Genomic DNA, 72,089 nt, shown 5'->3' on the forward strand with positions numbered 1-72,089 from the left:
TGCTACCAAAGACTCTAAAATATGAAATATTAGGCTTTTTACCGGTTAGGAGTTTGTATGATGTCTTCTTGAGGACTCGGTGTAGATACAACCGGTTGATGGCGTAGCAAGCGGTGTTGACTGCCTCGGCCCAAAACCGATCCGAAGTTTTGTACTCATCAAGCATGGTTCTTACCATGTCCAATAAAGTTCTGTTTTCCTCTCCACTACACCATTTTGTTGTGGCGTGTAGGGAGAGGAGAACTCATGCTTGATGCCCTCCTCCTCAAGGAAGCCTTCAATTTGAGAGTTCTTGAACTCCGTCCCGTTGTCGCTTCTAATTTTCTTGATCCTTAAGCCGAACTCATTTTGAGCCCGTCTCAAGAATCCTTTTAAGGTCTCTTGGGTGTGAGATTTTTCCTGCAAAAAGAACACCCAAGTGAAGCGAGAATAATCATCCACAATAACTAGACAGTACTTACTCCCGCCGATGCTTATGTAAGCGATCGGGCCGAATAGATCCATGTGTAGGAGCTCCAATAGCCTGTCAGTCATCATGATGTTCTTGTGTGGATGATGAGCACCAACTTGCTTCCCTGCTTGGCATGCGCTATAAATCCTGTCTTTCTCAAAATGAACATTTGTTAATCCTAAAATGTGCTCTCCCTTTAGAAGCTTATGAAGATTCTTCATCCCAACATGGGCTAGTCGGCGATGTCAGAGCCAACCCATGTTAGTCTTAGCGATTAAGCATGTGTCGAGTTCAGCTCTATCAAAATCTACCAAGTATAGCTGACCCTCTAACACACCCTTAAATGCTATTGAATCATCACTTCTTCTAAAGACAGTGACACCTACATCAGTAAAAAGACAGTTGTAGCCCATTTGACATAATTGAGATACGGAAAGCAAATTGTAATCTAATGAATCTACAAGAAAAACATTGGAAATAGAATGGTCAGGAGATATAGCAATTTTACCCAATTCTTTGACCAAACCTTGATTTCCATCCCCGAATGTGATAGCTCGTTGTGGATCTTGGTTTTTCTCATAGGAGGAGAACATCTTCTTCTCCCCTGTCATGTGGTTTGTGCACCCACTATCGATGATCTAACTTGAGCCTCCGGATGCATAAACCTACAAAACATGTTTAGTTCTTGACTTTAGGTACCCAAATGGTTTTGGGTCCTTTGGCATTAGATACAAGAACTTTGGGTACCCAAACACAAGTCTTTGACCCCTTGTGTTTGGCCCCAACATACTTGGCAACTACCTTGCCGGATTTGTTAGTTAACACATAAGATGCATCAAAAGTCTTAAATGAAATGTTATGATCATTTGATGCACTAGGAATTTTCTTCTTAGGCAACTTAGCACGGGTTGGTTGCCTAGAACTAGATGTCTCACCCTTATACATGAATGCATGGTTAGGGCTAGAGTGAGACTTCCTAGAATGAATTCTCCTAATTTTGCTCTCAGGATAGCCGGCAGGGTACAAAATGTAACCCTCGTTATCCTGAGGCATGGGAGCCTTGCCCTTAACAAAGTTAGATAATTTCTTAGAAGGGGCATTAAGTTTGACATTGTCCCCCTTTTGGAAGCCAATGTCATCCTTAATGCCAGGGCGTCTCCCACTATAAAGCATACTACGAGCAAATTTAAATTTTTCATTTTCAAGTTCATGCTAGGCAATTTTAGCATCTAGTTTAGCTATATGATCATTTTGTTGTTTAATTAAAGCCATGTGATCATGAATAGCATTAACATCAACATCTCTACATCTAGTACAAATAGAAGTGTGCTCAACGGTAGATGTAGATGGTTTGCAAGATTTTAATTCTACAACCTTAGCATGCAATATATCATTTTTACTTCTAAAGTCGGAAATTGTAGCATTGCAAACATCTAATTCTTTAGCCTTAGCAAGCAATTTTTCATTTTCAATCCTAAGGCTAACAAGAGACATGTTTAATTCTTCAATCTTAGCAAGCAAATCATCATTATCATTTCTAAGATTGGGAATTGAAACATTACAAGCAATAGAATCAACCTTAGCTAACAAATTAAAATTCTCATTTCTAAGGTTGTCTATAGTCTCATGGCAAGTGCTTAGCTCACTAGATAATTTTTCACATTTTTCAACTTCTAGAGCATAAGTATTTTTAACTTTAACATGCTTTTTGTTTTCCTTGATTAGGAAGTCCTCTTGGGAGTCCAAGAGATCATCCTTCTCATGGATGGCACTAATTAACTCATTTAATTTCTCTTTTTGTTGCATGTTTAAGTTGGCAAAAAGAGTACGCAAATTATCTTCCTCATCACTAGCATTATCATCACTAGAGGACTCATATCTAGTGGAGGATTTAGATTTAACCTTCTTCTTTTTGCCGTCCTTTGCCATGAGGCACTTGTGGCCGACGTTGGGGAAGAGAAGTCCCTTGGTGACTGCGATGTTGGTGGCGTCCTCATCATCGGAGGAGTCGCTAGAGCTTTCGTCGGAGTCCCACTCGCGACAAACATGGGCATCGCCGCCCTTCTTCTTGTAGTACTTCTTCTTCTCCTTTCTTCTCCCCTTCTTGTCATCGCCCCTGTCACTGTCACTAGAAATAGGACATTTTGCAATAAAGTGACCGGGCTTACCACACTTGTAGAAAACCTTCTTGGAGCGGGGCTTGTAATCTTTCCCCTCCTTTGCTTGAGGATTTGGCGAAAGCTTTTGATGACAAGCGTCATTTCCTCGTTGTCGAGCTTGGAGGTGTCGATGGGTGTTCTACTCGGTGTAGACTCCTTCTCTTCTGTCGCTTTGAATGCGACCGGTTGAGCTTCGGACGTAGAAGGACCGTCAAGCTCGTTGATCTTCCGTGAGCCCTTGATCATAAATTCAAAGCTCACAAAATTCCCGATTACTTCCTCGGGAGTCATTAGTGTATATCTTGGATTGCCACGAATTAATTGTACTTGAGTAGGGTTAAGGAAAATAAGTGATCTTAAAATAACCTTAACCACCTCGTGGTCATCCCATTTCTTGCTCCCGAGGTTGCTCACTTGATTCACCAAGGTTTTGAGCCGGTTGTACATGTCTTGTGGCTCCTCCCCTTGGCGAAGACGGAAGCGACCGAGCTCCCCCTCGATCGTTTCCCGCTTGGTGATCTTGGTTAGTTCATCACCCTCGTGCGCGGTCTTGAGCACGTCCCAAACTTCCTTGGCGCTCTTTAATCCTTGCACCTTGTTGTACTCCTCTCTACTTAGAGAGGCGAGGAGTATGGTTGTGGCTTGGGAGTTGAAGTGCTCGATTTGGGCCACTTCATCCACATCATAATCTTCATCCCCTACGGATGGTACCTGTACACCAAACTCAACAACATCCCATATACTTTTGTGGAGTGAGGTTAGATGAAATCGCATTAAATCACTCCACCTAGCATAATCTTCACCATCAAAAGTTGGTGGTTTGCCTAATGGGACGGAAAGTAAAGATGTATGTTTAGGAATGCGAGGGTAGCGTAGGGGGATCTTACTAAACTTCTTGCGCTCATGGCGCTTAGAAGTTACGGAGGGCGCGTCGGAGCCGGAGGTGGAAGGTGAAGTGTCGGTCTCGTAGTAGACCACCTTCCTCATCTTCTTTATCTTGTCGCCGCTCTGATGCGACTTGTGGGAGGAGGCTTTCTTCTCCTTCCCCTTTCCCTTCTTGCGGGACTCTTCCGATGAAGCCTTCCCGTGGCTTGTAGTGGGCTTTTTGCCGGTCTCCATCTCCTTCTTGGCGTGTTCTCCCGACATCACTTCGAGCGGTTAGGCTCTAATGAAGCACCGGGCTCCGATACCAATTGAAAGTCGCCTAGAGGGGGGTGAATAGGGCGAAACTGAAATTTACAAAGTTAATCACAACTACAAGCCGGGTTAGCGTTAGAAATATAATCGAGTCCGCGAGAGAGGGTGAAAAACAAATCGCAAGCGAATAAAGAGTGTGACACGCGGATTTGTTTTACTGAGGTTCGGTTCTCGCAAACCTACTCTCCGTTGAGGTGGTCACAAAGACCGGGTCTCTTTCAACCCTTTCCCTCTCTCAAACGGTCCCTCGGACCGAGTGAGCTTTCTCTTCTCAAATCAACCGGGAACAAAACTTCCCCGCAAGGACCACCACACAATTGGTGTCTCTTGCCTTGGTTACAATTGAGTATTGATCACAAGAAAGAATGAGAAAGAAGAAAGCGATTCAAGCACAAGAGCTCAAAAGAACACGACAAATCACTCTCACTAGTCGCTGATGCTTTTGTGGAATTGGGAGAGGATTTGATCACTTGGGTGTGTCTTGTATTGAATGCCTAGCTCTTGTAAGTGGTTGGAAGGTTGAAAACTTGGATGACTTGAATGTGGGGTGGTTGGGGGTATTTATAACCCCAACCACCAAACTAGCCGTTTGGTGGAGGCTGCTGTCGCATGGCGCACCGGACAGTCCGGTGCGCCACCGGACACTGTCCGGTGCGCCAGCCACGTCACCAGGTCGTTGGGTTCCGACCGTTGGAGCTCTGACTGCTGGGCCCGCCTGGATGTCCGGTGGCACACCGGACATGCACTGTAGAGTGTCCGGTGCGTGTAACGCCCCGAATTTTGCAGTTGAATTTTTTTCTTTTCTTTACTCGCCAAAATTCGGGCGTTACCTTTCCCTTTTCTTTTTCCCTCGCTAAACCTTGACCTTTTCCAAAGTTCTAGCGGGATTCGGTTTGGATTTCCCGTGTAAGAAAAACCCTAAATACTTTATGTTGTTTGATGCACCATGCCGAACCTTGCATTTCTTTTGATTGCTTTGAAAGTGCAAATGCATTCATGTAGAAGGATCGGATTTCGAAAATGTTTTCTTTCTCTTTTCTTTCTCTTTTCTCTCTCTCTTCCTTTTTTTTCTCTCTCCCGCGCCGTGGGCCGACCCCGGCCGGCCCAGGCCCCTGCGCGCCCCCCCCCCTGGGCCCAATAGGCCCAACCGCCCCCCCCCCCCCCCCCCCCACCTCCCCTTTTTCCCCAAACCCTCTCCCTCTCCCTCTCATTTTCTCTCATTTTCTCTCCCTCTCCCTAAGCCGCCGCCCCTACCCCTGCCCTAAGCCGCCGCCGCCCCCTGCCCAACCGCCGCCCTCGGCCGCCCCTGCCGCCGGCCGCCCCTCGCCGTCGCGCCCCTCCCCGGTGAGCTCCCCCTCCCCCTCTCCTCCCTCCCCCATCCCCTCCCCCCTTTCCCCATGGCCGGTTCGGCCGCCTCCCTGCCCGCCGGTTCGGCCGCCCCGCCCCCCGGCTCGGCCGCCCCCTGCGCCGCCCCCTGCCCCGCCGGTTCAGCCGCCCGCGCCCGCGCCCCGCCTAGGGCCGGTTCAACCGCCCTAGGGCCGGTTCAACCGCCCCCCCCCCCCCCCCTTCTGTTTTTTTATTTATTTTATTTTATTTTATTTACTTTCTGTAATCATAATTACTGTATTTTAAGTAGGCTAATCACTGTTCATGCTATGGGAAAATAGGAAGTTTAATTTAAAATTCCGTTATGTTATTGATGCACGTAGTTAATTGTTTACCCTGTGCAATGTTGATCAACTAAAAGTGATTAGGTTTCCATTAGTGTATATGTAACAGAATTCTTTTGTTAAAAACCAATTGTGTCATTAAGTGCATAAGATTTAACCCCCTGTGAGACCTTTCCCGTTTCTTTCTGACCACAACAAATGCGTTATCGAATGTCATACTTGATGCATATTCGCTTTATTTGTTATCTTGTATGGTGTACTGTTCTTTTGTATTAAATATGTGGATGTATGTATGTATGTTTGCGCTCGCATAGAGAACGATCCGGTCGAAGAGCCCGAGGAATTCGCAGGAGAAGCCCCTGAGCAGCAGTCGGTTGGTGGAGGCAAGTGTCCTTTGACCTATCTATGTCCTATTCATTCTTTAATTCACCTCCCGCTTTACACATTTATACCTAAGGATTGACTAGCTTTTGTTATCCATGTCCTTGTTTACCTATTTGGGTCGGATTATTACTACTTAGTCTGATGCTATTGCTCAACTCTAATCAATGAACATGATGTGATTATCTATGATACGCTGTTTTCCCGTTCTTCTTTATGATTATACTTGTGGTTTTCAAGGGGACTCGAGCGGTTTCTCGAGTGCCTCTCCGTAAGGACCTGTTCTATGGATGACCGCCCGGGAAAACAGTGCAACCATGAGGGTGGAATGGGGTGCCCTTAGCTGAATAATTAGAGGATCCGGGGTGTAGTTCACTTAGCCGTCGTGCCGTCAATGGGGCTCGGTGTATGCGGCTCGCTCTGCCAAGTTTGGGTTCGCCCCTTGGGGAGGAGTGCGGTGCATTTAGGAAACCTAACGGGTGGCTACAGCCCCGGGGAATCTTTGTAAAGGCTTCGTAGTGATGCCCTGCTGGATCACCTTGGTAGTGATCAATGGAGAGTCATGATCTCCGGGCAGAATGGGAATCACGGCTTGTGGGTAAAGTGCACAACCTCTGCAGAGTGTTATGAAACTGATATATCAGCCGTGCTCGCGGTTATGAGCGGCCAAGGGAGCTCCAATGATTAGTGGTACTTGATCAGAGATATTGTGGTACAGGTGGTTATGAGACTGTTGAATCTGGTTATGATTATGATGCTGGTAAGTGGTATTCTTTCCGTTTGGAAAGGATACATTGGGTTAATAACTTGGGTTAATGCTAAAACTTGGCTTTCTACTAGTAAGTAATAACCTGACCAACTAAAAGCAACTGCTTGACTTATCCCCACATAAAGCTAGTCCACTACAGCCAAACAGGATACTTGCTGAGTATGTTGATGTGTACTCACCCTTGCTCTACACACCAAACCCCCCCCCCCCCAGGTTGTCAGCATTGCAACCACTGCTCAGGCGAAGATGAAGCTGTGGAAGGAGACTTCCAGGAGTTCCAAGATTACGACGAGTTCTAGGTGTGGGTTAGCGGCAACCCCCAGTCGGCTGCCTGTGAAGGCCGCGTTATCTACGTTTCTTTTCCGCACTTTGATTTATTGTAAGAACTATATGGACGTCTCAGACGTATGATGTAATCGACTATTATTTCCCCTTTTAATACTATTTTGAGCACTGTGTGATGATGTCCATATTATGTAACTGCTGTGTACGTGAATAACTGATCCTGGCACGTACATGGTTCGCATTCGGTTTGCCTTCTAAAAACCGGGTGTGACATAAGTGGTATCAAAGCCGTGCTGACTGTAGGACCGCTAACCTAGAGTAGAATGGTCGTTCTAAGGATTATAGACCTCTGTCTCTTCCTTGACTTTGATATCCCTTCAAAAGTTGGTCCTACTGACCAAACCTATGTTCTACTATATATTATACCTTGCTGAAAATCATGTTTTATTCTAATCCTTCATCTACTTATGATTCATTATTTGCTGGTCATATTAATTCTGTTCTCACCCTTTTGCTTGCGATGTCTTTTGTAGATGGCTCGACTTAGACACACTGCACGAAAGTCAGTCATCCCCTTCTTACCCTCCCGCCTTGCTGAGCGTCCGCTTCGCCGTCCCGTGGCCGGACAGTCCAGCCACTTGGAGAGACTACACCACCGCCTGCGTGAGGAGCAGGAACGTCGACGACAGGAGCAGCGGAGCTCTCCCCTCTCGCTCCACCAGGAGATAGAGTCTGTGAGGAGCTGCTCCCCTGTGCTTTCTCTGGAGCCGCCCCCTGCACCACCACTGGGCGCCCCAGCTTCTGGAGTAGCTGCTGGGGGAGACCCAGACGACGGAGGAGGCGACGACAGCTCGAGCCACGACACCGACTTCTCTGCTAATCCTGAGCCGGAAGGATGGGTTGCTCGACCCATCACTCGCGACGCTGCTCGCGGGTGTCACTTCCATGATGCGCTCGACACCCTGCTACGTCGGGCATTTGACCGGCATACTTGGTCCGTCGAGTATCGCTGTGTGGTCTACCAGCATAGTCGCGGGGTCTACCCGGACCGCTGGGAGGCGACTTGCTTGGTGCGCTGCCCGGAGGACAGTCTCCAGGGTGCAGAGGCCTGTTCAGAGCACTATTCTATCTCTGAGCGGGACTCAGCTGAGGCAGCCATGCAAGATGCTGCACGGCGTGCGCTTTCGCACTACTGCTCGGTTTTCGGTGGGGCAGCTGACGGTCTTGACCTGAAGTATTACCCCCGCCGTTCATCTGGCAGCACAGGAGGCGTGATTGTCTCACCTGTCGGTGAGGGCAATCCTAGGTTGAGCAGCACAGTCAACCTAGCCGCCGTGCTAAACACGGAGCTGGACCATGCATTAGACGAGCTGAGTAGGGCTCGTGCTGAGATCGCCCTGCTGCGGGCTGAGCGCGCGGAACGTCGTTTTCTGGACGGTGGATCCCCCGCTCCCGTTGGGACTCAGCACCCGTACCGCTCACCTCAGCGTGGACACCAGTCTTATGGCAATCCCGCCTGCAAGACCAAGATCAACCTAGAACCATAGATCGTTAGAGTTGGATCTTGTAATTAATACGAAATATATACATGGAAGCTTCAGTCTTAGCGTTAGTCTCGATCTTAGTTAGTTTTAGTTAGACAGGGTAGTTTGCTATATCCTGTGCATCTATGTTTGTCATGATGAACTATGTTTGGTTTGGATCTTTGTAATGATTGTCACCAGAGTGTGGGTATCCCCTGCATTTTGGTTTACATACTATGTCAATAAAGTTAGTTATATAGTTGGGAAACCCATTATTCTCCTTTCCTCTTTATCTGAGAAGCTGTGTGGTCTGTGTTGGAGATCAGTGAAGATGCTCATCTGTTCAGTGCTGTTGGAGAATTCTATACTCTTTTCTTATGCTGCAAGCTTTGCCAGATCAGTTCTGATGTGTGGTTGCGTTCTGCAGATGTCAGAGAACAGGCGTAGAGGAGGAAGGCGTGCTCAGCAGGAGCGAGCCGCTCCGCAGGATGAGGTGCCCCAGCAGCAGCACCTGCCGCCCCCGCCCCCGATGTCGATTGAGCAGATGTTTCTGATGCAGACTCAGGCAGTTCAAGCTATCGGTCAGACTTTGGCCGCCATTCAGCAGCAGCAGCAGCAGCAGCAGCAAGCACCACCCCAGCCTCAGATGCCTCAGATGCCTAGAGATAAGCGTGCTGAATTCATGAGAGGTCATCCACCAACGTTCGCTCACTCTTCTGACCCCATGGATGCTGAAGATTGGCTGCGCACTGTGGAGCGGGAGTTGCATACCGCTCAGTGCGATGACAGGGAGAAAGTTCTGTATGGTCCCCGTCTGTTGAGAGGAGCAGCCCAGTCATGGTGGGAGTCTTACCTCGCCACCCATGCCAACCCCGACACCATCACCTGGGAAGAATTCAGAAGTAGCTTTCGTCAGTACCATGTTCCTGCAGGGCTGATGACAGTGAAGAAGGAGGAGTTCCTGGCCCTTAAGCAAGGGTCATCATCTGTCAGTGAGTATCGAGACAGGTTTCTGCAATTGTCTCGCTATGCTCCTGAAGATGTCAATACCGACGCCAAGCGACAGTACCGTTTTCTGAGAGGCTTGGTTGACCCTCTGCAGTATCAGCTGATGAATCACACCTTCCCGACATTCCAGCACCTGATTGACAGAGCAATCATGACGGAGAGAAAGCGCAAGGAGATGGAAGATCGTAAGCGCAAGATCAGTGGACCCCAGCCTGGAAGCAGCAGCCGTCCCCGTTTCTCAGGCAATCAACCTCAGCAGTTCAGGCAGAACCAGCGTCCACCTCAGCAGCATCAGCAGCGTCAGCAGTATCAGCAGTTCCAAAGGCAGTATCCTCAGCATCAGTACCAGAACCGTCAGAGCAATCAGTCAGGAGGTCAGTTTCAGAAGCAGAATCAGCAAGCACCTCGTCTTCCTGCCCCAGCAAATCAGCAGAACAGTCAGGCAGCACCAGCTCAAGTTGGAAACAGGGCATGTTTCCACTGTGGAGAGCAAGGCCACTGGGTGATGCAATGTCCGAAGAAGGCAGCCCAGCAGCAGTCAGGCCCCAATGCCCCAGCAAAGCAGAATGTGCCTCAGCCTGGAGCAGGCAATCGCTCTCAGCAGCGCTATAATCATGGAAGATTGAATCACTTGGAAGCTGAAGCAGTTCAGGAGACCCCCGACATGACAGTAGGTATGTTCCCAGTCGATTCCCATATTGCAGAAGTGTTATTTGATACTGGAGCAACACATTCTTTCATTACTGCATCATGGGTAGAAGCACATAATCTTCCAACTACTACCATGTTAACCCCCATTCAAATTGACTCAGCCGGTGGTAGAATTCGAGCTGATAGCATTTGTTTAAACGTAAGTGTGGAAATAAGGGGGATAGCGTTTCCCGCCAACCTCATAGTAATGGGTACTCAGGGAATAGATGTCATCCTAGGGATGAATTGGTTAGATAAGTATCAGGCAGTTATCAGTTGTGATAAAAGGACCATCAAGTTGGTGTCCCCACTAGGAGAGGAAGTGGTGACCGAGTTAGTCCCGCCTGAGCCAAAGAAAGGAAGTTGTTATCAGATGGCTGTTGATAGCAGTGAAGCAGACCCAATTGAGAGTATCAAGGTTGTGTCTGAATTCCCAGATGTGTTTCCAAAGGATTTACCGGGTATGCCACCAGAGCGGAAAGTTGAATTTGCTATAGAGCTTCTTCCTGGAACCGCCCCTATCTTCAAGAGAGCTTACAGAATATCTGGACCGGAGTTGGATGAACTTAAGAAGCAAATTGATGAGCTGTCAGAGAAAGGTTACATCCGGCCAAGCACCTCGCCTTGGGCCGCCCCTGTCCTATTTGTGGAAAAGAAAGATGGCACCAAGAGGATGTGTATCGATTATCGAGCTTTGAATGAAGTCACGATCAAGAACAAGTATCCCTTGCCCAGAATAGAAGATCTGTTCGACCAGTTGAGAGGAGCCAGTGTGTTCTCCAAGATCGATCTGAGGTCAGGTTATCATCAGCTCAGGATCCGACCTTCGGACATTCCGAAGACGGCATTCATTACCAAGTATGGTTTATATGAGTTCACAGTGATGTCTTTTGGTTTGACCAATGCGCCAGCATTCTTTATGAACTTGATGAACAGTGTATTCATGGATTACCTTGATAAGTTCGTGGTGGTATTCATTGATGACATTCTGGTTTATTCTCAAAGTGAAGAAGAGCATGCAGATCATTTGAAGATGGTATTGCAGAGATTGCGAGAGCACCAGTTGTATGCAAAGTTGAGCAAGTGTGAGTTCTGGATCAGTGAAGTCCTGTTCTTGGGTCACATAATCAACAAAGAAGGATTGGCTGTGGATCCGAAGAAAGTGGCAGACATTCTAAACTGGAAAGCGCCAACAGATGCTAGAGGAATCAAGAGTTTCATTGGAATGGCCGGATATTATCGGCGATTCATTGAAGGGTTTTCGAAGATTGCGAAACCAATGACAGCGTTGCTAGGCAACAAGGTTGAGTTCAAGTGGACCCAGAAATGCCAAGAGGCCTTTGAAGCGCTGAAAGAGAAGTTGACAACAGCGCCTGTCCTAGTCTTGCCTGATGTGCACAAGCCCTTCTCGGTGTATTGTGATGCTTGTTACACAGGTTTGGGATGTGTGTTGATGCAAGAGGGAAGAGTTGTGGCTTACTCGTCCCGACAGCTGAAGGTTCATGAGAAGAACTACCCAATCCATGATCTAGAGTTGGCAGCAGTGGTTCACGCACTGAAGACATGGAGGCACTATTTGTATGGACAGAAATGCGATGTTTACACAGACCACAAGAGTCTGAAGTACATATTCACTCAGTCAGAATTGAACATGAGGCAACGAAGATGGTTAGAATTGATCAAAGACTATGAGTTGGAGATTCATTACCATCCAGGCAAAGCAAACGTAGTGGCAGATGCTTTGAGCAGAAAGAGTCAAGTCAATCTGATGGTTGCTCGCCCGATGCCTTATGAGTTGGCCAAGGAGTTTGACAGGTTGAGTCTCGGATTTCTGAACAATTCGCGAGGAGTCACAGTTGAATTGGAACCTACCTTGGAGCGCGAAATCAAAGACGCGCAGAAGAATGATGAGAAGATCAGTGAGATTCGGCGATTGATTCTAGAAGGCAAAGGCAAAGATTTTCGAGAAGATGCTGAAGGCGTGGTATGGTTCAAAGACCGCTTGTGTGTTCCCAATGTCCAGTCTATTCGGGAGTTGATTCTTAAGGAAGCTCATGAGACAGCCTATTCGATTCACCCTGGCAGTGAGAAGATGTATCAGGATCTGAAGAAGAAATTCTGGTGGTACGGAATGAAAAGGGAAATCGCAGAGCATGTGGCTATGTGCGATAGTTGTCGAAGAATTAAGGCAGAACACCAGAGACCAGCTGGATTGTTGCAACCGTTGCAGATCCCTCAGTGGAAATGGGATGAAATTGGCATGGATTTCATAGTCGGATTGCCTCGCACTCGAGCCGGCTACGATTCCATTTGGGTAGTAGTGGACCGCTTGACCAGGTCAGCCCACTTCATACCTGTCAAGACCAACTACAACAGTGCAGTATTGGCAGAATTGTATATGTCTCGGATCGTTTGTCTTCATGGTGTGCCAAAGAAGATAGTGTCAGACAGAGGAACGCAGTTCACCTCTCATTTCTGGCAGCAGTTGCATGAAGCCTTGGGCACGCATCTGAATTTCAGTTCAGCTTATCACCCGCAGACAGATGGTCAGACTGAAAGAACCAATCAAATTCTTGAAGATATGTTGAGAGCCTGTGCATTGCAAGATCAGTCCGGATGGGATAAGAGATTGCCTTATGCAGAGTTTTCCTATAACAACAGTTATCAGGCCAGTTTGAAGATGTCACCATTTCAGGCGCTCTATGGAAGGAGTTGTAGAACTCCGTTGCAATGGGATCAGCCTGGAGAGAAGCAAGTGTTTGGGCCAGACATTTTGCTTGAAGCCGAAGAGAACATCAAGATGGTTCGAGAGAATCTGAAGATAGCGCAATCGAGGCAGCGAAGCTATGCAGACACAAGAAGAAGAGAGCTGAGTTTCGAAGTCGGAGACTTTGTCTATCTGAAAGTGTCACCGATCAGAGGAGTCAGAAGATTCGGAGTGAAAGGCAAGCTAGCACCCCGCTACATTGGTCCGTATCAGATTCTTGCAAGACGAGGAGAAGTGGCTTATCAGCTCAGTTTGCCAGAGAATTTGTCTGCTGTGCATGATGTCTTTCATGTGTCTCAGTTGAAGAAGTGCTTGCGTATGCCAGAAGAGCAGTTGCCAGTGGAAGGTCTTGAAGTCCAGGAGGACTTGACCTACGTTGAGAAGCCAGCTCAGATCCTTGAGGTTGCAGATAGAGTCACCCGAAGGAAGACCGTCAGGATGTGCAAAGTCAGATGGAGTCACCACTCTGAGGAAGAAGCAACCTGGGAGCGTGAAGATGATCTGATGGCCAAGTACCCGGAGCTCTTTGCTAGCCAGCCCTGAATCTCGAGGGCGAGATTCTTTTAAGGGGGATAGGTTTGTAACGCCCCGAATTTTGCAGTTGAATTTTTTTCTTTTCTTTACTCGCCAAAATTCGGGCGTTACCTTTCCCTTTTCTTTTTCCCTCGCTAAACCTTGACCTTTTCCAAAGTTCTAGCGGGATTCGGTTTGGATTTCCCGTGTAAGAAAAACCCTAAATACTTTATGTTGTTTGATGCACCATGCCGAACCTTGCATTTCTTTTGATTGCTTTGAAAGTGCAAATGCATTCATGTAGAAGGATCGGATTTCGAAAATGTTTTCTTTCTCTTTTCTTTCTCTTTTCTCTCTCTCTTCCTTTTTTTTTCTCTCTCCCGCGCCGTGGGCCGACCCCGGCCGGCCCAGGCCCCTGCGCGCCCCCCCCCCCTGGGCCCAATAGGCCCAACCGCCCCCCCCCCACCTCCCCTTTTTCCCCAAACCCTCTCCCTCTCCCTCTCATTTTCTCTCATTTTCTCTCCCTCTCCCTAAGCCGCCGCCCCTACCCCTGCCCTAAGCCGCCGCCGCCCCCTGCCCAACCGCCGCCCTCGGCCGCCCCTGCCGCCGGCCGCCCCTCGCCGTCGCGCCCCTCCCCGGTGAGCTCCCCCTCCCCCTCTCCTCCCTCCCCCATCCCCTCCCCCCTTTCCCCATGGCCGGTTCGGCCGCCTCCCTGCCCGCCGGTTCGGCCGCCCCGCCCCCCGGCTCGGCCGCCCCCTGCGCCGCCCCCTGCCCCGCCGGTTCAGCCGCCCGCGCCCGCGCCCCGCCTAGGGCCGGTTCAACCGCCCCCCCCCCTTCTGTTTTTTTATTTATTTTATTTTATTTTATTTACTTTCTGTAATCATAATTACTGTATTTTAAGTAGGCTAATCACTGTTCATGCTATGGGAAAATAGGAAGTTTAATTTAAAATTCCGTTATGTTATTGATGCACGTAGTTAATTGTTTACCCTGTGCAATGTTGATCAACTAAAAGTGATTAGGTTTCCATTAGTGTATATGTAACAGAATTCTTTTGTTAAAAACCAATTGTGTCATTAAGTGCATAAGATTTAACCCCCTGTGAGACCTTTCCCGTTTCTTTCTGACCACAACAAATGCGTTATCGAATGTCATACTTGATGCATATTCGCTTTATTTGTTATCTTGTATGGTGTACTGTTCTTTTGTATTAAATATGTGGATGTATGTATGTATGTTTGCGCTCGCATAGAGAACGATCCGGTCGAAGAGCCCGAGGAATTCGCAGGAGAAGCCCCTGAGCAGCAGTCGGTTGGTGGAGGCAAGTGTCCTTTGACCTATCTATGTCCTATTCATTCTTTAATTCACCTCCCGCTTTACACATTTATACCTAAGGATTGACTAGCTTTTGTTATCCATGTCCTTGTTTACCTATTTGGGTCGGATTATTACTACTTAGTCTGATGCTATTGCTCAACTCTAATCAATGAACATGATGTGATTATCTATGATACGCTGTTTTCCCGTTCTTCTTTATGATTATACTTGTGGTTTTCAAGGGGACTCGAGCGGTTTCTCGAGTGCCTCTCCGTAAGGACCTGTTCTATGGATGACCGCCCGGGAAAACAGTGCAACCATGAGGGTGGAATGGGGTGCCCTTAGCTGAATAATTAGAGGATCCGGGGTGTAGTTCACTTAGCCGTCGTGCCGTCAATGGGGCTCGGTGTATGCGGCTCGCTCTGCCAAGTTTGGGTTCGCCCCTTGGGGAGGAGTGCGGTGCATTTAGGAAACCTAACGGGTGGCTACAGCCCCGGGGAATCTTTGTAAAGGCTTCGTAGTGATGCCCTGCTGGATCACCTTGGTAGTGATCAATGGAGAGTCATGATCTCCGGGCAGAATGGGAATCACGGCTTGTGGGTAAAGTGCACAACCTCTGCAGAGTGTTATGAAACTGATATATCAGCCGTGCTCGCGGTTATGAGCGGCCAAGGGAGCTCCAATGATTAGTGGTACTTGATCAGAGATATTGTGGTACAGGTGGTTATGAGACTGTTGAATCTGGTTATGATTATGATGCTGGTAAGTGGTATTCTTTCCGTTTGGAAAGGATACATTGGGTTAATAACTTGGGTTAATGCTAAAACTTGGCTTTCTACTAGTAAGTAATAACCTGACCAACTAAAAGCAACTGCTTGACTTATCCCCACATAAAGCTAGTCCACTACAGCCAAACAGGATACTTGCTGAGTATGTTGATGTGTACTCACCCTTGCTCTACACACCAAACCCCCCCCCCCCCAGGTTGTCAGCATTGCAACCACTGCTCAGGCGAAGATGAAGCTGTGGAAGGAGACTTCCAGGAGTTCCAAGATTACGACGAGTTCTAGGTGTGGGTTAGCGGCAACCCCCAGTCGGCTGCCTGTGAAGGCCGCGTTATCTACGTTTCTTTTCCGCACTTTGATTTATTGTAAGAACTATATGGACGTCTCAGACGTATGATGTAATCGACTATTATTTCCCCTTTTAATACTATTTTGAGCACTGTGTGATGATGTCCATATTATGTAACTGCTGTGTACGTGAATAACTGATCCTGGCACGTACATGGTTCGCATTCGGTTTGCCTTCTAAAAACCGGGTGTGACAGTGCGCCACTTCGCGCGTGCCTGACTTCTGCGCGCTCTGGCGCGCATTTAATGCTGTAGCAGGTGACCGTTGGCGCCGAATAGCCGTTGCTCCGCTGGCTCACCGGACAGTCCGGTGTACACCGGACATGTCCGGTGAATTATAGCGGGGCGAATTCCCGAAGTTGGCGAGTTCCAGAGGCGCTCTTCCTTGGAGCACCGGACACTGTCCGGTGGCACACCGGACAGTCCGGTGAATTATAGCGGAGCGGCTCTGGATTTTCCCGAAGGTAAAGAGTTTGTTTTGAAGTCCCCTAGTGCACCGGACACTGTCCGGTGGTGCACCAGACACTGTCCGATGGCACACCGGACAGTCCGGTGCGCCAGACCAGGGCTGCCTTCGGTCTTTTTATTGGCTAAGTGTGAACTTTTGACAACTGTATAACTTATACACTAGAGCAAACTAGTTAGTCCAATTATTTGTGTTGGGCAATTCAACCACCAAAATCAATTAGGAAATAGGTGTAAGCCTAATTCCCTTTCAGGGGCAGACCCGAGTGTTCCTCTTCCGCCACGGGGGGAAGTCGTCGTCGAGTTCGCCTCCGTCGGGCGAGCCGGCGACCGTCGTTGTTGTCATGCTGCGAGGGGAGGAGTACCATGTCGTAGCCGCCGTCGTGGGACATGAACTCGAGACTCCCGAAGCGGAGCACCGTCCCGGGCCGAAGAGGCTGCTGAAGACTATCCATCTGGAACTCAACGGGAAAGTATTTGTCAACACGCAGCAGGACCCCTACCTGGCGCGCCAACTGTCAGCGTTTCAGACCCGCGAGGACCCTCGACCGACCAGTGAATTTGTCGCTGCGTGTCCCTGCCCAGATGGGTTGATGCAAGATGGAACACAAGACGGGGGATGAAGCTTATGTTATCTTGCACCGGGGTGCTCGTAGTAGGGGTTACAAGCGTCGCGAGAGAGAGAGAGAGGGTTTGGCCTTGGAGCGAGCCGTCTGAGTTAGCCTCCTTCGCGTCCGCCCTCTCTTCCCTGCTTGCGTGTGTTCGTCCGTCCGTCCCCCCTTTAGGAAGGCCCTGGACATCCCCTTTTATAGATACAAGGAGATGGCCCAGCTGTACAATGGGGGTGTAGCTATGTGCTATCGTGGCCGGCGGAGAAGTGTCTGAGCCCTGTGTACGTGCTAACGTGGCCGTCGGGGGAGTGCTTGAGCCCTGTAGAAGCGCAGCTGGCGGTGCGGCATGGACCCTGCTGATGTTTCTTTGCCGACGTCATGGACGCACGCGGGGAACCATCATTACCTATTACCGAAGTAATCTAGATGGGACACCGGTCTTGTTCCTTCGTAGCCTGAGGCAGCTAGCTAGGGGTAGGGTAATGATGTATCCCCTGTGGCGTGTTCGGTCCGAGCCTGAGGTCGGGCGAGGCGGAGACTTCTCCTGAGGCCGAGGCCGAGGTCGGGCGAGGATGTGACTCCTCCCGAGGCCGAGGCTGAGGTCGAGGCCTGGGGTCGGGCGAGGCGGAGACCTTCTCCCGAGGCCGAGGCTGAGGCCGAGGCCTGAGGTCGGGCGAGGCAGAGCTCCCTGTTGCGCTCGAGGCTGAACTCGGGGGAGATCGTGACTTAGTTTTACCCTGGTGGTTGGCACAGTAGTCGGAACAGGGTGAATAGTGTTGTTTTCCTGTCAGAACGATCAGTAAAGGGGCGAAGTGACTGCGGTCACTTCGACCTTGCCGACTGAGGCGCGCGTGTCAGGATAAGGTGTCAGGCGATCCCCGCATTAAATGCGCATGCGATACGGTCGGTTGGTGAGGCGATTTGGGCGAGGTCGCTACACGACAAAGTTTGCCCGCACTTGGCTTCGGGCGAGCGAGGGTGCGCCCACTGCCTGAGGAGGCCCTCAGGCGAGGCGTTAATCCGTCCGGTACTACTGTTCCCGACTTGAACCGTGCTTATCAGTCTTTGCGGTTTGTTCTGAAGATGTTTTCCGGCCAGGTTAAGGAGCATTGGGGTGTCACACCCGGGTTTTAGGGCACCAAGACCCGGGCGCGAACATAATCACCAGGTGTGCTGAGACCAAGTCTCACACATATGATGAATCATGGCACAGGATCGAATGTCACATTTTACTATATAACAGGAGTTCTATACAAAATAAATATTTACATTATAAGGAGACAACGGTCTAGCAACTCAAAGTTGACTGGGAGACGACGGCCTAGATCTCTCACGAACTCATCGCAGCATCCTCCATGCGCCTCATCCTGCGGTACCTATTCTTGACCTGTGGGGGGTGTGAGACAGCAAGAGTGAGCTCACATACGTTCATCGCTCAACAAGTTGTGGGGAATAATGTGCATGAACTCGCCAAAGGTGGGAGCTCACGTGAAGTGTAAGGCTTACCAAAGAGGATGGTTAGAGCTGAGCATTGCTTTTAAAGTTGGATAAAATTTTATTAGCAGTTACTAAGTATAAGTAAATACCGACCCAATTAATTAGTAGAACAAAGTAACAACATCACCCGCAATGCAATGCATATGACAAATTGAATTTAAGTTCCATAATTTAATCATCAGAGAGTCCTGAGCTGCTCATGACCGTGAGCTCGGCTAGTATACCAGTTTTACACTCTACAGAGGTGGTACCCTTTACCCACAAGTCATGTTACCCATCTGCCAAGGGATCGCGACTTCCCATACACCTCTACCGAGGAGGCGAGGCAGGGTAACACTACGAGGCCTTTACAAAGTTCCACTAGCTTCAGAAAACCCGCTACAGTTTATAGGAAGCTCCAATGCAGGGTTCTTGCCTGACCGCCATCGCAGCAAAATCAACCAAGGACCTCCCTACACTGACCACTCCCCTACTGCCCTTGCCCCTTTCGGGTAAGGTAATCCTCCACTAGCTTTCCTAATTAATCAGCCAAGGGCGTCCATAAACCCTTGTGGTGGCACGTGTTTCTCAAGTTAAGCTCTATGTTCCAATTAACATTAATGATCTTGACATGAACAGTAAATAACAACAGATAACAAAAGTATAATCATGAATAATGTGTATCTCAATGCCCAAAACCACATATAGCACTAGCAAGTACTACCCAAAAAGTTCAGTGGTAAACAAGGCATAAAGATAGACAAACTAGGGAACCTATTAGGTCCCTTCAAAATTAACTTATGCAGATCATTATGATTAATTAGAACATGAGTGGGTAAAAGAAGTGATCAAGGGCACAACTTGCCTGGGACTTGAGATTCCAGGTACCAGGATGATCTTCAGGTGACTCGTAACCTCGCGCTAGTCGTAGCAATACAAACAAGCATGGTATAGGCAAAATTAACATCACACCAAACATAATAATAAACCACATAATAATAATTTACGCTGCGTAACAAGATCATAGAAATAAGAACCACTAAATTCGGAGCTACAGTTATGAAGTTATGGTTTTCCGAAGATCAACGTGGTTAAATATAACATAGACTAAGTGCAACATTTTAATCTATATTTCATGACTAAACAAAGTTATAAGATGATAATAAATATTATTGTGAGACTAATGCAACTAGAATGGGTCAAAACTGAGTTACAGTTATTGAGTTATGAATTTCTGGAGTTATTAAGTACATGGTATATATTAATTCAGATGAACAATTTTAATTCATGTTTCATGGCTAAACAGTGTTCCTAGTTGATAGACAATATTAGCACAAAATTATTGCAACTGGAATATACCAAAAAGAAGTTAAAATGAATTTAATATGAATTAAACAAGTTTCTAACATTAATTTAATACCAAAAACCTATTTCCTATATTGATTTATTCCCTTTTATTTGCTGACTGGACTGGGGACACTATTCTTCAGAAGATCAGGGTCTAATCTATAAATTTTAGGACTTAATCGTGATGTTTCTTCACTGGATGTGGACTGCGGGTTGACTTAAGAAAAATGCAGGGGTTCTTTTATAATTTAGCCGTGGCCAAGGGGGTATGCGCCAATCTAATTCAGACCATCGATCCGCAATTCGACGGTCAGATCCAAAGACCGCCAATGCATTTGAACTTCTAATCGGCTCCGTTCACTTCTCATCCAACGACAACCGGCGCTTCTTCTCTCTACCGCTCGATCTCGCATCAGCGATTACTGGTTGTCTTCTAATCAATCTGCAGCCGCATGATGTGGATCGAACGGCAGGAGCTCATCCTCCCCACCTGAATCATCGCACGACAGCTACTGTACCCCGGACGCGGCGGAGCGCCATGACCGGAACTCACGCCCCGACGACCAAGGTACAATTCCTAAACGCATTCGGCCCTAATTGAAACCGAAACAATTATGGAGCAAAGGGTGGGGCCATACCGTGATTTATAGAGGCACGAAATCCCAACGCCGAGCTCCCAGGTTCACGGGCGGACGACGGTGATCCGGTGTAAAATTCGTTGGCACCGGACGCACCTAACCCGACGTCGATGCCGCGGAAGCTATCACCGAGCCGAAGCGAAGCTCCCCGACCGACGACGACCCTCAAACGGCGGTGCTTTCCACTGGCGTCAGACTTCCGCCCACCGCGCCCCGCAATCCGTCCACCAGACTCTCCTCTCCGATGGCTTATGGGTGGTGCTAGGGAACGAGTCAATCGGTCGAGACGGCCCAAGGGTTCTATATATACAGCAATGGCCGAGGCAACGGTATGGCCGAATTCCTCGGCGAATTCTGCGCGGCGGGTATGGAGATCCCCCAACGACCATGGTGAGCTGCACGGGGGAGAAGTCCATCAGACGAGGCGGAGTCCGCGGGGTTGTTGCCCTGTCGCAACGGTCGCAGCGGAATTCACGGGATTCGATACGGGGCTTCGCCGCGTGCGCGAGCCGCCATTGCGAAGAACAGACGAAGGTGACTGCAGACCGAGCGGGCCAGCTGTTCGGTGACCAGGCGAGACGTGTTTGCGGGGCGGCACCGTGTTGAGCGAGCGCGGGAGCTGTGCCTGTGGATCCATATCCATCCTTCGAGCGCTAGCTGCCTGCGGTGCGGAGTCCCTCCGTCCGTCCGTGCCTCCCTCCGATGTCCAGGCGGCCAGCAGAGGAAACGTGAGCAGACAAGCCAGCGTGGGGTAAGGAGGAAGAAGAAAAAAGAAAAAAAAATAGTAAATGGGCCGCGGAGGTAGCTGGGCCAAAGGGAGGTTCGGGTCCGAGAGTGTGTTTTCCTTTTTATTTTTCTCTTCTATTTCAAGGTTCTCGTTTCAGATTCAATTTAAATTCAAAACTCCCAATTCAAATTTCAAATTTCCCACGTGTCGAAATTAATACTACTGAGAATATAACCTCTACTATGTTCAATTTTATTATTTGTTATTTTCCTTGTTATTTATTTGTGGGAGGAATATATGGTTTCATAAATTGTTTTCTTTCTCATTGTCTATTTTATATTTTCATTTGTAATTTGAGGTCAAGTTTAACTTAGGATTCCTTATGGTAATAAAATGTATTACCACCAATTCATATGTATGAGATGCCCACTCTTTCATGTGGTTAATTTAATATTTTTAATTGATTATGATCAGGACTTGCCTACTAAATTCCAAAGGCTTCAAAAATTCTAAAATCTCTATCATAGATATTCTTATTTCTTTGTTTTATTTTTTTATACAAATTTTGGGCCTTACATGGGGGTACCCCTAATTACGGTCCCCGACAAGTACCATGTAAATTGTCATATCTATCGATGATAGCAGGGAGGGGAATGTCTTTATGTCTTTCCCCATTGACTGCAACATATTTCTAATGTAAATCAAGACCATCTGTTGCACATGGGTTTTGCTTTGAGTACTATGGTGATAGTCCTCTGACATTGCGTCAAGGTGTCTCTGCCATAATTCTGCCACATTGTTCGGCTCGCAGTAAACCAGAATTGTTGCAAACAACCTTCGTAGCGCTGATGGCATTTGGTAAAGAGAAGCTTTGTTGAGACACTCATCTATTGTGTCGTTTGCTTCAAGTAGTCCCCTTCTTTGTGCTGCCTCACGAAAAGATGGTAGTATGTCACCATCTACTGTCCTTAAATCTGCAAAGGAGGTAGCACTAGTCATATGGTTTAGGAGAAGCTAAAGATAGAAGCGCTCCCCCTCAGGGCTTGTTCGGTTATTTTCAATCCATATGGATTGGAGGGGATTGATATGGATTGAAGGGGATTTTGACTTACTAGGGATTGAATCCCCCTCAATCCCCCTCAATCCATATGGATTGGGGTAGAACCGAACATGGCCTCAGCTGGTAGAGCAGAGACTATTCTACCAACCTTTCCACCCGTATTTCGTTTCCTCCTTTGCCACACATTGCCCTGCTGCCTAGTGTACCACTCAGGGAAGTCACGGTATAAGATGTTCCGAGCCTCCTCGTGCAGCCTATTCTCCTCAAAATATGTTGTGAGCATTGACCTATCAGCACCATTACGGTTGAGCACTCGCTCGACCATTTGCCGCTCATGAAATGTCACCATGTGCATGTTTGGAAGATGGAGTTGCAGCTGCATCACAAGTGGAGAGATCTGACTTAGCTCAAATCCATATATCCTCCATAAGGCTTCTAGAGGAGTCACCCACCTTGCATCTCTATACTGCTTGATCTCATCTACATCATTTTTTGCCTTGTCTGCATCTCTCATAACAACAGACGCATGATCATGTCCTTTGTATATGTACTTGAACAAGTATTTAACAGCTTTGATGCTCCCACACGCCTCAACATTGATGTGACAGTTGAAGAGGCGAAGGAGGTAAGGGTTGTAAGGGACAACCTATCTATTGTCCAATTCACACCCTCGAACCTTTTCCTTACACCCATCATCACAACGTCTATAAATAGGGTACGAATCCTTCCCTTGCAAGGTTGCTTCACTGTAAGGTCGGGGGTATTGATTCTTGCATGATGCACGACCCTTAGTGCATGGGCAGTTAGGGTTTAGCGAACTACACGGACCATGCATTATATGCTTGATAACCATCTTTCGCAGTTGAGGATACTTGTTGGATGGGATCTCAGCTGAGATCAAAAGGTCGTACTGCTCAGGGCACGTTAGCTTGTACTTCCTCTACATGATGAGTAGAAAATGGGCATGTGGCAAACCTCGCTTCTGAAACTCCACGACATAGACGTAGGCACAAACCTTACCAAGAATATCATGTTTAGTCAGCCTATGCTTTAACTCCTGTAGTTTTGCATGAAAGACACGCACTACAAGATCTGGACGATCCTGTGGTGTCTGCTCAGGGAGGAGCTCCCTCCTTATCTCATCCCAGTTGGGGTTACATGTCATGGTAAGAAATATGTCTGGTTTACCAAACTTCTGCACCATAGCCATAACATCCATATACCGATGTCTCATGTCACGAGGACCGCCAATAAACAACAGAGACAACACAGTTCGTTTCCCAACCTTCTCTGCTCTAATATCTCCATCTACCATGCTATCCACCGAGCCCTGGTATAGGTCTGCCCTTAACCGATCCTGGTTGTTACATATGAAATCTAAACGGGAGCTCTCAATCTTAATGTACATGTCGACCGTGAACTACTGGAAAAGCCGCTTACCATGAAGTATTGGATTGAATACACCTGGACGAATCTGGAATTTGTAGCAGTAGTAGTCACGTACGGACACACATATATGGATAGGAGATTCTGCATATGCAAGGATTGATTATTTAGTGATGCCGAAAGCACAGTTAACAATGTGCAAAAATCATAAATTACAAAGAAACAACTAACCCGCATCTTCATCATTTGCATTACTTGCCCTATGTATCGCATGGTATGCATCCACTTCGTCCATGGATACACCAACCTTTGGAATATTTGCATGCCATCCAAGCTCACCTTTAGGGAAGAACAATGGATATGATAGTGCATCATAGCATCCATGGTATGAGCGGATGCCGTGGTTTGACCTATCCTTCCTATGTAGCATAACACTCTTAATGAACTGGCCTCGTCATTCGCTCCCCTCGATCCAAACAGCGGCCACCTCTGAAGTGAGAGGTGCATTATACGTCTTTTGGTTCAACGTCTGGTCAAGGTTCAATGCAATATAATAGTCGTCAAGATTCTCAACATGGCCCATGCTCCTTAGGTGATCGGAGTACGGGTTTCCATGGAGTACGCCAACTATCTGTCTAATAACCTCTTTGTCTCTCTGAAGCTGATCCGCTTGACACTTACGGCATCGATGCTCAAGACTGGGATCATCATCGTGAAAGTAAAGCTCTAGGTGTTTATGCTCCGCCCCACCTTCCCTACCAATTGTGGTACATCATGCCTTGTGCCCGGAACGTGTATCGTCGTCGCTCGCCCTCTGGATCGGGGAGCCTCCACCACCGTGCCTCCGAATCTAGGAACCGCCGCCACGACTCCAGATCGAGGAACCACCACCGTCGCGTGTCCGGATATGGACCAACTGGTTATCACCCTAGGTAGTATATATATACACACACACACTATTCATCACCTAGGGTGATGGACCCTTGGCGCGCTCACTCCCGCGCCGACCGCGCCACACCATCGTATGGCTCCGCCCCGCTTGGTCGCGCCCCCACAGCTCGCGTGGCTCTACCGCCCACGCGGCTCGTTCCTAGCCACATGTCGGCTCCTCCCAAAACGTGTGGCTCTCTCTGCGCCACGCAACATTAAGGCATTCTTGTTTTTTAGTCATTGTTCATTTCAGAGAACATTAAGTCATTTTTGAGTCTAGACATTAAGTCATTCTAGTAAACATCTAGGCAACATTAAGTAATTTTTAGTTTGTAGTCAGTTTTTCATGTTTTCTCATATATTCCTTTTTTTAGTTCAAGCATTCTTGTTTTTTAGGAACATCAAGTCATTTTTCAAGAAACATTAAGTCATTTATTGTTTTCAGTCATTTTCAGTTAACATTAAGTATTTTTTGTTTTCATTCATTCTCAATGTTTTCTCAGGCATTTCTTGTTTTTCCCGTCATTCCAAAGTCTAAAAAACTAAATCATTTTTTGTTTTTGTCATTTTTCATGTCGAACGACTCGATTAGTCGGCTCTATCGGCTAGGGTCACGGTGGCGGCTAGCTCGACCGAGTGGGTGGGCTCACCAGCCAGCATGGTGCTGGTTCACAAGGGCACACAAGGTAGTCCTGGTGATGGATCACCTAGGGTGATATATATATATATATATATAATGACAAGCTCTAATACACTATCAATATTTTCTCAAATTTAATATAATTTTTCGAACTATCTTAATGATCAATCGGGGCTGGTATCTTTTTTAAGTAATAATTTGAACTATCATGTCCTTCTATTTCGGTTACAACCTATGGTTATAATATTAGTAAATAAAAATAGACTACGTAGGTCTAGCTCACCGGAGATGAAAAACACTGGCAAAGAGCGGAATGAAAATCTGAGGGTAAAAAGCCAAGGTAACAACAATGTCCTACATTTCAAGTTTGCGTTGCATGTGTCATTTGTGTAATCGCTATAGGATGCACTAGATGACTCATGTGAGACTGGATTTACGCCATGGTGAACTCAGTAATGTTTGCAGTGAATCTTACATTAACTACCACCATAATAAGACAAGTTTAGGTAAGTAAAAGATGCTACAAAATGGAAAGAGATAAAAGCTCGACCTCCCGTAATTTATCTCGGTTCACGGATCATCGTACCAGATCCCCTAGTTCAGATGCTCTTCATGGGTTTCTGTGATAGGTTCCGGCGACGTGTCTTCACCAGCGAGGTCTCCAACTCCTGCGGAGGGTTAAAAGGACTGTGATTCGACAGAAGAGAATACGTACTAGATTAATAGAACTTAAAATGGTATAGCCAAAAAAGAAACCGTAAAAGTCATAGCTTGCCTATCCACAAATAACTGTACAAATCCATCTCCAAATTCAAAAGCGGTACAAGAACTGGACAGTAACCAACCATGAATTGAACGGTACAGGTGACATTGGTCCATTGAATTTATAAACAAAAAACATCAAGATGAGGAAATATTATGTCTATTTGTCGAAAGGTTATGAAAATTATCCTCACCGCGTTTATCTGGATAATTCGGTTCAAACTGAATGATCAGTACACTTTGGACGAAAGAACAGAAATTAACGTCCTAGGCTTTCAGAATGAGCTCTGCATTGGGACTTCGACTGCATGCAAACCCACGCATAGATGGTGGAAAAGGTGATGGCATCTTAAAAACCATAGATGGGCGTTGGAACAATAAATTTCCACCTCTTTGTATGGTGCAGCTTGCTTCTTGAACCCTGGAAAATTTTATTCCCTCCTCAACAAGAGTGATGAAGCAGGAAATGAATAGACCATTGCACAAATGAGGTGTGACTTCAAAATGGTGGAAGATTTGGGTCTTTTAGATAAAATTGATAACCAAGTTGTTCTATAGGAGAATCGAAGAGGAATGTTTGCAAATAGAATGGCCATCCAACACGCAGAAACAAGGAATCCTAGTAAGTAAACTTAAATTTCAGCAAGCCTATTTTAATTTTGTAATAATCTAAATTGTTACAAAGCAGAAAATACAAACTAACAATTGTTACTTCTAGTTGATTGGTGGTGCGCATATGGTGCCAAATGCATTGAGCTACATAGGTTTGCTATGCGAATCATTAGCATTTGTGCTTCTTCCGGTTATGAGAGCAACTGGAGCACCTTTGAATCTGTAAGTTCACTACAAACTTATGTAATGTACAAGAAAATCTGTGTATCATATTGTTCGGTTAGCCTTATGTTCTCTTTCAATGCTATATAGATGTATACCAAGAAAAGAAAACCAGTTGTTACACAAGAAGTTGAATGACTGTATATGTATCGTACAATAGGAAGATGGCTGCTAGATTTCAAAAGAGGTGTGAAGAGGAGACCAAAGGTTATGATCCATTGGTGTTGGATGAGTTTGATTGGGACAATGAATGGGTTAATGCATCATCTAATCAAACCAATGATATTGAAGGTCATGGCCTTATTTAGAAGGGAAATTTGGATCCATACCATTAAAAGATCACCACTTTGGATCCATACCATTATTATCTCACTTACATGTGGGTCCACATGAGTCAATGACATGTGGGGTCCATGGTATATATCTAAAGTTTGGATCTTTTAATGGTATAGATCCAATTGTTCCTATTTAGAATGATGTTGATGATGCTATTAGTGCATCAACCTATCTTCGAGGTCGTAACTTCCCTAGGAGAGCTCATGGTCAACCATTATACTACACAAGGAAGGCCCGACAAGTGGAGGATCAGGAAGACTCAGAAGAGGATGGTGATTCAAGTATGGGAGAAGGGGATGAGCATGAGATCGAAACACTTCATGATATCGCAAAACACAACCACAATCTAGATCCGTCAAAATGTGAGTTGGTAGTCAGCCTGTGCAACTTAGAAATGTGGTATAAGAACAATCGGGCAACATCGGGAACAGTAAATGGGTTTACTGAGTATAAAGAAGAGCTGATGTTAGAACGCTTCAAAGCCCGGCTAGTAGCCAAAGGTGCGGAGCAAAGAGGAAGGAGTAGATTTAACAGACACTTTCAGCCCTGTTGTTCGACCCACATCAGTACAACAAACAATGACTTGATGGATGAAAATATGCCTAGATGGAGATGTTTTCCATGTGGCGTTGCTTAAGAAGTATGAAGGAAAGGCTCCTGAGGTAATCAGTACTTCACCTGGAATGCTACATGGGTGTGTCATTCCTACCCTGAGAAACAAGAATCTCCCAAGAGGGGCGATTCCTTCGGCACCCTGGCGGAGTCTCACGCCAGAGCAACCTATGAAGAAATCCGACCCTATGTACGTCCACCATATTCTCTGCATTCTTTTCCAAGATCCTCTTTGTTGCTCTATTCTCCCCCTTGCACACCTCCCAGAAGGACCCAAACACATCAGTAGCGATGAAAACGGTTTTGGAATTTTTCGGTATTCTGGAAACCGGTTTCGAAATTTTTCGATCGGATTCATCGGTAACGGTATTTTTCGAAAACGGAAACGGTTTTCGGAATTTTTTATCGGAATCGGCGTGGTGTTTTATCGACCGTTTCCTTCGGTTATCGGTTTTTGTCGGAAATTACCGGATTTGTGTCACGGAATTTACCAGAATTGTCTCAGAATTTTTCGGAATTTTCCAGCATGTGATTTTTCGCATCGCCTGTACGTCTCTAGATAAGGATTACTTATTTTTGTATTTTTTGGACACCTTAAGATTTTTTTGGGATAGATGGTGTTGGAAGGCAGTTGAGATTAACGATTTGGTCTTTTCCACACACTAGGTTTTAGGGTTTTCCTGTGAGGTTTTGAAAAACTCTTTATGTGAGGAAAAAATATTTCATAGGTAAGCATGCCCTATCAGCTAGATCGAGTGGATATTGTGAATTGTGAACTTTGAGTCTATGAACTTGTGATCTTTATGAACTTGTTATATTGTGAACTTGTGATCTTTGTAAACTTTTTATATTATAAATTTGTGATCCTTGTGAACTTGTGTTATTGTGAACTTGTTATATCATGAATTGTGAACTTGTGGTCTTTGTGATCTTTTGTTAAATTTGTTGTATTATGAAGTTTGATATGTTTACCGATCGTATTTTAGATTTCGATCGTTACCGGTGTATTTTCCGCACCAACCTTTCGTTTCCGATGTTTCCGAAATACCGATATCGTTTCTGTTTCCGGAGTTACCGTTTTCGATTTTGTTTCCGATAAAAAATATGAAAACGGTAATGGTTTGAGTTTACCGACCGTTTCTGACCGTTTTCATCCCTACACATCAGTAGCCAGGATCAAATCTACAGAATCAACTAAATTATGGGAAACCAATAACCACTAGTTTTGAGTTGAATCCATTAACCACTGGTTTTGAGGCCCTTTCGCCTCTAGCTGAGTTGAATAGATAGTCTAGTAGCACCACTCAAATCCTAAGTTCGACCCGCTGTGGGAGCGAATTTTAGGCTAGGGTTAAAAAATGCCCGTTTTTGTCTCATGCCAAAGCACAGGTCTAAGGTCCAGTCACGATCGTGCTCACGTAGGCTACAGTGTCGCTGTGTATGGGTGGGGCAGAGTTTTAGGAGTTTTGACCTGTGTGAGGTCTTCTCTTAATACAATGCCCGGGGGTCTATCTTACCCCCGCAAATCGAGTTATATTAATCAATTTTTTTATATACTTTCACTAATTACCTTGAAATGCTCACATGCCATATAAAGGTATTGAACCCTACCAGTTGAACATTTGTATGTTGTATAATGGAAAAAGTCCAAATTGCTCCCCTCGCCTATGAACAATGTTCACATAACCCCCTAAAGTATTTTTTTAGTTCATTTGACCCCTCCACTTCTTTGAGTTGGTTCAATTTACCCCTTAACTAAATTTGTCTTTTTTATTTCATTATGTACAAACCAAGCTTTCAATTCAAATTTTGTTGGTTAGTAGTTAATAGCATAATTTAGCCTAGAAAAATATTTTATGATTTTTTATAATTATTTTGATAGGTTATGTATAAGATTTTTTACAAAACTAAAGTGGTTTTTATAATTATTTTGTGATCAGGAAGAGGAGACCATTCAACACATCATGATCAGCTATGTCTTCACAAGAACAGTCTGGGCCCGGTTAATCCAACTTCTAGGTTTGCCCAATCTGCCACCCCATCCAAACAATATCAGTTTCTCTTCCTAGCTGTGCAGATCAGCAAAGGTAGCCCCAAAGGAGATAAGGAAAGGGCTAAACTCTCCGATAATCCTCACAACTTGGGAGCTGTGGAAGCATCGGAATTATTGTGTATTCAATGGAGCTAGGCCCGAAGAAATGATTGTTATACAATCCATCTCTAATGAAGGCATCTTATGGTGTAGGGTTGGGTCCACTGGGCTTAGTGACCTTATGAACGTTGAACAGGTCGCTGCAGCCTCCCTTTTTATTGCCTAGTTGTTCTCTAGCCTCTATAGGCTGGAGATCCCAGTAGCAGGGTTACACCAGCCTCTAGAGGCTAGTGTTTTATCCCTGTTTATATTTCCCTTTTTCTTCTTCTATTAATGAATGACACGCAAACCTTGCGGGTTCAAAAAAAATAAATCACATAAATATTCAGAAGTACTGTGCTCATTCGATTTATCCAACATTGGCAATAAACAATTAACAACATAAAACACCAGCTGTCATTAATAAGAGACTTATGATATCATTTATATGTGGAAACAACAATAAAACACAATTATAAGGGCACTAACCTGAATGGAAGTGTTAGGGGACACCTCTTTTGACCAAATGCTCTCTAAATCATAATACTCTCTTGCCCTTTCTTCAAGTGCATGGATGATTATGCTTCCTGACATAACAAAAGGTCAAATTACATGGATAGGGCAAAAAAACGTCAGCATAAAGCAATCATCCAGAACAACTTCTGATAGCGTGGAACTGAAAATGGTAACATCAAATTTGGGGTAGTATTTGCTAACGGAACTCAAACCCGGTTGATCTTTGGAAACAAATAGTAAGTAAAAGGAAACCAGCATGTTAACAAATAACTCAACTAAACTTAAGTTCACTTACTAAATAAGGAAATTATCAAATGTGACTAGATGTACACATAATCATCACACTAGCGGAATTAATGGTAAGAGAAAAGGTTCAGCATGGAGCATTTTATCAAAACTGCACTCCAATTAACAACGTAGTATGTACACTGGCTTTCAATAATACCAAATACTAAGAAATGCAAGATAAATTACTAAGAAATGCACGATAAATTGGGAGTGCCAAGAATGCACAGTAAATTGGGAGAAGAATCATGCTTTATGACATCAATTAGATGACAATACATAAGATCTGGAGTATTATTAGCAGCGATGTGCTTGCTGCCCTGAATGCAATTTATGGGGGCCATGTGTTCAAATTTAGGCTCTTAAACTCGGCATTCATAACCCTGCTCCCTAAGACTGAGGATGATACCATGGTGAAGGATTATAAGCCTATAAGCCTTATTCACAGCTTTGCAAAGTTGGTCACCAAGATCGTTTCTGCTCGCTTGGCACCAATGCTGCCCAAGTTGGTCTCTAATAACCAGAGTGCATTCGTTAAAGGACGGAATATTCATGACAATTTCCTGCTAGTACAACAGCTTGCCAGAGCCATGCATAAAAGCAAAGAGCCTCACATCTTTTTGAAGCTGGATATTTCGAAAGCTTTTGACACTGTGTCCTGGCCCTTACTATTAGAGGTCCTGCGGCATCTGGGTTTTGGGAGACGGTGGTGTAACCCTTCTGTGTTTACTCTTATCCACCTCCACCACACAAGTTTTGGTGAATGGTGTCCCTGGCTGCCCCATTCTCCATCACCGTGGACTCAGGCAAGGCGACCCTCTCTCCCCCATGCTCTTTATTTTGGTTATGGATGTGCTTAACTCTCTGATCCAAGTGGCTCCTTCAGACAATCTGCTGCTGCCCATAGCTAGGCAAGGTCCCTGGCCTAGTATTTCTCTTTATGCAGATGATGTGATTATTTTTTTGAAGCCTGAACTTTTGGACTTATCTGTGGTGAGGGATTTGTTACATTGCTTCGGGGCGGTCTCTGGGCTCAAAACCAACTTGTTAAAAAGCTCAGCTGTCCACATCCAGTGCTCTGAGGATGACATTGTGCGTACTTCGAATATTCTTTCTTGCTCAGTTGGCAACCTTCGTTGTTCTTATCTAGGCATACCCCTCACAATTAAGAAGCCTTCTAAAAGTGATTTGTTGCCATTGATTGATAAAGTGGCAAGCAAGCTGCCAAGGTGGAAGGCCCCTCTCTTGAGCAAAGCTGGACGGCTGGTAGTGGTTAAATCAGTCCTCTCTTCAACCCCTATTCACCTTAATGTTGGCGTTGGATCTGCCTAAGTGGGTTATTAAGGCCATTGACAAGAGGAGACGGGGTTTCCTTTGGAAAGACCATGAACAAGCCAACAGTGGTAATTGCATGGTCGTCTCCTGGGCAAAGGTACAGAAGCCGTTGCTGTACGGTGGCCTTGGGGTCCGTGATCTGGAGCGATTGGGCTGGGCGCTACGCATACGTTGGCTCTGGTTCATGAAAACAGACACCTCGAGACCGTGGGCTGGTCTCAATGTACAGATCCCGTGGCAGGCTAGGGCCTTGTTTGACATGGCAACTAAAGTCATTGTGGGCAATGGTGAGAACACTAAATTCTGGACAGATCGGTGGCTGCATGGTAAGAGAGTGGCAGATATGGCCCCTAACCTCTTCCGTGCAATCCCCAAACTAGTGGCTAAAAGGCGTACAGTGAGTCAGGCTGTTCACAACAGAAGTTGGGTCTCCAATATCAAGGGTGCTCTCACGGTCCAGGTGCTGTTTGAATATCTCCACATCTGGGAGCTGCTGGAGGAGGTGATAATCCAGCCCGACACCCCAGATACTCTTGTTTGGAGGCTTTCTTCTTCGGGCTGCTATATAGCAGCAAATCTGCTTATGAAACTATGTTCATTGGCACCATCAAATTCTACCCTTGGAAGCGAGTGTGGAAGGTTTGGGCTCCTGGAAAGTGCAAGTTTTTTATGTGGCTGGCCGCTGGCCCTCAATAACCGATGTTGGACCTTGGATCGCCGGCCAAAAAGGGGTTGTCCCATCAGTCGGCTTGCCCCTTGTGTGACCAGGCTACTGAATCAATCAACCATGTCCTCTCTTCCTATGTGTTGGCCAGGAAGGTATGGACCTTGGTGCTGCAAAGGTTTAATCATGTTGTGAGGCCACCTGAACATGACAGTCGCTTGAACTCGTGGTGGGTTAGGGCTGCTAGCTCCCTTCCCAAGGAAATGCGAAAAGGTTTTAACTCCCCGGTGATTCTAGTGTCCTGGGAGCTGTGGAAGCACAGGAATGCCTGCATTTTTTAGAATATCAGGCCAAATGCACAGTTGGTTGTCCAGGCTGTAGCGACCGAGGGACACTTGTGGTGTTTGGCGGGGGCTAAAGCCCTCTAGGATTTAGTCCTAAGGGTTGACTCTTAGAGGTCATGGTCGGTTGTTTTCCTTTGTGTTTGTGTAAGGGTGGTGGTGTTGTACTGTTTGGCCATGGGGGATTCTTTTCTCCCAGGACCTTGACTTTGTTTTCTTAATGAAATGACGTGCTACTCTCCTGCGTGGTTCGAGAAAAAAGATTATTTTCAATGTCACAGCTTTACCAAATAAATTGCCATAATCAAATCACAAAGTGAGAAGGACGAAAATATGAGATGCTCAGATTACCAGAATCAATGACAACCCATTTTCCCGCTTGCTGACCTTCTACACTTGGCATCAATATTCTATCAGAGCCCTTCTGCTTTTGCTTTATCTGTAACAAGATAGGATCAGCCAGTAGAATTTCACAGCATGTTCCGCCAACGGAAGGGGAGACTTAAATGTGCACTACATGTCAATATACAACAACAAAGCCTTTTAGTCCCAGGCAATTTAGTGTAGGCTAGAGTTGAACCCAACATAAGCCACAAATCAAGGTTCACATACATGGATAGTTGTTTTCCATTCGCTCCTATTCAAGGCTAAATGTTTGGATATCATTAAAGATAAGAGTGTCTTGAAATCTACCACCTTCCTTATTTTCGTCCCAAGTCCCCAATAATCATCCAGTCCTCCTCTATTTGCAATTTCATTAGCCAGCTTATGAAATCCTGCTTATCCTAACCTAAGTTGGCCCATAAACTGATGTGAGAGCCCATGTATCCTGATTCAGCAATGAAGTGAACCTGACTGTTAAAGCAAACCGCTCATTGGGTACTGCCTAACCTTGAAAAGGACTTCCCTTCCAACCAATAAAGATACTACTAGATGCTCCAATTGTCAGGGAGAAAGCAAAGTGGTTAAAACTCTTAGGAGCAAATTTCTTAATGAAAGAATGGTCAAAATGTTCTCTCTTACTTTCCTGGATGCAAAACACAGCCAAGAGCTCTCCATAATTTTAGATCTAATTGTATCACTTCTACAACCATTATTGATACCCCTGATATTCTGGTTCAACACAACCCAATTCCGATTTCATTGATTGTCTTGAATATCCATTATTGATTGTTCTAACTGTAGAAGAACAGGGTTGAGGGCAATTGGCCACACCTCAATGAGAGGGGGCACCTTCTATTATATAGGGCTGGCTGGCCTGCTTTACAAGGCAGGGGTAATTCCCCTGATTTATCCCTGATTTACATCTGCTATATGTAGCAACTAATCCCTGATTTACATCTGCTATCTATAGCAGCTAGGACATCCATCCCTGATTTACATCTGCTATCTATAGCAGCTAGGATATCCACAGATGGCATATTCTATTGCCTAACACCCGCCCGCAGTCGCAGCGGGAGGCTCCCGGACGCAAAGGCTGGATCGAAATTCTCGAAAGAGTGCTGTCGGAAGCCCTTTAGTCATGATGTCGGCGAACTGGTGAGAGGAGGGCACATGGAGAACCCGAATTTCACCAAGGGCCACCTTTTCGCGGACGAAGTGAATGTCGATCTCGATGTGCTTCGTTCGCTTGTGGTGGACGGGGTTGGCCGTCATGTAGACGGCGCTGACATTGTCGCAGAAGACAATTGTGGCAGAAGGCAGCTGGATGTGTAGCTCCTGGAGTAACTGTCGAAGCCAGCAGCACTCAGCCACAATGTGAGCCACAGCCCGATACTCAGCCTCGGCGCTAGAGCGGGACACCGTGGTCTGGCGCTTGGAGGACCATGAAACTAGATTGTCGCCGAGATAGACACAGAAGCCAGAGGTAGATCGTCGAGAGTCTGGGCAGCCTGCCCAGTCGGCATCAGAGTAGGCAGTCGGCTTGGTGACAGACCCGGTGCCAATGTGAAGACCCGAGGAGAGAGTCCCCTGGACGAAGCGTAGAATGCGCTTGACGAGCGCACGGTGAGGCTCGTGCGGGGCGTGCATGAAGAGGCACACCTGCTGAACAGCATATGCCAGATCAGGACGAGTCAGCGTCAGGTACTGGAGAGCCCTCGCCAAGCTCCTGTACTCTGATGCATCCTTCTCTGACAGTAGATCCCCGTCGGTCGCGGATAGCTTGGCGTGAGTGTCAACAGGTGTCGATGTCGGATGACACTCAGCCATGCCTGCACGCTGAAGAAGCTCGACCGCGTACTGTCGCTGGGAGAGGAAGAGACCATCGGAGGAGCGCGTGACAGCGATGCCGAGGAAGTGGTGGAGGGCGCCAAGATCCGTCATGGCAAACTCAGAGCTCAACCGAGTCATAATGCGTTGTAGGAGGGCCGACGATGAGGCGGTGAGGATGATGTCGTCGACGTACAACAGTAGGTAGGCGAGACTCGTCCCCTCTCGTAGAACGAAAAGAGACGTGTCGGAGATGGAGGCGACGAAGCCGAGGTGCCAGACGAAGGTGACGAAGCGTTGGTACCATGCCCGCGGAGCCTGCTTCAAGCCATACAAGGACTTCTGCAGATGGCAGACGTGATCTGGAGCGCCAGGGTCGACGAATCCTGGCGGTTGTTGGCAGTAGACGGTCTCCTCGAGGTGGCCGTGAAGAAAGGCGTTTGTTGGGGACTTGTTCTCAAATGCTATGAATTAAGAACAAGGCAACATAAAATGTTAAATGTTAATGTCCTTCGTCCAGCGAAGCATTACTCCCTTAGGGGTTAATGGACTTTGGACGAAGGTTGATGACAATGCGATTACGAAGGTTAGAACTTCGTAATTGAATTATAACAGATTGTATAAAGTAACATAAAATATGGAATGTCAAAGGTAAACGAATCATGAACGAATCATATTATATTCATTTTATGTATTTAAGCATTGGATACAATTATACCTCTGCCTTGGCAAAGATTGGTTCCCAAATGATGCGATTGCAAATACAAGAATGCGTGAACAGTAAAAGAATACTGTTCACTATTTATAGGCACAGGACACAGCCTGTGAGAAATTACAATCATGCCCTTCGTAAAAGTTTATAACAACGACTCAAACACTTATGGACTAAAAGGTCATTCTACTTTTAAGTCGGTTCGTAACTCCGAAGCTTCATGAAGAGCAATCTTCGGTCGTCACATGCGGACAGCTTCAGCCGAAGCTGTTTCTTCCTGCAGGACCTTCGGCGACGAAGCATGGTCCCAACAGTAGCCCATTCGCGGTGCTAGATCGTTTTTCGTAACGAGCTGGATCCGTGAAAAAAGTCTCTTAAGCTTCGGGAAGCCGAAGGTCCGAAAAAACACCTTCCCTGAGCTCGTTGCCGAGAAACGATTTGGTTTCCGAGCACGTAACGGTCCCACCTTGCAGAGTTACTATTTGGTCTCTGCGGTCCACCGGGCAGCGGGTGCAAGCAACTGTCCGCCTGGTGTAAAAATCCTGGCGATTCGCCTTCTTACCTGCATCACTATATAAACAGACGGGTAGATGTGAAGTTACCACAGCATTCATTGCTATTTGCACTGTTTTGCTGCCAAAATTTTTAACCATAGCCGAAGCTTGACTCTCGGAATCGAACGAAGCTCCAGCTTGAAGCCTACTTCGTCAGAAGAAAAAAAACTTCGGAAGAAAAAGTATTTAATTCCCACATATTCAGAATTAAATGGCCAGAGTGCGTTCTACCGCTAGGGTTGAGCGTGAGGGAGGCGAAGCTGAAGGTTCGGAGACTGTTCCCATCTCCGAAGCGATGCAACGATCCGGACTGGTGATCTCGGAAGGAATCCGTACCGCCGAGACAGAGCGAACTGTTCCCATCTCCGAAGTTGCTGCCGAAGCGGAAGAAGGGAATGTTGAGGAAACTGATTCCGAAGATGATTATCATATTGCCATGCCAAGTAAGCCCAGCCACTTGGACTTCGGAAAGTCGACCGTCTCTAAGGCTGATCTCTCCAAGATGATGAAGTCGGGTTATTTCAGTGAGAGTCAGAAGAAGCTACTACGCTTCGGGGGGGAAGAAAATACCCCGAAGCCAGAGAAGGATGAAATAGTCATTTTCAAGAGCTTTCTAAAGGTCGGGTTAAGATTCCCCCTCCATAAGATTATTGCAGATGTATTGAAGAAGTTTGGGATCTATTTTCATCAGTTGACTCCTAACGCCATCGTTAGGCTTAGTGTTTATATCTGGGCCCTCCGAAGCCAGGCGGTGGAACCGTTTGCTGACAGCTTTTGTCGAGTTCATGAGCTGCACTACCAGACGAAGGCTAGAAAAGATGGATTGCATGATAACTTTGGTTGCTACAATTTTGCTTATCGGAAAACCACAAAGTTTCCTGTAATCAGCTACCGAGGCAAATGGCCGGCAGGCTGGAAGTCGGAATGGTTTTATGTGAAGGTTGACGAAGACAAAGAGAAGCCGGTACAAAGCCCTCTTGAATTGATCTTCGGAGAAACAAGACCGCGATGCCAAATGTCATTAGAAGGTCCTACTTGGGCTGCACTGGCTGAGTTTAAAATTATTTCAGAGCATATCGACACAAGAGACCTGGTTCAAGAGTTCTTGGCCTTCAGAGTTTTTCCTACTTTAAGAGAATGGGAAATGCCGAAGCTAGAGGGGGAGAAGAAAGAATGGGAACTTGTGCGGTTGCCTTACTATTACAAGTTTAAGAAATACTTTGAAACACCTTGCCAAGAGTGGCTGGATACAATTGAAATAATGTGCAATGAAATACTCGGTAATTACTCCAAAAAAGAGGATCAGTTGATGACTGCGGCCTTCGGTACCCGTCCGAAGCGAAGACTGAATCGAGTGCTGGACGCCTTGGGTTTTGAATACCCTGACTACGAAAATCTGAATAAAGGTGTCGAAGGCCGGAAAAGGAAAAGGGTAGCCGAAGCTTTAAATGAAGATGAGAAAGAACCACCAAAAAAAAAGAATATTCCGAAGAAGAAGAAAGTATCATCTCCGAAGCAAAAAGTGTCCGATGAAGAAGAGACTCCCGCATCACGCTCTGCCACTGACGTGGAAGAAATTTTGAAGGTAATGACTGAATCCCTGCCTGTGAAGCTAAGTCCATTAGGGCCTCAACTGACGAAGTTTTTTCAGAAGGAAAAGGAGCCCGAAAAAGCGAAGAAAACAACTAAAACAAAGAGACAAAGAATCATCGCAGTGACAGAAGTCATTGACAAGACACCACCGAGAGCTTCAGCTCAGAAGATACCAGCGGCTGAGGAAATAACAAATATTGAAGTTGCACCTTCGGAGATCGCGGCTACCGAAGCTGCCTCAACCGAAGATTTGAATTTTGAAACCACAATCGAACATATCGACAAAATGCTGCTAGACATGGCCGCAGAAGAAGCTACTGCTGCCGCCGAAGAGACCATGGCCGCAGTGTCTGGGAAAGAAAAGGAAATTGCTGACGAAACTTCAGAGGACGAAGCCTTCATGTTTCAAAATTTAGTTGGACAAGAATTGTCAAAAGCTGAAATAGAAGAGCTTAAAGAATATGCCAAATCTTGCGGATATAAACCAGGAGCACTCCTCTTCGGAGGTATTGACGATGAAAAATTAGAGTGTATCCGGGATCAAACTGGAGCTAAGATTATCGGTACTCTATCAAAGAGTATCGGTTTTCCGAAGCTGGAAACGGACATTAGCCGCTACCGACGACAACATATCGTTGGTAGTTTATTTTATTCCAATTTCAAGGTGAACTACTTTGCCCTTGACTTTTATTGTTTTTAATAATGAAGATATTTCTAACGAAGGTTGTTTATGTGCAGAGTATGCTGTTGAGTAAAGCTTTGAAAATGCAGCAGAATCTGGAAGACAAAAAACACGAGGTTATAATTGAAAATTTGGAGAGCAAAATAAAAGAGCAATCAGCTACTATTGAAAAGAAAGACTGCGAGCTTCAGACAACTGAAGGCTTATTGGCAGAAGCCGAAGCTAAAATAGCAGAATTGAATACGAAGCTTCTCTGCCAATCTGAACAGTTTGAACAAGAAAAGCAAGAACTTAATGCGAAACTTGAAGCCGAAGTCCAACAAAATTCAGATTTGAAAAAATTATTGGCAAGCCTTCAAGATAAATGTTTGGAGTTTAGCAACAAATGTATTCAACGACTGCGAAAAATCTTCCACTCAGTTGGAGCTAGCAGTGAGAAATTCACCCCGTCAGCTGAAGATTTACCAAAGACCTTCGAACATATTGAGGGTGAAATTGATGAACTTGACGAAGTTATAGCCGGGCATGGTGACTTCTGTGCCTGGGTAGCTTCTCGGGGCACTGCTGCAGCTTTTCTGAAAGTTGGCTGCAATCATGGAAAAATTGTTAATAGGCCCAATTTCACTCTATCACCATCACTTTTAGATGATATTCCTGACCTCGCCCGAAGCATTTCTAATAGATTTGTAAAGATGATATGGACGAAAGGCGGGCGAGAAAAGGCTGGAGACGAAGCTCGGAGTCATCTTGAACCAGTAAGAAATCATACCTTGTGCTTACCTTTTTCTTCAAACTTGGTTTGGACTCACAACAACTTAATTCATGTAGGATGACAAAGCCGAGACCGGTGCTTAAAGAGTATGACGCCGAAGCTGAGGTCCCATGAAGATCAGTAGAAGTAGACTGTAGAAAAACTCAAGAAACTCTTGAAATAACTTTTGTAAATATGGCTAAACAGTTCTCAATGAATTTTGTTCATACCTTGTAATATGCTCTTACCCTTCCATTAATGTATGAGGTGCTTTGATGTGGACGAAATTATCTTTTTGAGCCGAAGGCGAAAAAAAACACCTTCCATTCTTTTCGTACACATCGAAGCATAAAAATAGCTTTTCCTTTTTTGCCGAAGCTCTTCTTTTCGTACACGACGAAATACAAAAGACAGTTTTTTCCTTTTTGTCGAAGCAACCACTTATGCTACGATGATGGTTACCCTACATATGCCTGAATGAATGTTTATGAATGCAAATGTTATGATGTAATGTAGTGTGCAAATGAATGTCCAGACACATATCCGAAGCCATAATCACAACCGTTATTTCCTTAGAAACAATCACATATCAGCGCTGACTTTTCGCTGTAAGCCTCCCTTAGGAGCTTCTTCGCCTTTTACTTCAGCGGAATCAGCGTTGACTTTTCGTTGTAAGCTCTACACTCCCTTAGAAACGACTTTGGAGCTTCTTCGCCTTTTACTTTCGGCGGAATCAGCGTTTATTTTTTGCTGTAAGCTCTGCATTCCCTTAGGACCGACTTTGGAGCTTCTTCCCTATTTCTTTTCGGCACTCGATGGTGCGTTCTCAGCTTTTACATTTACATCTTTGGGGGATTTTGCTCTTATAGAGCTAAAAAAGGAAATTACATGTGATGGCCCCATTAAAAACTTTTCTCCCCCTTCAGAAAGGAAAAGGGTGCCATGAAAGAAAAAATATAAAATATAAAAAATTACATCAAGTTATACATAATATCGCCGAAGCTCATCCGCATTCCAAGATCTAGGAATGTCGTTGTCGTCCATATCCTTCAATCTGTATGAACCGGGTCTTGACGAAGATACTACCAAAAAAGGTCCCTCTCATTTCAACTGCAACTTGCCCACTGTATCTGGGTTAGCCACTCTCCGAAGCACCAAATGTCCTGGCTCAATATTCTTTAGCCGAACCTTTCTATCACGCCATTTGATTGTTTCGGCTTGATATTTATTGATGTTCTCTACAGCTTGAAGCCTGATCCCTTCTATAGCATCTTTTTCCACAGAATGACCAGCTTCAGAATCTGATTCTGCCGAAGCTACTACTCTTATTGATCCAGTTTTAGCTTCCTCCGGAGTTATTGCTTCGTCACCAAACAACAATTTGAATGGAGTAAAGCCTGTTGACCTTGATGTTGTTGTGTTGTGGCTCCATACCACTTTGATTAATTGATCTGGCCACTTTCCCCTGGGTTGATTGAAGATTAGCTTCATTATTCATGTCATTATGATGTCATTGGCTCTTTCAACAAGTCCATTTGACTCCGGATGTCTAACTGATGCAAAATAGATCTTCGTGCCAATTTGATCACAGAATTCTCTGAAAGCTTCGGAGTCGAACTGTGTTCCATTATCTACAGTGATGGCCTTTGGTACTCCGAAACGACAAACAATGTTCTGCCAGAAAAACTTTTGAATTGTGGCCGAAGTTATTGTGGCTAAAGGCTTAGCCTCAATCCATTTAGAAAAATATTCCACGGCCACTACAACATATCTTAAGTTTCCTTGGGCCGGTGGTAACGGACCTAACAAGTCAAGGCCCCACCTTTGCAATGGTCAGATGGGTTGTATCAGCTGAGTTAGAGACGAAGGTTGTTTTTGATCTCTTGCACATTTCTGACAACCTTCGCACTTTTGAACTAATTCCGCTGCATCCGAAGCTGCCTTCGGCCAATAAAACCCTTGACGAAAAACTTTTCCAAGTAACGGCCTAGATCCAATGTGAGAACCACAGAGGCCTGCATGTATTTCTTTCATCAACTTTATGCCTTCGGCTCTGGATAAACACTTGAGTAATGGAGCACAAACTCCATGCTTGTACAACTCCCCTTCTATCATGACATATGGACGAGCTCTTACTTCTATCCTCCTGTTATAAGTTTCGTCATCTGAAAGGAAATTACCCTAAAGGTAAGAGATGATCTCAGTTCTCCAGTCTTCACTATAAACAGGAGATATATTGAGGACTGCTCTTTCAAAAAGTTCCACTGAAGGTGCTTTTATTGTTTCGAAGAACACATCCGAAGGTAAGGGCAGCCACTGTGCTGCTGACTTAGCTAGCAAATCAGCATGCTCATTTTGTCCTCGAGGGATATTTTTGACAGAAAATCCTTCGAAGGAGGCTTCAATTCTTCGGACCGTGTCTAGATATTTTTCAAGCTTCGGATCTTTAGCCTTACAACTCTTGTCGATATGACCCGAAACAACCTGGGAATCAGTTTTAAGAATGGTCCTTCTGATTCTCATTGCTTTTAACTTCCGAAGGCCCAAAAGCAGGACTTCGTACTCAGTAATATTGTTTGTACAACTAAAATCGAGTCTTGCCGCATAACAAGTTTTAACTTTGGATGGTGAGACCAACACAGCGGCTGCTCCTGCTCCGAAGGTTACCCAAGACCCATCGCAAAATACTGTCCATACTTCGGCATCTTTATTTGTTTCTTCATCCTGAGCCCCTGGCGTCCAGTCGGCAATGAAATCTGTCAACGCTTGAGACTGGATCGAAGATCTATGCACATAATGAATGCAAAATTCATTGAGCTCTGCAGCCCATTTTCCAATCCGTCCAGTAGCTTCTCTATTTCTCATAATATCCTTCAACGGCTGCGAAGAAGGAACAACAATATTGTATGCTTGAAAGTAATGCCGAAGCTTCCTGTATGCCATTAAAACAGCATATAACACCTTCTCCAATTTTGTATAGTTTTTCTTTGATATACTGAGAACTTCAGATACAAAATACACTGGGACCTGCTTCTTGACTTGGCCATCAAGCTTCTCCTGGCCAAGTGCTGCACTTACCGCTGAGTGCGAAGCTACCACATATAGTAACAAAGGAGCCCCTGGTGTTGGTGGAGTTAATGTTGTTAAATCTATCAAATATTGCTTCAGTTCCTCGAAGGCTTTTTGTTGGCTTGGTCCCCATTGAAAGACTTCGGCTGATTTCAGCACTTCGAAGAATGGTAAATTTCTCTCTGCTGATCTGGATATGAATCTATTGAGAGATGCCAGCCTCCCTGTCAATCTTTGGGCCCCCTTTTTTGTACTTGGTGGCTCCATTCGAAGTATAGCTTCAATTTTACTTGGATTAGCTTCAATTCCCTTTGTTGAAACCAAGCATCCAAGAAATTTCCCCTTCTTTACTCCGAAGACACATTTTTCTGGATTCAACTTTAGACCAGCTTGTCTAAAACTGGCGAAGGTCTCTTGCAAATCAGCAATGTGATTTTCCTGTTTCGTACTTTTTACAATGATATCATCAACATAAGTTAGCACATTTCTGCCTATCTGAGACTGGAGAACCTTCGCAGTCATTCTGCTGAAACTTCCTCCAGCGTTCTTGAGCCCCTCAGGCATCCGAAGGTAACAATATGTTCCACTAGGGGTTATGAAACTGGTTTTCGGCTCATCCTCCTTCTTCATCCAAATTTGATGATAGCCTGAATAACAATCTAGAAGACTCATAAGCTCTGACGAAGCTGCTGCATCAACTAAGGAATCTATCCTTGGCAATGGGAATTCGTCCTTCGGACAGGCCTTATTGAGATCTGTAAAATCGATACACATTCGTCATTTGCCATTGGCCTTTTTTACCATAACAGTGTTAGCTAGCCATTCTGGGTACTTTACTTCTCTGATAACTCCTGCACTGAGGAGTCTTTTGACTTCATTCCGAGCTCCTTCGGCCTTGTCTTCAGACATTTTCCGAAGCCTCTGCTTTCTGGGTCTAAAAGATGGGTCAACATTAAGCGAGTGTTCAATAACATCCCTGTTGACTCCGCAAAGATCATTGGCTGACCATGCAAAAACATCTTTGTTGTTGAACAGAAACCTTATCAAGGTTTTTTCCTGTCTTCGGATAATTGGGAGCCCAACAGCACTTTCTGCTCTGCTATGTCCTCACATAAGAGCACGGGCTTCGGCTGATCTGCCGAAGCTGCTTTCTCCCTTCTGAATTTGTACTGTTCACAAGCTTCAGCTCCATCTATATTATGGATTGCTTTTGAGTCAGTCCAGTTTCCCTCGGCCCTCCTGGCAGCTTCCTGACTTCCATGAATAGCAATGGGTCCTTGATCCGAAGGTATCTTCATGCAAAGGTAAGCAGGATGAAGAATTGCTTCGAAAGCATTGAGGGTGCCACGACCAATAATTGCATTGTAAGGGTATTCCATGTCAACAATGTCAAACACAACTTGTTCAGTTCTTGTATTGTTGATAAATCCGAAGGTCACTGGCATTATGATTTTGCCGAGTGCGACAATCTGCCTTCCTCCGAAGCCACAAAGGGGATGTGTGGCATCATGAATTTTGTCTTCAGGCTCTTGCATCTGTCTGAAGGCCTTAGCAAATATGATATCAGCTGTGCTGCCTGTATCAACCAAAACATTGTGGACCAGAAATCCTTTGATCACACAAGAGATAACCATAGCATCGTTGTGTGGGTAATCCTTGAGTTGAAGATCCTCTTGGGAGAAGGTAATTGGAATGTGAGACCACCTTGACTTGATGAAGGGTCCCTGCACTCCAACATGTTGTACCCTTCTCTGCGCCTCTTTCTTCTGCTTTTTGTTGGCTGGTTCTGAGCACGAACCACCTGTTATCGGGAGCACCAGCTTCGGGGCCGAAGCAGCTCCAACTTGATCGTTGAACGAAGCCATCAGCTCAAAAAGTGGAAGTGAGTTGACCGGAGGTGGGCGCCAATGTTGGGGACTTGTTCTCAAATGCTATGAATTAAGAACAAGGCAACATAAAATGTTAAATGTTAATGTCCTTCGTCCAGCGAAGCATTACTCCCTTAGGGGTTAATGGACTTTGGACGAAGGTTGATGACAATGCGATTACGAAGGTTAGAACTTCGTAATTGAATTATAACAGATTGTATAAAGTAACATAAAATATGGAATGTCAAAGGTAAACGAATCATGAACGAATCATATTATATTCATTTTATGTATTTAAGCATTGGATACAATTATACCTCTGCCTTGGCAAAGATTGGTTCCCAAATGATGCGATTGCAAATACAGGAATGCGTGAACAGTAAAGGAATACCGTTCACTATTTATAGGCACAGGACACAGCCTGTGAGAAATTACAATCATGCCCTTCGTAAAAGTTTATAACAACGACTCAAACACTTATGGACTAAAAGGTCATTCTACTTTTAAGTCGGTTCGTAACTCCGAAGCTTCATGAAGAGCAATCTTCGGTCGTCACATGCGGACAGCTTCAGCCGAAGTAGTTTCTTCCTGCAGGACCTTCGGCGACGAAGCATGGTCCCAACAGCGTTCTTCACGTCCAGCTGGTGAATGGGCCAGGCGCGGGATGCGGTGATGCTGAGTACAGACCGTATGGTAGCCGGTTTGACAACCGGGCTGAAGGCCTCGTCGTAGTCGACGCCCTCGCGCTGGGAGAAGCCACGGACAACCCAGCGAGCCTTGTGGCGAGCAAGGGACCCATCGGCATGGAACTTGTGCCGGAAGATCCACTTCCCCGTTACGACGTTGGCTCCGGGGGGCCGCGGAACTAGCTGTCAGGTGTTGTTGTCGACGAGGGCCTGGTATTCATCCATCATCGCGGCACGCCAGTTGGCGTCAGCCAGCGCGCTACGGTAGTTCGTCGGAAGCAGCGACGGTGAGGATGACGTCGTGTCCGCCAGCCCCTCATAGCAGACACGAGGAATGGCACCCGTCATGGTGCAAGTGGCGCGCGGCGGCGGCGGCGGCGATGGAGTCGGGGCGCAGAAGCCATAGGGGCTGCTGGGACAACTGCCGGCTCGGACGTAGACGTCGTACGGGAACGACGGACATAGACTCGTGGGAAGGGAACCACGCCGGGTCCAAACGGGGGCACGGGACCACGCCCGCCCGGTGTCGCAGAAGGCGAGTCGTGTGAGGCCGCAACGTCTGGGGGCGGCTGCTCAACATCCGAGTGGGGTGGAGCAACCACGGGCGTCGAGGATGGAGTCCCACCTGCAACAACAATAGGACAGGGCACCAAAACCATATCGTTGTCGAGGAGGAATTCTAGGGAAGTCGAGGGTGAGACGTCTGAGGTGGCTGCAAAGGGAAAGGTGGTCTCGTCGAATGTGACATGGCGAGAGATGATGATGCGACGGGTTGATAGGTCGAGACAGCGGTAACCTTTGTGTGATCTAGGATATCCTAGGAAGATGCATGTCGTGGAGCGAGGGGCGAGCTTATGTTTGGAGGTTGCTTGCATGTTGGGGTAACAGAGAGACCCAAAAACACACAGATGGCTATAAGTTGGCGGTTGATTATGCAGACGAGTATAGGGAATTTCATGCTGAATAGAGGAGGATGGGCGCCTATTATGGAGGTAGCAGGCTGTCAGGAGTCCCTCGGCCCAATATGTGAGTGGTAGAGAGGCATGTAGAAGCATGGTGCAAATGGAATTGTTGAGTGTGCGGATGATGCGTTCAGCCTTGCCATTTTGGGGAGATGTGTAGGGGCAGGAGAGGCGAAGGTGAGTGCCTTGAGTAGCGAGGAATTTGATGGTGGCAGTGTTTACGAATTCAGTGTCGTTATCAGCCTGAAAGCATTTGATGGGGAGGCTGAATTGTGTTTGGGCAGAGGCAGCAATCTCGACTAAGTGTTGGTGGACATCAGATTTTTTTCGGAGCGGAAAAACCCAACAGTAGTGAGTGTATCATCCAAACAAACCAAGTAATATGAAAAAACAGACAAACTATTGATGGGGGAAGTCCATACATATAAGTGAACGAGTTCAAAGGGTGCATGAGTTATGGAATGCGAAGAACTAAAAGGTAGACGCGTATGCTTGCCTAGTTGACATGAGTGACATAGGGAGTGTTCTACTTTATTACAGGAAACAACATGAAGTTTATTGAGACGCTCTAATACGGCGGGGGCGGGGTGACCGAGACGTTGATGCCAGAGAGTTGACGATGCAGCCAGGAGAGCATGAGGTGGGGCGCAAGGTGTGGAGGCAGGCATGGTGTATAGGTCCCCGTCGCAGTTACAACGGAGAATCACGCGCTCCGTCCTGAGATCCTTAATAGAGAAACCATGGGCGTCAAATTCAAAGGAACAATTGTTATCGCGAGTGAATTGACGAACGGATAACAGGTTGCGGACTATGGATGGGGCAACAAGGATATTATTAAGAGCGAAATTTGTTGTAGGTGTAGGAAGGACAGAATGACCTCTAGACATAACAGGTATACTAGTGCCATTACCTACTGTTATTGAGGAGATGGAGGGGGGAAGGCGCTGAGTAAGCATACCATCCGAGGACGTCATGTGCGTAGAGGCGCCGGAGTCAACAACCCAGGGCGAGTTGCCCTGCAATTGCATGTTCAACAAGGCAGCGATGAGGCCAGCTGCATCCCAGGTGCTGGTGGAGGTGTTGGAGCTGCTGGAGGATGCCTGGAGTGGAGCGAAGGCGGTGTGGGCCTGCGGGGAAGACCCGAGAATACCCAGGGTGCGCCCAGCCTGGGCACCAGAACCTCCCTGGCGGCGCTGTCCAGGAGGGGTGACGCGCTCTCTAGGGGCCACACGTTCGCCGGTCCAGGGATTAAAGCCCTAGGGAACGCGTTTGTTGGTGATGGTGTTGCCGGAGTTGTTGGAGAAGCTGCCAGAGGTGTTGTAGAAGGGCTGTTGGCCGCCCTTTTTGGTATTAGGGCGTCGGCCGCCCTGCTGGTGCTGCTGCTGCGAACCACCAACATTAGCTAGGAGGGCAGCGGCAGCACGCGTCTTCTCGTCGTTCTGCAGCTGCAGCTCTTGAGGAGTAGCTGATGGCGTGCGGTGGTGAGGGTGAGGGGCTGCTGTCCGGCGATGTTGTCGGCGACACCGGAGTAGACCTCGTTAAGTCCGCGCAACAGGTTGAGGACGAGGTTGGGCTCAGATACGGGCTGCCCAACGTCGCGTAGTTCGTCGGCCTTCTCCTTCATGTGAACGCAGTATGCGTCAATGGACAGGTCCCCCTGAGTCATCGAGTGAAACTCGTGATTCAGGAAGATGGCGTGGGGAGCTTTGTTTGCCTAGAACACCTCGTCGATGGTCTTCCAAAGGGCGCTCGCCATCTGGGTGTTGTCGGCCATGGCGAGGTTGAGGACGGCATCGGAGGTGGTGTTGTACATCCATCCGCGGACGCAGAAGTCAGCCTGTGCCCATGCCGCTTCGGTGGGGCGCGAGGTGGAGGTGGTGGAGAGGTGATGCAGCAGCCCAAATTTCCCACATGTGGCCTGAAACGTCGTCGACCACTTGGTGTAGTTGGAGGGTTTCAACTCCAGGGTCATGGAGACGTGGAGCTTGATGTTGATGGTGGCAAAGGGGCAGAGGACAGGAGCAGAATCGGCAGCTAGGGTGCCGTTGGTGGCAGAGGTGTGGCCGGAGATGGTGCTCATGGCGCAGGGAAGGGGAGGAAGAGGGCAGGCGGCGCGGTCTGGTTAAGGCGGCGCGGCTGGAGGAGAGAAGGAGGGTGGGGCGATGCGCTGGAAGTCGGCGCAGAGGGTTTTGGCGGAAGGTGAGGGGGGTTTGGGAAATTAGATCGATACCTGGGGCTCTGGTACCATGTAGAAGAACAGGGTTGAGGGCAATTGGCCACACCTCAATGAGAGGGGGCACCTTCTATTATATAGGGTTGGTTGGCCTGCTTTACAAGGCAGGGGTAATTCCCCTGATTTATCGCTGATTTACATCTGCTATATGTAGCAACTAATCCCTGATTTATATCTGCTATCTATAGCAGCTAGGATATCCATCCCTGATTTACATCTGCTATCTATAGCAGCTAGGATATCCACAGATGGCATATTCTATTGCCTAACACTAACCCATCTAGCAGAGGCAAAGTGACAAGCCATATGTGCAACACCTTTGTTTAAGCAGAACAAGGGGCAAATGAAAACATCCTAGCCCAAGAAGAGAGTTCGCTAGCCCATTACTAATAGCTAATCAGACAAAGACAGTAAGGACTGATGGGCCAAACCAGTTCAGATGTAGCTGGAAGTGGACACCCAAAAGGCACAACCAAAGGAACCATGAGATGGATATCAAAGCCTGGAGAAGTTGTATGGATGGCACAAGGGAAAGGCCAGAAAACCAAAGCCCAACTAGACACCCATATGGCCTAAAATTGTACTAGATCCGACAATAGTAGACAGAGCAAAGCAGAAGATTCTGCAGATTCAGACAATAAACACAAAGAGAACCCAGAGGATAGTAGAGGGACAAGCTCCTCAGGGAATAGTAAAATAAGATGAAGATGTTCAGAAGCGCATTAGAAATAGTAGCAAGTCCGGTACTAGCAAAATAAGATGAAGATGTTCAGCAGCGCATTAGAAAAAGTAGCATTACACATATTATAGCAATAGGAAGCAGGGCATACCCTGCTGATAAAAGGGTCAGGAATCAACTTATCCATGGGAAACAGCGAGAGCAGCATCTGGATTGAGGAATGAAATAGCCCATCGTCTTCTCAGTTTTTTGTTTGGCATTTAGAGCAGAATGAGTTAATGCATTAAGGCATCTTTTCTCATAAGTCAATAATTATGCGAAAGGGCCTCTAGCCTAGTGGTTAAAGGCTTCCGAGTAGCACCTCCAAGTCCTGGGTTCGATTCCCCTCGGGGGCGAATTTTTCGGCTTGGTTAAAAAAATCCACTCGTTGTGCTCCATCCTCTCTCGGGTTACGATGTCATGTGCGCCACCCTCCAGTTGGGTCGTTGTAGAGTGAACAGTTGATGCTGGCCCGTTAGTGATAGGGGGTCAGGATTCGGGGATTTTCTCGACCGAGAACATTGTTTTGGTCTCTTCAGTTTTTTATAAGTCAATAATTAACAAGTATGATGTATGGAGTCATTCCACCAAATTTTGAGGGTATTTGGTTTGTGAAATCACTTGAACAAACTGATCCATCATTATCTTTCAATAGAATGAGTTGATCCATCACCACATTGTTTCTAATATTTTGAAGTCATTTCACTAAATTTGAGAAATAGACTCATAATGTTTCACCCTATCTAATGGGTTGATCCCCAAACCAAACACTCCAGTAAAATCCATTAAAGTATGAACTTTGGATGCACCTCATCTAGACCGAGGTGATTCCCTAAACCAAACCCCGTCTAACAGTCCAATGCAAGATAATCACAAAGAAAATGACTGGTTGGGATGCCCCGGGGAAAAAACAGGAAACCTTCATTTTGCTCCTCTCTAAGGGTGGCAGAGGAAAGGAAATCCAGGGAGTACGTGCCTTGTAGAGGAGCGCCTGCGCGATGTTACGGACGTGCCAATCGGAGCGGCCTGTGGCGACGACCATGTAGTCGGCGCAGGCCCCGCCGTGCAGACCGCTCTCGCCGACGGGGAATACGCGCACGTCACCCGCTCGTACGTCGCGCAGTACCTTCTCCACCTCCGGGAGCTCCAGCAGCGCCCCCACCTGTGGTCGCGCGGGAGATGTACCAAAGGAGGAGGAAAGGATGCGTGGGAGGAGGTGCGGCGGCGGGCGCCACCGGCGAAGGGCACCACATCGCACGGCGGAAAGCATCAGAGGCGGCGGCGGCGTTTTCGATGGCCTTTTCTTTTTTAGTGTTTTGCACGAATCGTAGTCCAAAATCTCTACTATTGACGTGTTTGGCCAGAGCAAAACTTTAGAGGGGGGTGTTTGAGTGTGTAGATGTAATTTATAATATCAATTTAAATAGTTTTACAATTATTTTTAATCTAAATAATAAATAAAATGATTTTTCTAAATGTTTTTAAAGACTTACAGCTCTAGCTACATGATTTTCTGGAGTATCTAATAACCTGCTTCACTAATTCCATCAAATTTTATAGAGTTGTAGCTATCCAAACATAGCTTAAGTAAGAGCCTACCAAACACATTAACTCCATAGTTACAAACTCTATAGAATTTTCAGAGTTACAGTACAAATTTTTGTAGGTCATGTTTGAGATAGCTCTAGCTCCAGTAAATTTAGTGTAGTTGGTGGAGCATGTCATTAGGTGCTCCAAAAAATTGTGGAGCTGGAATTGTAAGGCTTTAGAATACATTTAGATAAGTCATTTCGTTTATTATTTAGATTAAAAAAATAAAACTATTTAAATTAATATTATAAACTACGTCTCCACGTTGGAAGCTGGAGCCGCCCAAACACCTTTGTAGTACCTCTTTTGCTACTCTCAAAACTCTAAAAAGCAATCTAAACATAGAGTTTAGAATTATTTACCCGCCACTGCACTGGTTATGAAAGCAATCTAAACTCTGAAGCAGAGCTGCTCGTTTTGGAGTAGGGCTGCTCCAACCAAAGTTTTGGAGTAGAGTTGTTCTGAAGTGGAGCGGAGCCATGCCAAACATGTCCTAATCACCAGTTTCGATGGTCACCAAAAAAGTCCCTCGTATTTTTTTTGAAAATGAACATGTCGTCCCTCCATAGCAGGGTGCGAGAGCTACTACCGAAGATCAAAGGCACGACAATCACCGTTGTCTATGAGGAGTTGGACAACATCATCGTCGGTGAACGACGCGACATGAGCTGGCAGCGGCAGTGACATGCGGATCATCCTTTTGCGGTCGAGGTACTGGCCGTAGTTAGCGATCGACGTCTTGATATCGGTGTTCATGCAACTTAACAGGATCGACGTCGTTGTCCTCATCAGCGTTTACGTGGTAGGGTACATCCGGTCATGGGGCCCAATGACGTGGCTTGTGCCCATAAAGGTGTTCCCTCTAGAGATCCCGACGGCTGAGCATCACAATGGCATCTGATTTCGTATTTTCAACGGTCACCAGTTTCGACAGTCGTCCTGCGTCATTTTTTTTGCAAAACAATGTCCCTTGTATTCTTTGGAAATGAGCGTGTCGTCCCTCCATAGTAGGGTACGGGAGCTACTACCGAAGATCGAAGGCACGACCGTCGTCGATAACGAGTTTTATGACATCGTCGCCGATGAACTACACGACACGAGGTGGCAGTAATAATGGCACGTGGATCATCCTTTTTGTGGTCGAGGTACTGGAAATGAAACATTTTCTCCAAGCAAGATTGCTACAAAAAATCGCACATCTTTGGTGATCGCAACTTGACTCTGCCTTCTATTTGAAGGGATTCAGAGTCTTTTGTCACCATTACTGGGTGACTGGTCCGACCTTCGTATGATTTGAAGACAAAGGGGACATCTTCCCTTCTTGTGATTGTGCAAACGAGGGAATATTGATAATGATATGTATGACAACATGATGAAAAGATGTTATGATGCAAAATGTATAATGTCGAATGTATTATGATGAAGGTGCATAAAAATTTAAAATAAATGATCATGCCTTTATATGAAGGTCTTTGGAATCTAACTCTCTATTCCATCTGAAGGACTTCAGAGTCTTATCACCATTATTGAGTGATTTTCTTTCTGAGTTTGTCTTCAATCTGAAGGAATTTGAAGTCTTGACACCATTACTAGGTGACTGATCCTGCCTTCATACGAAGGTCTTCAAGATCTTTTTTGCTTTTGTTACACTCAAAGATGCAATCTCAGAGTTACATTTACAAAACTTGAGAGGGATTTTCAACCTTTTAGTTCATTGAGACGAAGGTGGGGACAAACAGTAAAAACACAAAAAAAATGCAAAAAAGGTCTTTAGATTTTATGATAGTTTTGTCTTCTTGAGTCGGCCCCTTTGGCCTCAATATATATATGCTTTGACTCAGGAGCAATGTTATTTACCATATGATCTTCAAAAGGCTCCCTTATGTCATGTTGGTGCAGGTCCTGCATTGGAAACTGAGGATGGCCCATAGGTACTTGCCCATATGGTGGGGGCCTAGGATGAATGGTGGAGTAGCTCCACAATGGATAGGCAAAGGACTAGTTCAAGAGTAGAGTCTAAAGGTTGTGGCTTCGGCTCCTGATGCTGGATGTGTGAAAGACCTCATCGGTTGACTTGTCTGCATAACAACAACAAGCTCTTTTTGCTTTTGAATGGTTATTTGATAGGTCTTCGTACTGTGGCCATTGTTCTCTCCACAAAAAACACAATACAACATTTTTGGTTGTGAGTTGAATCTTTCTCCAAAGCCTCGCCCCCTCTTCCTCCTCTTGGACCTAGTGGTCGAAAATTGCTTTTGCGAAGATTGATGATGTGTCCCTAGTGCCTGGGATGAGTCTTAAGGTTGATTTTGTTGTCCTTGAAGTTGACTGGATTTGTCTTCATTTTGGTCCATGTTATAGATGCTTCAGACATGTTTTGGATGAAACCTCCCTCCGAAGACCCTGGCGATTTTACATATTTCGCCTCTTGTTTGCGTTGATGAAAATAATTGTCTGCTCTGGTGTACTCGTCCATCTTCTATAGTATCTTCTCTAGAGAGTGAGGAGGATTTCTAGCAAAGTACTATGTTGCTAGGCCTTGACGAAGACCCTTGATCATTGCTTTGATGACAGTGTCATCAGGCACACTTTGTGCCTGAGCCTAAAGTCGAAGAAACCTTCGGACGTAGGCTCGGAGGTATTCATCTTACTCTTGGACACATTGAAATAGGGCTTGAGCGGTTATGGGATTCGTTTGAAAGCCTTGGAAGCTTGTTAGGAGAAGGTCTTTAGTTTTTGTCATGAGGAGATAGATCTTGGTTGGAGAGAAGAATACCATGTTTGTGCTACATTTTTTACTGCCATGACGAATGACTTTGCCATAGTTGTAGAGTTGCCACCGTATGAGGATATGTGTCACACCCGGATTTAGGGGCCAAACCCGGGCGTGAATCAAATGTGTGCTAGGATAAAGCCTCACACATATGTTGACTCATGGTACAGAAATGAATGTCACATCTTTAATATATAATGGAGTTCTATACAAAATAGTGAAATAATTACATCATATGAAGACAACGATCCAGCAACCATAGTTCACTGGGAGACGACGGCCTAGACCTCTCACGAACTCATCGCGGCATCATTCATGCTCCTTATCTTGTGGTACCTGTCATTGACTTGTGGGATGTGGTACAACAAGGGTGAGCTCACATATGTTCATCGCTCAACAAGTTGTGGGAATAATGTGCATGAGTTCACTTACAGTGGGGCTCATGTGAAGTATAAGGCTTACCGAAGAAGATGGTTAAAGCTAAGCATTGATTTTAAAGTTGGTCAAAATTTTATTAGCGGTTACTAAGTATAAGTAGATACCAACCAAATTAAATAAGATATCACAATTAATAATAACACCCACAATGCAATGAAAATGACAAATTAAGTTTAGTTCCATAAATTACTCATGTGAGGGTCTGATCCGCTCATGACCGTGAGCACGGCTGATATATCAGTTTTACACTCTGGAGAGGTTGCACATCTTTACCCACAAGTCGTGTTACCATCCGCCATGGGGTCATGAATCCCATACACCTCTACCGAGGAGGCGAGACAGGGTAGCACTACGAGGCCTTTACAAAGTTCCACTAGCTTCAGAAACGCTGCCATAGTTTCTGAGAAGGGCAATATAGGAATCCCTCGTTCGAAAAGTCACAGCAACATGATCGACCCGACAACCTCCCTATACCGCAGCTCCGCTACCGCACTTGCCCCTTTCGGGTAAGGTAGTCCTCCACTAGCTTTCCTAATTAGTTAGCCAAGGGCATCTCATACCACCCTTGTGGTAGCACTGTTTTCCCAGGTGGTCGCTCCATGTTCCAATTAACAAAATGATCTTGTCATGAACAATAATAAACCAGCAATAATAGTGAAACATGATCATAATCCAGTATAGATTAATCCCAAAACCAGGTAAAGCAATAGCAAGTCTACCCAATAGTTCATTTGTTTGCAAGGTGTGGGGTTAACAAAACTAGGGTAACCTATTAGGTCCCATCAAAATAAACTGAGCATGTCACAGTGATTAACCAGAGAACATTATTGGGTAAAGAAAAGTGATCAAGGGCACCACTTGCCTGTGACTTGAGATTCTAGGTACTTGTGACTTGAGATTTTAGGTACTTCACCAAGTTGGTCTTCGGGTTTCTCGTGACCTCGCCCTATGCGTAGCAATACATACAATTAAGCCAATAATGGGTATGGTAACATTACACCAAAGCATAAGGCAAACTGCATAAGAATATTCTATGCACTGCTATGACATCGTAGGTTCGAGAATCACCAAAATCGTAGTTAGGATTAAAAAGATATGGTTTTTGGAAGACCTTTGTGATTAAATATGAAACTAGGTCATAAGTTGACTGTTATAATTCATGTGAGAAAGATAAACAAATAACTAACTTTAACTTTAATATTTGATTAGAAATCATATTTTATTCTAATTATAATTATAGACAGATAAACTTTTGGAAAGATTAATCTACCAAACATAGATAAAACGAATAGCTAATTATAAAAGTAAGTGATATGATGCAAATTAGTGTTATACTGTGTAGTCAATATTATTATGATAACACAATTTAAATGGATCAAATCAAAGTTAAAGCGAGAATTTATGAATTTCCTAAGTTTGGTGAAAAATTTTATACTAAAAATCAATTTTCTTAGTTTATTTAATGCTTTCTCAAAATCCAGGACGACGAATATTATTTTTAGAAAGTCCAGGGTCCCTATTGTGAAATTCTGGATTGATATGTGATAAAACTTGAGCTAAGACGGACGACGGGTTGTTAATAAGGAAACTAGTGGTTTTTTATGAAAACTAGTGCGTTACGCGCGCGCCTGCGCGCGTGTTTTTTTATAAGCCTTATAAGCCTATTTTATAAGCTTGCGCGCGCGTTACACACTGTTATGGCGATATATAAGGAAAAAAGAGCATTATAGACGCAAGTTTACTAAGAACCCTAGCAACTGCATTTAGGTAATGTTTGAAGAAAAGGTTTAAAGCATTTAAACACAAATCATAAATGACAGGATAACGTTAAAGACATAAATTGCTGGAGTGAGTAAGTTTGGAAAGCAAATGATTTTAGCATTCCATAGATCAAATTGTAAAGTCAAAATAAAAGTAAGTTTGGTCAAAAGCATTCAAATAAAAATCATGTATTTTGTTTATGTATTTATTTTATATTCTTCTTTTTTACTGTCAAAGTGTAAAGTATATTTTTTTAATGAAACATGAGTATGGAACTGTTTCTTTTTTGTGTATTTGTGCTGCATTTATTCTTTTTTTCTAAGCTATTTTTTATAAGGAGATTAGAACACACAAAGCAACACGGCTATTACTTCTTAAGAATAGCAATACTATTATTTCCAAATAGTTAAAGTTTGTTTATGAATCCAAAGCATTTTAGAAATCCAGAGTTGTTCTCTGTTACATGACTCAGCAAAGCAGCTGACCTGTACACTTACAAATTATGTTGGGTTGGGCGCTGTCACCCTTTTCAGATTCTTAACTGGTTTAAGTGGTATGTACCTTTTTCTAATGAACATAATAGCAGTGTTCAGTGCACACTGTGTATTTTCAACACAGAACATCTTTTCAACATATATTTTAGGAATGAGTTTGCTCAGGTTATTCTTGCAGCAAAAAAGGGCTATGAAGTATGAACTACACTAATTAGCCAATGGCTACGAGCTTTTAGGTAATTTGTTTATTTTCTCTACTATCTTCTTGCACTAGATGTTGTGAATCACTTAGCAAGCAACTACAATAAAATCAGAAACTGAAAGCAAGAATATGTAAGTATACTGCATAGCTCGATACGGTAGTCACACATACATTTGTTTACTTATACCAATTATGCTATCATTTAAGTTAATATATAGTCCCATATATATATACCTAGATCAAGTATATAGTGATCTTTCAGTATACAAATATACACTGTTGTACAAGCAAAACGAGGAACACATGCAATGTTTCATAATTTAATCGAAAAAAATGGAATCCCAATTGTACATATGTGCATGAACTGGTAGATTAAATAACATTGATGGTGACAGATCAAAGTGTGTACGAAGTACCTGGTTGATGTAGTCACTGAACTTCAGGGGTATTACTCCACATGGTTCGACCCAAAAAAGCAGATCTGAGGAGAATCTAAAACACATGGAGTACATAAACTAAGTAAAATAAATGCAAGCGTATAAGTAATCAATAACTATGTAATGATAGTGTAGAGTTATAACCTATAGACAGTTTACATATTTTTAAATAATAAAAGATGAAAATTAAGCCAACGGAATGAAACCTTAACTAAACAATTGTGTATCAATTAATTTTTAGTACAAGCAACATCAACAGATGACAGATTTTAAGTGTCTATACTAAGTATAATGCAGTCAATGATTTCCGGGATATTACGTCATGTGGTTCTATGTAAGTTGTTGCCAAGGATTCAGAGATGCTTATTTGTTATTCTTTTTTTATTAAGTACTGTTTTCAATTCCAAGGCTTGACAGTGCATCAAAATTCCATGAATTCATTACAATTCAATGTTTTTTCAGCTATCTTTTCTTGCCCAATACTTTTACTGTTTATTTGTTTACAAACCTCTATTGTATCTTTGCCATGTTTAATACATAAACTGGAAAAGTTCCTAGGTTGTAGTTAGAACAAGATCTTGGCATCGGGAGCAAACACGCATTCTTCAACCGTCATCAACTGACTCTGACCAAGTTCATCAATTTAAATAAGCAAGAGAAAGGTGCTGACAAGCCACTACCAGCTTATGCTAGTTGTGTGGGTGATTATAGACTGTAACTCCATTTTCATGTAACTTAAACATGTGATCTTTCCATTACTAATATGCTACTGTATTTTCTTCTATAACGATCCAACATATTGATGTTTTCCATTCTTTGATCAATAGATGCAATGCTGATACAATTTGAATCTGAATAATCTCTAAAATAGGCATCCACCTCTATAGCTAGCGCCAAGGCACCAATTAGGAAGAAAATATTTTTCATTTCTTGGATACGGAGGACAGCAAGCCAACACCATCGAGTGGTTAGCCCACATTAATAAGACATCATGCCAGGAATACTTAGCATGGTCAGAGCATAAGTCTTTTCAACTTCAATAGATTAAAATTAAAAAAAATTTGCAACCAAAGACGTTTTACTGGATTAAATGGAGGAAAAGGAGATGGCATAGAGGAACTCAAACAGGTAATCTTTCCATTACTAATATACTACTATATTTTCTTCTATAATGATCCAACATATTGATGTTTTCCATTCTTTGATCAATAGATGCAATGTTGATACATTCTGAATCTGAACAATCACTAAAACAGGCATCCACCTCTGTAGCTAGCGCTTGTTGATTGAAGCACAACGCCGAGCAAACAGAGGAGGAGAACAGGGAGGTTAAGGAAAGGGATTCTGGCGAAAACGATTGAAGACATGCCATTAGAAAATATGAGGGCAAAAAAGAGTAATTTCTTTCCGATGGATCTCACCGACGGAGAACACAAACAATAAAACCACAAAGTCGAGCAAACAGAGGAGGAGGAAAGGGGTGTTAAGGAAATTGATTCTAGAGAAAACAAATTCAAGACATGGGCAGCAAACTGTGGCCAATGCGGAAGAAAATGAGACGAAAAAAGTAACGCACTAATGAAAACGAAGTCGTAGGATTACAGAGAGCGAAACACACAGTAGAAGACGATGATTGAAGGAGATCCAAAACGGAGAAAGCTTGGCGAAACCCAATTGAAGCAAACCTTTTTCCTGAACTTGACGAAATGTAGACAACGACGAGGGCGAGAGATTTCACCAAACAACCAAAGCATACGTTGCAGCCAGAACGAAAGTGATGCGAGACAAATCGATTTTGAATAGGGATAATATTAATGGTTGCATATATTGATCAGGAAAGGTTATTATAGTCTAATGTATGAACGTTTAATAAGTAAGTGAAAATATTGATCACCATAGAAGAAAAGGTACAATGGCATATTACTAATCTAAAGATCATTTGTGTTGATGGTCTGCACTTGGATTCCTGAACTGGTTGATTAAATAACATTGATGGTGATGGATCAAAGCGTGTCCGAAATACCTGGCTGATGTAGTCACCGAACTTCAGGGGTATTACTCCATGTGGTTCGTCCCAAAAAAAGCAGAACTGAGGAGAACCTAAAACACATGGAGTACATAAATCAAGTAAAATAAATGCAAACGTATAAACAATCACTAACTAAATAATGATAGTGTACAGTTAATAAAAGATGAAAAAGTAAGCCAACGTAATGAAACATTAACTAAACAACTGTGTATTAATTAATTGGTAGTACACATGTTTGGACTTAATATGAGTTTTGCGACTAACACGGTTGCTGCCATATGAATTATATGTCCACATGTTTGGACTTAATATGAGTTTTGCGACTAAAACGGTTGCTGCCCTATGAGTTATATGTCCACTGGATATTTGGAAGGCGTAAACAACAAATGTAAAGCTGAACCATATCGATTAATAACTCCGTAAAACATCTAACGAAAATAGACATCCTGGAGACGTAAACAGCAAATGAAAAGCTGAACGGCTGAATCACACGGTCATATTACTCCTAAACCCAACGAGCTTAAAACCAACCCAGCTCCTAATCACAAGAACAAACACAAGCCAACTCCAAACCAAACCAAACCAGGCTAAACCAACCAGCCCAAGTAGATCAGCAGCTCGAGCTAGTAACGAATGAAAACTGTAACCAAGACAGAAAAAAGAATGACGTAGACACGCACTCGATGCTGACCGAAGTTCGAGCAGGCGAAGGTCCAAACCAAACCATAGCGACAGAGAGAAACGCGGGATCGAACGAACCACGGCCCGATACCGCGAGCGGAGCGAGAGTGAACGGCGAGCTGGAGCCGACAGTCGACCGAGAAGGCAGGAAGCACGCGCATGGCGATTGCCTTGCCTTTCTTCTCTCTCCGAACGCCTCTACCTCCCGAGTCCCAAATCGGATCAGATGGAAGCTGAGGTGAATCGCGGGAAGAAAGCGAGAGGACTGGAACTCCGCTACGAGGCCGCCCGTTGCGTGAACTGAAAACGAGTTGGGTTTTTGTTGGGAGCGCTCAAATCTACTGGGAAGATTCAGAATCTTGAAGCATAGAACTGTACATCAGAGCTAGACCTTGAGGGAAAAAAGTTCCTCACTCCATCAGAGCTAGACCTTGCCAATCCTAGCAAGCAAAACGGACGAGGGGACAAGAGAAGAGAGCACTTCGGGAAGGGAATGAGGAGGGGACGACGAACCCTAGCAAGGAAAACAAATGGGTGGGGAAGGGGAAGAGCTATCGCCGCCGCCGCTTAACTGGACCGTCAGGGCGCTGGCGCCGGGATCCGGAGCTAAAAGCGATGGCGGCTATCGCCGGAGACGCGAGCGAGCCGGAGAGGGTGGAGTTGTGTGTGTGTTTGGGTGGGGAGCGCGCTTACCGGGACTGTTGGATCAAGCGCTGGCAACGGGATCTGGAGCTTTGTCGCCGGAGTCGCGGGCGGGTAGGGAAGGGTGGGGGTATGGGGAGAGGCGACGGGATCTAGAGGCTTGTCGCCGCAGTCGCGAGCGAGCGAGCAATGAGACACATGATCAAGAGAGAGGATACGAGAGAAGAAGCGTCATGCGTCACCTGGAAGCCTCCACACACAAGCGCACGCGAGAGCATTTCGAACCAACGATCAACGATTGAACGGTCAAGAAAATTCGGCCGACGTGGATAAGCTCTTTGGCCACGTTTCCTTGCTACTTTAATAATAAGGAAATATGTCGCGACAGCATCACATGCGACGCTCCCGAGCCATCGGATCACACATCAATGGCTTAGATTAGATCGCATAGTAACTGAACCGGTACACTACTGGAGCCATTGGATGAGAAATCCATGATCTAGATTTTATAGTCGCGCGATCTAATCCTATACGCCCACTCGACGATCGACGTCCACGATCAATTTGGCGAAAGGGTATGCAACATTATAATCCCAGCCGCCCACGTAGGATCTGACGGCCTGTATGCTTCTTCTCCCTCCAGCATCAGCACTGGCAGCGCCATGCCGAGGTGCGGTGGCACCGCCGCCGACGTTCGTGCGCACGACACTCTGGTGTGCTACTTCCTTCCCAACCCGGTATTACGTAATGCGGAAGTTTTAGCGATCTACATAGAGGTGACATACGACGTTGCTGCAGCGCCGAGAGTTGTCCTTGTCGAGCGGCTACAACCCACCTCCCTCTCTCGTTTTCAGCGTGGTGCTAATGGCGATCTCTCGGTGGCGGCTTGGCTCCCACGACGTGGTACCCAAGATGCTTGGTGGACGGATGCGACGGTCAGGATGCTCCATTTTATATCACGAGGCGAGGATGTGCATCATGGCGGCTGGGGCTGCTCCCATCCCTCCCGATAGCTGGCTCTCCTCTGGGTGCTTTGCGTGGGCACCTTCCCCTTCGATAGGCTAGCGACTGCTTCTTTTTCTTCTCATGTGGTTGGCGGCTGGTGTGTGGACTCTCGTCTATACTGGCGACGTGACAGACTCTACCCCTAGACGTGCATGAGATGCTAGCTTTTTATAGGCAATAGATAAGTCATGCACACGAATAAATCTCCATGCCCTGTGGTGCGGATAAGTCTCTACGGTGGTGGTACTCGGCGCAGTGCGCGGTCTGCTACGTGTGTTTGCGGCCATCTCGGCACAAGATGGTGGATCAAAAACCAAAAAAAAAACAAGAGATTTTGATATTTGCCATCAGCAAGAAACAAGTTTGTAAAATTGCCATCAGACCCATATTTCATAGATCCAGCTGGACTCATAATTCATAGACACAGTGATAATTATAACAGGAAGACAATATTGTGAGTGACAAAAATCCAATTATCTCAAAAAAAAAACCAAGACCAGCGGTTGAGACGGTAACGATAGGATTTACGCACGGTGGGTACAACACATCACCTCCTTAAAAAAATGCCAACGCATGATCAGCTGCTCGCATGTTTTGTTCAATGATATAATTTTGAAGGGAAATAAATAGATATTGTTTCCTTTGAAAACACGTGTTGCATGTTACAACCTTTCAAACACACGTTTGTTTAATTTGTATATGTAATTGTACAATAATACACGTAGGTTTGTTTTTTTTCTTTTTCATGTTTTCTATTTCTTGTTTTCTATTTTCTGTTTTAATTTGCAAATTTTAAGTTACATTCTGAGAATAGATTTCAAGAAATACCCAGCACGATGCATACTCATATTTATACATTTTATACTAATTGTTTAATCCATTTGCACCAAATATGCCGACACATATTATTATTTTAAGAAATTATTGTTTTAAATGTGTTGTCAAATTAAAGGTTCATCCAAAATTTATTAATTGTTTGCTGTAGGGGAAAATACTTTATAGTATATAATCTCTATTAAGAGATATTTTAATTCTTAATCCTTCGGAGAAACATTTATAGATCCCAAAATAGGATTTTGAGGTGCTACAATTTGGTAGGTTCATAACTCATCAAGAACTGCTTCGAATCTGTCAAGCCATCATACATTGGAAGCTGAGGTGGTCTGTACATTGTCGCTTGGAGATTTGTTGCTAAAGGAGAAGTGTCATCATATGATAAGGCATCATGATTATCTCCTTCGAAGTGAATGTTTCTCTAATGGTATGATTTTTCCAATTGTTCATCTTGCAATGTCATGTGACACAATTCTTCTGATGCTTCTGTTGATCACTTGTTTTTGATTGATGTGAACCATAAAGCAAGGCAACACAATTGTTAAACGTTAATGATCTTCGCCCTTCGAAGCCTTATCCCCTTTCGGACATAACGATTCTCGAACGAAGGTCATGAAGAACAAGTCTTCATTATTCACAAATATAAAGATATTATACAGATGCGACATTATACTATTTATTCATTTTATTTTCATATTGAAACAATATTACCCTTAGCAGGTGCCTTTTGTTTCTGAGTCTACATTCCCATAGGAACGACTTCAGAGTCTTTTTTCACCTTTACTTTGGAGTTAAAAACTTTGACTCTGCATTCCTTTAGTAATGACTTTTGAGTCTTTTTTCACCTTTACTTCGGTGTCAAACCCTTTGACTCTGTGTTCCCTTAGGAATGAATTCGGAGTCCATTTACACCTTTACTTTGGTGTTAAACCCTTTGACTCTACATTCCCTTAGGAACGGCTTCAGATTCTTTTTACACCTTTACTTCAGTGTTAAAATCTTTGACTCTGCATTCCCTTAGGAACGACTTTAGAGTCTTTTTACACATTTACTTTGGTGTTAAAATCTTTGACTCTGCATTCCCTTAGGAATGACTTTGGAGTCTTTTTACACCTTTACTTCAGTGTTAAAATCTCTGACTCTGTATTCCCTTAGGAATGTCTTCGTAGTCTTTTTACACATTTACTTCGGTGTTAAAATCTTTGACTCTGCATTCCCTTAGGAATGCCTTTAGAGTCTTTTTGCACCTTCCACACGAAAGTTCTTGAGATCGTTGTTGCTTCTTCTTTGCACTCGAAGGTGCAAGAACTTTATTACATAGGAGTATGCATCTTCAAAATGCCAAGGAAAGGAAATTGCAAGTAAACGTAGGTAGGTAAAACATATGTAAGAGTCTTTTTTGGTGGTAGCTTCGATCTTGCTGACCTAGCCCCTCAAGCCTAGTATATGTGTTTTGTTTCGAGGACCATGCCATTGACTGTGTGGGCTTCGGAGGCCTCCCTTCTGTCGTGTTGTTGCATGTCTTGCACTGGGAATTTGGGATGACGAACAAGGATGGTCATACGGAGGAGGCCCTAGGATAAAAGAAGTAGATGGTGTCCATCCACATAGCATGGGATTAATCGAAGCATTCGAGGTCAAAGGATGTTGTGGCTTGAGGTCCTAGGGTTGGACATATTGTGGGATGTAAGGTGAGTAGTACGAGGATGTACTAAACACTTCTTTTGGCTGGGATGGGTGAGCAGCTACAACAACAAGTTCTTTTTTACTTCTGGATTATTATCTGGCAGGTCCTTGTTGTGTGACATTTATCTTTGCCACAAAACACACAATACAACTTTATTAGTTGTGTGTTGAACCTACCTCCGAAGCTCTGGCCTCCTCTTCCCCCTCTCGGAGCTGGTGGGTGAAAGTTGCTTTGGGAGGATTGTTGTTGGGTGCTTGATTGTTGGTGTTGACTTGATTGCCCTTGAGACTGAGCGACTTTTTCCTCATTTTGAGCTGGGTTATGTATTCTTCGAACATGCCTTGGGTGGAATATTCCTTCGAAGCCCTTCTACATACCTTTTCACTTCCTCCCTTCTCTAGCAAAAATCATTATATGCCCCTTATGTACTCATCCATTTTATGCAGCAGCTTCTCTAGAGAGTGAGGGGGTTTCCTAGCAAAGTACTAAGCTACTGGGCCCAGAATAAGCCCCTTGATCATTGCCTTTATGACAATGTCATCTGTAATGGGCCTTCCTCTTCTGAAGGTCCTCAAAAACACGTCTAACCATATGTTTTTAGCATGATTATGAATAGTTACAGGAAGCTTCGGCTTTGGGATGAAGAACCTCTCTTATGGAGGAATAAAGGGAGATAAAGAGTGGGCAAAGAAGCTAAAAACCAAGGACCTTCGGCCTAACATATTGACGAAGCTCAGAAGCATGATGATGACTGAAAGGGGCTAAAGACCTTATAGTCCTCAATAATCCATGTCATGATTATAAGCAGTTACCAGGGATATAAATGTACTTTTGTCCGGGCTGCGTCCCGTGCCTATAAATAGATGAACAGTAACACCGTACTGTTCACACTGGATTGTAATCGCTCTCGAGCCATTCTCGCTTTCACACCTTCTGGCAAGCCGAAGGTATCATTGTAATATGAATATTGTTAATGCTTATTCATGTTTAATGAAGATAAATGAATCATGGATACATAACGGGTATTATCTTGATTCCTCTGTATTTCTTCATCTTCTTGTTTTTATTCATATTCATGTTTACATTATATCATAAAATAATGAAGGTGTGTCCTTCATGACCTTCGTCTGAAGATCATTATGTTCGAGAGGAAATAATGTTTCGAAGGATGAAGGTCTTTAACCATTAACAATTATGTTGCCTTGTTCTTAATTAATAGCATTTGAGAACAAGTGAACAACATTGGCGCCCACCTCCGGTGAACTCACTTACACAACCTTTGGAAAACCATCCATCTTCGACATGCCGCTGAAAAAGACAACGGTGCCCGGGGCTGCTCTGCAACCATTGGACACAAATCAAGATGCCCTCTCTCTGCGAGAAGCCGGGAACCAAAAGTGGAAGGCCACCAACCCAACTCTACAGGAGGAGAAAATCGATCAGGAAATCATGGACTTAGAGGTCATCCATCAGCAAATACAAAGTGAAAGGGAATTAGGCTTACACCTAGTCCCTAATTAATTTTGGTGGTTGAATTGTCCAACACAAATATTTGGACTAACTAGTTTGCTCTAGTGTATAAGTTATACAGGTGCCAAAGGTTCACAACAAGTCAATTAAAAAGACCAAGTATTGGGTTCAACAAAAGAGCAAAGAGGCAACCGAAGGCACCTCTGGTCTGGCGCACCGGACTGTCCGGTGCACCACCGGACAGTGTCCGGTGCACCAGAGGACTCCAGTCAAACTCGTCACCTTCGGGAAAATCTAGAGGCGCTTCGCTATAATTCACCGGACTGTCCGGTGTACACCGGACAGTGTCCGGTGCTCCAAGAGGACGCGGCTCTGGAACTTGGCAGCCTCGGGAATTCGCGACGGCTGCTCCGCTATAATTCACCGGACATGTCTGGTGTACACCGGACTGTCCGGTGTAACAGCGGGGCAACGACTATTTCGGCGCCAACGGCTACCTGCGACGCATTAAATGCGCGCTGCGCGCGCAGAGGTCAGGCACACCCATACCGGCGCACCGGACAATCTACAGTGCATGTTCGGTGCGCCACCGGACATCCAGGCGGGCCCAGAAGTCAGAACTCCAACGGTCGGAACCCAACGGCTTTGGTGACGTGGTTGTCGCACCGGACATGTCCGGTGTGCACCGGACTGTCCGGTGCACCATCGAACAGACAGCCTCTCCAAACGGCTAGTTTGGTAGTTGGGGCTATAAATACCCCCAACCACCCCACATTCAAGTCATCCAAGTTTTCCAGCTTCTAACCACTATACAAGAGCTAGCATTCATTGCAAAGCACACCAAAAGAGAAGCACACCAAAAGAGATCAAATCCTCTCCCAACTTCACACAAAGCCTTAGTGACTAGAGAGAGTGATTTGTAGTGTTCATTTGAGCTCTTGCGCTTGGATCGCTTCTTTTCTTTGGAATTCTTTCTTGTGATCAAACACTCACTTGTAATTGAGGCAAGAGACACCAATTGTGTGGTGGTCCTTGCGGGAAGTTTGATTCCCAAGTGATTTGAGAAGAGAAGCTCACTCGGTCCGAGGGACCGTTTGAGAGAGGGAAGGGTTGAAAGAGACCCGGCCTTTGTGGCCTCCTCAACGGGGAGTAGGTTTGCGAGAACCGAACCTCGGTAAAACAAATCCGCGTGTCACACTCTTCATTTGCTTGCGATTTGTTTTGCACCCTCTCTCGCGGACTCGTTTTTATTTTTAACGCTAACCCGGCTTGTAGTTGTGTTTATATTTGTAAATTTCAGTTTCGCCCTATTCATCCCCCCCTCTAGGCGACTATCAATTGGTATCAGAGCCAGGTTGCTTCATTAGAGCCTAACCGCTCGAAGTGATGTCGGGAGATCACACCAAGAGGGAGATGGAGACCGGCGACAAGCCCACTACGAGCCAAGGGAGCACTTCATCGGAAGAGTCCCACACCAAGAGGAAGGAGAAGAAGAAGGACTCCTCCAAGCGGAAGGAGAAAAGATCTTCTTCTTCTCACCACAAAGAGAAGAAGGAAAAATCTTCTTCCCACAAGTCGCATCGGAAAGGCGACAAGCACAAGAGGATGAGGAAAGTGGTCTACTACGAGACCGACACTTCATCAACATCTACCTCCGACTCCGATGCACCGTCCATAACTTCTAAGCGCCAAGAGCGCAAGAAGTTTAGTAAGATCCCCTTACACTATCCTCGTGCATCTAGACATACTCCATTACTTTCCGTTCCATTAGGCAAACCGCCAACCTTTAATGGCGAAGATTATGCTATGTGGAGTGATTTAATGAAATTTCATCTAACCTCACTCCACAAAAGTATATGGAATGTTGTTGAGTTTGGAGCACAGGTACCATCTATAGGGGATGAAGATTATGACACGGACGAAGTGGCCCAAATCGAGCACTTCAACTCCCAAGCTACAACCATACTCCTCGCCTCTCTAAGCAAGGAGGAATACAACAAGGTGCAAGGGTTGAAGAATGCAAAGGAAATTTGGGACCTACTCAAGACCGCGCATGAAGGTGATGAACTCACCAAGATCACAAAGCGGGAAACGATCGAGGGGGAGCTCGGTCGTTTTCGTCTTCGCCAAGGGGAGGAGCCACAAGATATGTACAACCGGCTCAAAACCTTGGTGAACCAAGTGCGCAACCTCGGGAGTAAGAAGTGGGATGACCACGAGGTGGTTAAGGTTATTCTAAGATCTCTTATTTTCCTTAACCCCACTCAAGTTCAATTAATTCGTGGTAATCCTAGATACACACTAATGACTCCCGAGGAAGTAATCGGGAATTTTGTGAGCTTTGAATGTATGATCAAGGGCTCAAAGAAGATCAACGAGCTTGATGAACCCTCCACGTCCGAAGCACAACCGGTGGCATTCAAGGCGACGGAGGAAAAGGAGGAGGAGTCTACATCGAGTAGACAACCAATTGACGCCTCCAAGCTCGACAATGAGGAGATGGCTCTAATCATCAAAAGCTTTCGCCAAATCCTCAAGCAACGGAGGGGGAAGGACTACAAACCCCGCTCCAAGAAAGTGTGCTACAAATGTGGTAAGCCCGGTCATTTTATTGCAAAATGTCCTATGTCTAGTGACAGTGACAGGGGCGACGACAAGAGGGGAAAGAGGAGAGAAAAGAAGAAATACTACAAGAAGAAGGGCGGCGATGCCCATGTTTGCCGGGAGTGGGACTCCGACGAGAGCTCCACCGAGTCCTCCTCCGACGAGGACGCCGCCAACATCGCCGTCACCAAGGGACTCCTCTTCCCCAACGTCGGCCACAAGTGCCTCATGGCAAAGGACGACAAAAGGAAGAAGGTTAAATCTAAATCCTCCACTAAATATGAATCCTCTAGTGATGATAATGCTAGTGATGGGGAGAATAATTTGCGTACCCTTTTTGCCGATCTTAACATGCAACAAAAGGAAAAATTAAATGAATTGATTAGTGCTATTCATGAGAAGGATGATCTCTTGGACTCTCAAGAGGACTTCCTTATTAAGGAAAACAAAAAGCATGTTAAGGTTAAAAATGCTTATGCTCTAGAAGTTGAAAAATGTGAAAAATTGTCTAGTGAGCTAAGCACCTGCCATGAAACCATTAACAACCTTAGAAATGAAAATGCTAGATTAATTGCTAAGGTTGATTCTCATGTTTGTGATGTTTCAATTCCCAATCTTAGAAATGATAATGATGATTTTCTTGCTAAGATTGAAGAATTAAACATCTCTCTTGCTAGCCTTAAGATTGAAAATGAAAAATTAATTGCTAAGGCTAAAGATTTTGATGTTTGCAATGTTACTATTTCTAACCTTAGAAGTGAGAATGATATACTACATGCTAAGGTTGTAGAATTAAAATCTTGCAAACCCTCTACATCTACCGTTGAGCATGTTTCTATTTGCACTAGATGTAGAGATGTTGATATCAATGCTATTCATGATCACATGGCTTTAATTAAACAACAAAATGATCATATAGCAATATTAGATGCTAAAATTGCCGAGCATAACTTAGAAAATGAAAAGTTTAAATTTGCTAGAAGTATGCTCTATAATGGGAGACACCCTGGCATCAAGGATGACATTGGCTTCCAAAGGGGAAACAATGTCAAACTTAATGCCCCTCCTAAAAACTTGTCTAACTTTGTTAAGGGCAAGGCTCCCATGCCTCAGGATAACGAGGGTTACATTTTGTACCCTGCCGGTTATCCCGAGAGCAAAATTAAGAAAATTCATTCTAGGAAGTCTCACTCTGGCCCTAACCATGCTTTTATGTATAAGGGTGAGACATCTAGCTCTAGGCAACCAACCCGTGCTAAGTTGCCTAGAAAGAAAACTCCTAGTGCATCAAATGATCATGACATTTCATTTAAGACTTTTGATGCATCTTATGTGCTTACTAACAAATCCGGCAAGGTAGTTGCCAAGTTTGTTGGGGGAAAACACAAGGGCTCTAAAACTTGTGTTTGGGTACCCAAAGTTCTTGTTTCTAATGCCAAAGGACCCAAAACCATTTGGGTACCTAAATCAAGAACTAAAACTGTTTTGTAGGTTTATGCATCCGGGGGCTCAAGTTGGATACTCGACAGCGGGTGCACAAACCACATGACAGGGGAGAAGAAGATGTTCTCCTCATATGAGAAAAACCAAGATCCCCAACGAGCTATCACATTCGGGGATGGAAATCAAGGTTTGGTCAAAGGATTGGGTAAAATTGCTATATCACCTGACCATACTATTTCCAATGTTTTTCTTGTAGATTCTTTAGATTACAATTTGCTTTCTGTATCTCAATTGTGTCAAATGGGCTACAACTGTCTCTTTACTGATGTAGGTGTCACTGTCTTTAGAAGAAGTGATGATTCAATAGCATTTAAGGGAGTGTTAGAGGGTCAGCTATACTTGGTAGATTTTGATAGAACTAAACTCGACACTTGCTTAATTGCTAAGACTAACTTGGGTTGGCTCTGGCACCGTCGACTAGCCCATGTTGGAATGAAGAATCTTCATAAGCTTCTAAAGGGATAACACATTTTAGGACTAACCAATGTTCATTTTGAGAAAGACAGGATTTGTAGCGCATGCCAAGCCGGGAAGCAAGTTGGCATTCATCATCCACACAAGAACATCATGACTAGTGACAGGCCACTGGAGCTCCTACACATGGACCTATTCGGCCCGATAGCTTACATAAGCATCGGCGGGAGTAAGTACTGTCTAGTTATTGTGGATGATTATTCTCGCTTCACTTGGGTGTTCTTTTTGCAGGAAATATCTCATACCCAAGAGACCTTAAAGGGATTCTTGAGACGGGCTCAAAATGAGTTCGGCTTAAGGATCAAGAAAATTAGAAGCGACAACGAGACGGAGTTCAAGAACTCTCAAATTGAAGGCTTCCTTGAGAAGGAGGGCATCAAGCATGAGTTCTCTTCTCCCTACACCCCACAACAAAATGGTGTAGTGGAGAGGAAGAATCGAACTCTTTTGGACATGGCGAGGACCATGCTTGATGAGTACAAGACACCAGATCGGTTTTGGGCCGAGGCGGTCAACACTGCCTGCTACGCCATCAACCGGTTATATCTACACCGAATCCTCAAGAAGACATCCTATGAACTCCTAACCGGTAAAAAGCCAAATATTTCATATTTTAGAGTTTTTGGTAGCAAATGTTTTATTCTTGTTAAGAGAAGTAGAAAATCTAAATTTGCTCCTAAAACTGTAGAAGGCTTTTTACTAGGATATGACTCAAACACAAGGGCATATAGAGTCTTTAACAAGTCCTCAGGACTAGTTGAAGTTTCTTGTGACATTGTGTTTGATGAGACTAACGGCTCTCAAGTAGAGCAAGTTGATCTTGATGAGATAGGTGAAGAACAGGCTCCATGCATAGCGCTAAGGAACATGTCCATTGGGGATGTGTGTCCTAAGGAATCCGAAGAGCCTCCAAATGCACAAGATCAACCATCCTCCTCCACGCAAGCATCTCCACCAACCCAAAATGAGGACGAGGCTCAAGTTGATGAAGGAGAAGATCCAAGAGATGAGCCACCTCAAGATGACGACAATGATCAAGGGGGAGATGCAAATGATGAAGAAAAGGAGGATGAACAAGAACCAAGGCCGCCACACCCAAGAGTCCACCAAGCAATACAACGAGATCACCCCGTCGACACCATCCTCGGCGACATTCATAAGGGGGTAACCACTCGATCTCGTGTTGCACATTTTTGTGAGCATTACTCTTTTGTTTCCTCTATTGAGCCACACAGGGTAGAGGAAGCACTACAAGATTCGGATTGGGTGATGGCGATGCAAGAGGAGCTCAACAATTTCACGAGGAACGAGGTATGGCATTTGGTTCCACGTCCTAACCAAAATGTTGTAGGAACCAAGTGGGTCTTCCGCAACAAACAAGACGAGCATGGTGTGGTGACAAGGAACAAAGCTCGACTCGTGGCCAAAGGGTATTCACAAGTCGAAGGTTTGGATTTTGGTGAAACCTATGCACCCGTAGCTAGGCTTGAGTCAATTCGTATATTATTGGCCTATGCTACTTACCATGGCTTCAAGCTTTACCAAATGGACGTGAAGAGTGCTTTCCTCAATGGACCAATCAAGGAGGAGGTCTATGTTGAGCAACCTCCCGGCTTTGAAGATAGTGAGTACCCTAACCATGTCTATAAGCTCTCTAAGGCGCTTTATGGGCTCAAGCAAGCCCCAAGAGCATGGTATGAATGCCTTAGAGATTTCCTTATTGCAAATGGCTTCAAAGTCGGAAAGGCCGATCCTACTTTGTTCACTAAAACTCTTAACAAAGATTTGTTTGTATGCCAAATTTACGTTGATGATATCATATTTGGGTCTACTAACGAATCTACTTGTGAAGAATTTAGTAGGATCATGACACAAAAAATCGAGATGTCTATGATGGGGGAGCTAAAGTATTTTCTAGGATTCCAAGTCAAGCAACTCCAAGAGGGCACCTTCATTAGCCAAACGAAGTACACTCAAGACATTCTAACCAAGTTTGGAATGAAGGATGCCAAGCCCATCAAGACACCCATGGGAACCAATGGGCATCTCGACCTCGACACGGGAGGTAAGTCCGTGGATCAAAAGGTATACCGGTCGATGATTGGTTCATTGCTTTATTTATGTGCATCTCGACCGGACATTATGCTTTCCATTTGCATGTGTGCAAGATTCCAATCCGACCCTAAGGAATCCCACCTTACGGCCGTAAAACGAATCTTGAGATATTTGGCTTATACACCTAAGTTTGGGCTTTGGTACCCTCGGGGATCCACATTTGATTTGATTGGTTATTCGGATGCCGATTGGGCGGGGTGTAAGATTAATAGGAAGAGCACATCGGGGACTCCAGTTCTTGGGAAGATCCTTGGTGTCTTGGGCTTCAAAGAAGCAAAATTCGATCGCTCTTTCTACCGCCGAAGCCGAGTACATTGCCGCAGGCCATTGTTGCGCGCAATTGCTTTGGATG

At 45.1% G+C, this 72,089-nt stretch overlaps 1 protein-coding gene across 2 annotated transcripts; it reads right to left on the reverse strand.

Moving 5' to 3' along the window:
- Positions 1-25,439: 25,439 nt before the first annotated feature.
- On the reverse strand, positions 25,440-50,377 carry LOC100193217 (uncharacterized). Of its 2 annotated transcripts, NR_183732.1 has the most exons (5): positions 49,975-50,377; positions 33,311-33,398; positions 30,308-30,405; positions 26,100-26,343; positions 25,440-25,811 (listed from the first exon to the last, which is right to left on the reverse strand). NR_183732.1 is itself a non-coding variant. In NM_001138370.2 (4 exons), exons 1-4 carry the CDS (start codon positions 50,266-50,268, stop codon positions 25,743-25,745), a joined length of 549 nt encoding a protein of 182 aa, NP_001131842.1. In that variant the 5' UTR covers positions 50,269-50,377; the 3' UTR covers positions 25,440-25,742. The 2 variants fall into 2 exon arrangements, 1 of the variants encoding a protein (NP_001131842.1); NM_001138370.2 differs by lacking the exon at positions 26,100-26,343.
- Between the last annotated feature and the right edge of the window lie 21,712 nt (positions 50,378-72,089).

This window comes from Zea mays, chromosome 3 (genome assembly GCF_902167145.1).
Source record: "Zea mays cultivar B73 chromosome 3, Zm-B73-REFERENCE-NAM-5.0, whole genome shotgun sequence".
Classification (NCBI taxonomy): Eukaryota; Viridiplantae; Streptophyta; class Magnoliopsida; order Poales; family Poaceae; genus Zea; species Zea mays.

What these genes read in the sequence shown, in the direction of transcription:
- LOC100193217 (NM_001138370.2), bottom strand. Translation starts at nt 50,268, where the DNA reads ATGCTTTCCGCCGTGCGATGTGGTGCCCTTCGCCGGTGGCGCCCGCCG. An exon ending in ATGGGTTGTCATTGATTCTG is followed by an intron (nt 30,406 to 33,310) that starts GTAATCTGAGCA and finishes TTGTTATGTCAG; the next exon opens with GAAGCATAATCATCCATGCA. An exon ending in CCCCTAACACTTCCATTCAG is followed by an intron (nt 25,812 to 30,307) that starts GTTAGTGCCCTT and finishes AACCCTCCGCAG; the next exon opens with GAGTTGGAGACCTCGCTGGT.